General features: G+C 43.5%; 1 protein-coding gene across 1 annotated transcript; it reads right to left on the bottom strand.

Annotated features, from left to right (window-relative positions):
* Positions 1-41367: 41367 nt before the first annotated feature.
* Positions 41368-66079, bottom strand: CDC42EP3 (CDC42 effector protein 3). Its single transcript, XM_003795679.3, has 2 exons — positions 65899-66079; positions 41368-43386 (listed from the first exon to the last, which is right to left on the bottom strand). Exon 2 carries the CDS (start codon positions 43149-43151, stop codon positions 42387-42389), a length of 765 nt encoding a protein of 254 aa, XP_003795727.1. The 5' UTR covers positions 43152-43386; positions 65899-66079; the 3' UTR covers positions 41368-42386.
* Positions 66080-72089: the final 6010 nt, after the last annotated feature.

Here is a 72089-nt window from a genome sequence, read left to right as displayed (position 1 = left end):
ATCTTGTAAGCTCTGATTGAATGTCACACATTAAATGTGAAAAAGTTATAGTGATAATTTGAGGCTCTAGATAAAGTTTTTTTCCTCAAGAGATGATTTAGAAAAGAGAAAAATCACCTTAACCTAGACTTGGACCATTCTGATTTGAAGCAGGGTTTTGATCTTAACAAGGGATAGTCTATGCTTAGTTCACCTTTATTCCTAAAATGAAATCCTTCAGAAGTCTTATCTGACAGTCTGTGTTTACTGGCTTATCAAATGAGCTCTGAAGTTTTATTTTTTGTCTTCCTCTTTAAAATGCTAAAAGTGCTATTTATGTTCTCAGCTTCTCTACTAATGCTGACAAACTGACAGCCTTCTAGGTGAAAAGCATCATGGATTGTCTGGTTCACCTCAAAATTCTTCTCTTCTCTCCATAACCTTGGTCCTTCAAGTTCCGGATGCCTTGGTAGCTCTTTAATGCCTTCAAACACACACACACGAGTTGTTTCTTGTATTCTTTTAATTTGTGACTTCATTATTTCATTCATTATCAACCCAGTTATCCAAACTAGGAATCTGAGTTTGATCTTTAATTTCTCCTTCATTGCATATATACAAGGAATCACCAAACTCTATTTTACCCTCTAAATATTTCAATAATCTCTCCTCTCCCCTACATCTCTACTACTATGTTACTATTTCAATTTGGAACTCAAAATTTACTTTCTTTGAGAAACAATGTTATAAATAATGGGCAAATTTTCAGGCAGGCCTCAAATATCATAATCTATTTGAAATGCCATCACAACATGAGCCATAAGCTTCCTCCCTCAAAAGTTCTGAGGCTTTTGATCACTGGGTTCCATATCTTCTCTAAGTACAGAACCTTAAGAACTAGCCAAAATTTAAAATCATGAGTCCTATTGGGTGGATAAGTAAGGGGAAAGAGAGGAATAGGAATTTAGTGTAGGTCCCAGAAGCATGAGGGAAATGCTTGATGAGGGAAGGATGAACACTCAAGCCCTCAGGGCTAGCGTTGCCAGTTAAAAAATACATGTACTATTAGGAAATACTTATGTTAATAGTTATTCATTGTTTATCTGAAATTCTAATTTAACTAGACATCTTTTATTTTATTTGCTAGCTCTGTCAGTCCTATGATAAACAATTAATAAAAAAGCAGGGGTAAGGAACTAAAGTGTGGGATGTGTGGGGAGAGTATATATAAAAATATAGATGAATAGTCGGCGAGTAAAGAGTTTTTGTTTTAATTCAAGAGCTGTATTTGTAGACCACTTTGGTACACAGACGCAACCAAAACTGGGTCTTTAGTAGCTATATTGTAATTTTGAATTTATGTGGGCACCTTGACATTCCTATGTCTAGGAAGTAATGTGATAGTTGACATCGGCAAGATGATAGAAGTTTTCATCCCTAATCCCTATTACAGAAACACCAATTTTGACAACTATCCAAACAAGAGACCACCTTTGTGAGAGCTCAAGAGTCTAGTGGAGAAATCCTGGCACCTTGTTGGAGGAAAAAAAAAATCTCCAGGAAAAGATGCATTAAAGAGGATAAGAATAATTTTACTGTACCCATTACACCCCTTTCCCAATGTGGCACAGCTCAGTGACAAGAGGGACCACCTCAACTTGTGATTTCTCTCACAGGTGAAAATTAATGGAATGAGCTCCCTAAGAGACCCATTTATGCCTTTTCCAGCCCAGAGCATTGAGGGTATTAGCATGGCTGAGTAGTCTGGAGGTAGCTAGGAGCAGGGAAAGTGGGCAGAATTCACAGCGACCTGGATGTGGTATTCAACAAAAAGCCACAGTCTCCACAAAGAGTCCCCCTTACAAACTTGTAGAATGAATAATCTGCAAATTCCTTAACTACCCCATATGTATTCCTACTCTTCTGCATGACCATTACAAGAAATGCTAAAGGGAGTTCATCAATCTGAAAGAAAAGATTGCTAATTAGAAATATGAAAATATATAAAAGTAAAAACCTCACTGGTTGGCTCAGTGCCCATATCTCAGTGGTTAGGGATCTGGCAACATACACCAGGGCTGGCAGGTTTGAATCTGGCTCAGGCCTGCTAAACAACAATGACAACAACAACAATAAAATAGCTGGGCATTGTGACAGATGCCTATAGTTCCAGCTACTTGGGAGGCTGAGGCAAGAGAATTGCTTAAGCTCATGAGTTTGAGGTTGCTATGAGCTCAGAGTGACAACATGGCACTCTACCAAGAGCAACATAGTGAGACTCTTTGTCTCAAAAACAAAATAAAACAAACAAACAGAAAAAACCCTCACTGGTTAAGGTAAATATATAGTTAAATTCAGAACACTTAATGTTGTAATAAATTTAGAACACTAAAATTTATGTAATGTACATAAATCACTTTTAACTCTAGTATAAAAGTTAAAAGACAAAAGCATTAAAAGTACAGATGACCCTTGAATAACATAGGGAATAGGGGTGCTGATTGCCCATGGAATCACAAATCTTCACATTCCTTTTGACTTCTTCAAAACTTAATTACTAATAGCCTTTTGATATCTCCAAAATTTAGTTGTTGATTAGAAACCTTATTGATAACATTAACAATTGATTAACACATATTTTGTATGTTATATGTATGTTATACTGCATTCTTACATTAAAATAAGTTAGAGAAAAGAAAACATTATTAAGAAAATTACAAGGAAGAGAAAATATATTTACTATTCATTAAGTGGATGTGAATCATCATAATGTCTTCATCCTCATGGTCTTCATGTTGAGTAGACTGAGGAATAGTAAGAGTGGACAGATTAGTCTTGTTGTCTTAGGGGTGCAGAGGAAAAAGAGATGGAGAAGGAGGTAGAAGGGGAAGAGGAGAGGCAGGCACAGCCAGTGTAACTTTTATTTAAAAAATATGCATGTAAGTGAACTCATGCAGTTCAAACTGTTTGTTCAAGGGTCAACCGTAACTATAGCTACAATAATTTGTTAATAGATACATAATATAAAAAGATGTAAATTTTGACATCACTGACATAAAATATGGCAGATGAAGAAGTAAAAGTGTAAAATTTTTATATGTGATAGAAATTAAATTGTTATCACCTTAAAAAAAGACTACTAAGACTATAAGATGTTTTATGTAAGCCTCATGGTAATCACAGAGAAATACCTCTACTAGATATACAAAAGACATGAAGAAAGAATAAAATGAAAGCATTCCACTGCCAAAAAACCAAAACCAAAAACAAAAAAACCCAAAAGCAAAGGAAGACAGCAAGAGAAGAAGAAAGGAATGAAGGACAGTAAGATAGGAGAAAATAAGATGTCAATAATAATTCCTTGTCTAACAACAATTACTTTAAACGTAAGTGAATTAAATTCTCAGCTCAAAAGACACAGAATGGGTAAAGGAGCTAAAAATTACAAGGTCCGGGGTGGCGCTTATGGCTCAAGGAGTAGGGTGCTGGCCCCATATTCCAGAGGTGACAGGTTCAAACACAGCCCTGGCCAAAAAAAAAAAAAAAAAAAGTTACAAGGTCTGACAATATGCTACCTACAAGAGACTCACTATAGATTTAGAAACACATATAGGCTGAAAATGAAGGGATAGAAAAAGTTATTCCATGCAAATGATAATCAAAAGAGAGGAGGAATGACTGTACTTGTATCAGTCAAAGTAGACTTAATTCAGAAAAGTGTCATAAGAAACAAAGAAAATTATTATATAATAATAAAGGGGTCATCTTGTCAAAGAGGCTATAACAACTATAAATATATATGTACCCAACACCAGAGCACCTAAGTATATAAAGCAAATATTAACATATAAACATGGATACACAATATAGCAATATTGTGCATAGCACAATATAGCAATATCTATAGCATTAGATACAGAAAAAGCACTTCTAAGAGGAATGTTTATGGTGATAAACACCTATGTTAAGAAAAAAAGAAAGATCTCAAATAAACAACTTAACATTATACCTCAATGAACTAGAAAAAAAATGTATAAGCCCAAAGTTACCAGGAGGAAGAAAATAGTAAAGAAAATACCAAAGACTAGAGCATAAATAAATGAAACAGAGATTAGAAAGACAATAGAAAAGATAAATAAAAATGACTTGGTTTTTTAAAAGATAAAAAAGAAAACCCTTACGATAAACCACTCAAGAAAAAAGAAAGGAGGCCAATCAAATTACAAATGAAAGAGATACTATAACAGATACCACAGATAGGCAAAGGAGCATAAGAGATTACTGTGAATAATTACATACCCACAAACTGGATAACTTAAAAAAAATAATAAATTTCAGAAACATATCACCTACCAAGACAGAATCATGAGGAAATAGAAAATCTGAACAGAGCAATAATGAGTAGGGATGTTGAATCAATAATGAAAAGTCTCTCAGGCTTGGCGCCTGTGGCTCAAGTGGCTAAGGCACCAGCCACATACACCTAAGGTGGCGGGTTCAAATCCAGTCCATGCCCACCAAACAACAATAACGGCTGCAACCAAAAAATAGCCAGGCGTTGTGGCGGGCGCCTGTGGTCCCAGCTACTTGGGAGGCTGAGGCAGGAGACTCGCTTGAGCCCAGGAGTTGGAGGTTGCTGTGAGCAGTGAAGCCATGGCACTCTACCCAGGGGGACAGCTTGAGGCTCTGTCTCAAAAAAAAAAAAAAGAAAAGAAAAGTCTCTCGATAAAGAAAATCCAGGACCAGATGGCTTCACAGGTAAATTCTATCAAACATTTTTGAATAAACACCTGTCCTTCTCAAACTCTTCCAAAAAATTGAAGAGAAGGGAATACTTCCAAATTTACTTTATGATGCTTCAAGAAATTATGAACATAGATGCAAAAATCCTTGATAAAATACTAACAAATCAAATTCAGCAGCATATTAAAGATATCATACACCATGATGAAGTGAGATTTATTCTTGGAATGGAAGGACATTTCAATATATAAAAGTCAATCACGATAATATATCACATTAACAGAATGAAATATAAAATCATATGATCATTTCAACAGATGTATTTGACAAAATCCAACATCCTTTCATGATAAAAACTTAACAAATGATGTATAAAAGGGATATACCACAACACAATAAAGGTCATATATGATAAGCCCACAATTAACACATTCAGTTGTGGAAAGTTGAGAGCTTTTCCAAAACCAGTATGCCTGCTTTTACCAGTTCTAATCAACAGAGTACTGTAAGTGCTAGCTAAAGCAGCCAGGAAAGAAAAATGAATAAAAGGCAAAATACAAATCAGAGAGGAAAAAGTAAAATTGTCTGTTTATAGATGACATGATCTTACATATGGAAAATTCTAAAGACACCACCAAACAACTATGATAACTAATAAATTCAGTAAAGTTGCCCAAACAAAAATTAGTTGCCTTTCTATACTCTAGGAGAGGGATCAACAAGAAGAAATTTTTCAAAAATTAATTTATAATTGCATTAAAAGAATAAAATTATTGGGAATAAATTTAACCAAGGTAAAATATCTATACACTGGAAACTATAAAACAATGATGAAATCAATTGAAAAAGACACAAACAGAAATACATCCTGTGTTCATGGACTGGAAAAATTAACATTGTAAAAAGGACCATACAACATAAAGCAATCTGTTGATTCAAATAGCCAAAATGATCTATAGATTCAATGCAATTTCTATCAAAAATTTAATAGCATTTTCCATAGAAATAGAAATCCTGAAATTTAAATGAAGTCATGGACAACCACACATAGCCAAAACAATCTTGAGCAAGAACAAAGCTAGAAGAATATGTCCTGATTGCAAAATATATTACAAAGCTACAGTAATCAAAACAACATGGTACTGACATAAAAACAGACATATAGACCAGTGCAATGGAATAGAGTCCAGAAATAAATCCAAGCATTTATGGTCAACTGGCCTTTGACAAGGGTGCCAATAATACAAAATGGAAAAAATGTGGGTTGAAAATGAAGGGATAGAAAAGTCTCTTCAATAAATGGTGTTGGGAAAACTGGCTATCCACATGTAAAAATGAAATTGGACTCTTAATTCACACCATGTACAAAAATCAACTCAAAATGGCTTAAAGATATATATGTATGGACTGAAACTGTAAATCTACTAGAAGAAAACATAGAGTAAATCTTCTTGACATTGACCTCTGGGCAATGATGTTTTTGGATACAACCCCAAAAATACAGGCAAGAAAAGTAAAAAAGTGACAAATGGGATTGCGTCAAGTGAAGAATCTTCTGCACAGCAAAGAAAACAATCAACAGGATGATGAGACAACCTATGTAATGGGAGAAAACACTTGCAAACCACACATCTGATAAGGACTTAATATTCAAAATGTGTAAGGAACTCAACTTAAACAAAAACAAAATAACTCCCAGATAACTTGATTGAAAAATGAGCAAAGGACCTCAAAAGACATTTCTAAAAAAAAAAAAAAAAAAAAAAAAAAAGACAAGCAAAGATACAGAAACAATCCTAGTGTCTGTCAATGAATGAATGAATAAAAAATGTGGCATATATGCAATGAAATCTTCAACCTTAAAAGAAGAAGGAAACACTACCATTTGTTACCACATGAGTGAACCTGAAGGATATAATGCTGAGTGACATAAGCCAGGCACAGAAAGACAAATACTGCATAATCTCATTTACATGTGGAATCTAAAAAAGTGGAACTCAGAAAAGCAGAGAGTAGGATGATAGTTCCCAGGGCCTGAGGGGTTGTCATGGGGAGTTGTTACTAAAAGAGTACAAAGTTGTAGTTATGAAGAAACATTCTGGAGATCTAATGTGCAGCATAGTAACTATAGTTAATACTACACTGTATACTTGAAACTCAGGAAGAGAGTATTCTAAGGTGTGACCATTAGAGGTGTGTGTGAACATTCTGAGGTGTTCTCATTACAAAAAAAAAAAGTAGCTATATGATGAATAAGTTAATTAGCTTGGCTGTGATAATTATTTCACAAGGTATATCAAAACATCATTTTGTATACCTGAAAACTATATAATTTTTTGACAATTATACCTCAATAAAACTGGATGAAAAAATGATGATGCCATCTATTAAACTTTCTCCCAAGTAATCCGTTGCAGGTTTTTTTTTTCTAGAAAAACATATCACTCTGCGTTCAAAAACATGTAAGTGAATTTATCTTTGCTAGCATAATCTGATGAATAAAACTTATTTTATTGTATCAAGAACCTTTCAAGAAGGCTAATGAATGAATAACGTGGACTAAGTTTTCCCTAGCAAAAGAAAGCACCACCTGCATTGTTCTCTTCATTTTGTCCATGTCTGTGTTGGTAACAGGGGGCTGCCCAAACAGCTCAGTGACGTCTGAAAGTGGAATCTCTCACCACAGCTTCACAGACAGCAGAGTTAACAAAGGGACTCAGAGGGGAAATGTTCAGACCTTAGAGGGCAGAACAAACCCATGTCTTGAAAGATGCTTCTGCCAACGTCAGGGGATATATAAGCTATCAGGTTTAAAGCCCAGACCCTAATTTATGCGTGAGTACAAATCAGATATTATTTTTAAGTACACTTTCAAGAAAACTTGTCTGGAATTCCTTCATAAAACAGAGAATCTTTTTGTAATGCAAACCACTCCAAATTTGGGAGAACACAACGAGAGAGAATGTCAATGGTCTGCCAAGATCAAGTTATTATCTGAGTCAGGAATGGTTCACTTGGCCCTTTAGTGAGGGGACTGACTTGGAAAAAAAATCTGTGACCCGAAGTAAAAACATTTGCTAGAAGGCAGCTGGTCTTCTAGCAGCAGCTAATCTCCAGCAGGGCTAACTTGAATACCATGTGTTAGTGAGGACCACGGAAGAGCCCGAGGACCCAGGCAAACTGACCATCAGCAAGCTGATGGATTCTAAAAGTGAAAGAAGAATTGAGAGCAGTGTCTTCAAACTGTTGCTGCACATGAGAATCACCGGTAAAATCTTTAAGAACCTTATGCCCAGGGACTTTAAGGGCCATGCCAATTAAATCAGAATGTCTGAGGCTGAGCATCAGGCAGCAGCAGTTTTGAAAATTCCCCAGGTGATTCTAAGATGTGACCAAGACTGAGAAGCAATGACTTCAAGCAGAGAAGGGATTCTCATCTTAGCTGCTTATTAGCATCACCTGGAAAGATGTGAAAAAACGACTGATGGTCAGGATTGCCTAAGAACAATTTAACCAGAATGTGCAAGTGGGTGACCAGAAGATTTTCAACTGATGCCTTAGGGAGCATAGGCTCCAGAACCAGCAGCGTGGGCATCACGTGGGGACCTTGCTGGCAATGCAAATTCTCAACCCCCCAATACCCTATCTGCTGATCCGGAATCTCCAGGGATAGGACTCAGCTTTCTGCATTTTAACAAGCCTTCCAGGTGATTCTAACACATGCTGTACTTTCATAACCACTTGTATAGTAAGAACATATCCCTGCAATTAGACTTCCTGCTTTCAAATCTTGCCTCTGTAACTTATGGATTAATATGGGCAGTTTGACTTTTCTGTGCTTCGGTCTCTTCTGCCAAATGGAGACAATATTAGCAGCCCCCTCCGAGAGTTGTTAAAGGAGGCAAATGAGTGGCATTTGAGCAGGGCCTGGCCTGGGTGAGCCTGACATAGTGCTTGTTGGCCAAGCATGTAGATAGGTTGTTCACAGAGACGCCAGTCTCCAGTGACGTCCAGTAGCATTATTTGTTACCACAGGAGAAGAAGAGCAGATGCTCTTCTGTGATTTCTTGGCTGGTATCTTGAAGTCCCATTAAGCTGATGGACTGGCAGCCCTCCAAGGAATTTCTACTAGAAAGACCAACCAGTCTCGGAAAAAGAGCAAGATGGCAACTGAGAAGCGGCCTGAGTGCGCCTCAGTGGACGGGACAGAAAGTTGCCGAGGGACCTTCATGGAGAGAGCACTGTGAGTCATCAGAGAGACAGTGGGAGACGCTGAGTGAAGGGGACAGTGATGGGCTGATCCATCTGGCCAGATTGGAAGTCATTATACCCGGAGGAGGGGTCCACACATGGGGAATGATTACTCAGGGTAGAAATGGGACGGCAGCTAAGTCAAATCACAAAAAGCAGGTCAGCCGGTCTCCGTGGCTTCCAGAGAAGGTAAAGGGGACTGGTTTCTTCTCAGCAGCAGCTGAATCCCATAGAGTTAGGATATGTGGACACTTTTCATGAAATACATTCTCAGGGATTCCCTTAAAGAATATGACCAGCTGAAATAAAAGCAGAGTTTATTAGGGTCCTGAGGGAAATGTAAAATCCAGCAGCTGTTTTGGGATTGATTTTTCAGAAAGAAAAATGTATTTGGCTATGATGATATACTTGTACTCTCAAGAAAGACTCCTTGAGGGCGCCGGCCTCATACACCGGAGCTGGTGGGTTTGAACCCAGCTCAGGCCAGCTAAAACAACAATGACAACTGCAACAACAACAAAAAAATGACCAGGTGTTGTGGTGGGTGCCTGTAGTCCCAGCTACTTGGAAGGCTGAGGCAAGAGAATTGCTTAAGCCCAAGAGTTTGAGGTTGCTGTGAGCTGTGATGCCATGGGACTCTACCCAGGGCAACAGCTTCAGACTCTGTCTCAAAAAAAAAAAAAAAAAAAAAAGACTCCTGGAGAAGAAAAAAATTGACCGTGAGCATTCACTTGTCTTTGTAGACTCACTGAGGTTTGGGACTTTTCCTAAAGGCACCTCATTCCTCATTAGTATTTTGATAGGAAGCCTCAGCTTAGGAACTGAATCTTCTCCAGAGCTTGTTGGTAACATTTTTCCTGACTCTTAGATGTGTTTCCCAATAAGCAAGGTTTTCTCTTTCTGTGACACACAGTGCTAATTGTCAGTGACACAGCCTGGCCTCCACCTACAGCAGGAAACATCCATCTTGTTCCCCATCCTCGTCTTCAGCTTCTGAATTTTCAATAAAAATTATTCTTTACTCCTTAAGGGGAAGGACTATGCTTTATACATCTTCTGTATCCTTCAAAGTTCTTAGAAAACGCACAGTTCTTAATAATTGGTTACTTTTCCTGATGTTTCTCTTGGCTGCCTGGGAAGTTCAGACTTAAATATGAGAGCTCAATTACAATACCAATATTGTTGCTGATACAATTAATTTTCCTCTTCTTTTACATGGTTTCAACTGTCTTTATTATCTTTATTTAAACTTTTAAAAGAGCATAGAATATCAATTTATTAAAAGAAAAATGTTTTTAGTTTAATCAAAATCCTTATTTTGTACCTCACTATATGTAATGTTTTATGTGTATTCTACAACTCTGTAGGATTTAAAGCAGGGGTTGTTATTTTGGGATACATACGTGTGTGTATGGGTTTCAAGGGGTGTATATTTCACATGTATATACACACTGACACACACGTGTGCATATGTGTGCTTTATATGCATTATACATGCTTTACATATAAAATATGTATGTTAACATGTGTGTATATATATATACACATATAAAAGTATACCGACATTTATACACATGTGCATACACAGCATGTGAGTGTGTGCATTTTGGAGAGAAAGTGCCTCTGACTTTTATTAGTTTATACAAGGGATTCATGATTCTCCTCTTGCCCCCACTACCCAGAAGTTGGACATTACTGGATTAAAGAAGTAAATATCCAATAATGCGGATCTGCACAGCTCTGCCCTCAGTTCTCCTCCCCCAGTCAGCAAACATTGTCATTCATTTCTGACCTTTCCCAGGAATTGTTCTTCTGACCAAGCCTACTTGCTTGGTAGGTAAACACCTATTAGAGAAGCGAGGCCCACAGTTAGATTAGGATCCAAGGGAGGTCAGAGCTCAGCAGGTGACCCTTGCTCCTGAACAAGGCCAAGGCAGAGGGAGCAGGCTGGCCTCACTCCTTCTCTTCCTTGTTCCCCAGGGAGGGCTAGATGATAGGCACAGTGGTGCCTAAGGACTATGCTGGGCTGGGCTATACATAGGAATAGATGGGGCAGTGGTGGGTATCCCCAAAATTCAAGGAGCTGGGTGTCAAGCCATAGAAATAAAATCTACGAAAGTATCCACGAGTCACCTCAGCAGCATGACCTGAGTCCACAGGAGGATCTCTTGCCAGGAGCCCCGGATGGTGTATTCCAAAGATGCTTAATTGGGGTGAGTCTCCTGTGTGGCCTCAGGATACACCACAGGTGAGAGGTGTGGGGTGCATGGGCTATCACTTTCCCCATCCTCCTCAACCAAAAGGCATAGCTCTGACATGTTTAATAGTAAGACCTACATGGCAGCAAGAAGTGCACACTGAGTTATGACTCCTCTCGTTTCCCCATAGCTGGAACTTGGCAGTTTTAACACTTCTGCCCCCTCACTCCCTCACCCTACGCGATGGAGTGATTTATCTGATGAGGGGCTCAGGTTCTTCCCCTCCCTTCTAGCTTTGAGATCATCCCGCCTCAGAGGCTGTATATTCTGGTCTTCTTCTTTCCTTTGTGCTACCCAGGGCTGTTGTAGATACACTTAACTTGGGGGTGCAATGCTCTCATACTTACACGGCCCTCACACTTAAGCCATAGTCTCCAGCAGCTTCACCAGCAAGATAAATGATGTTTCGATTGCCACCCATTTCCCCCCACTGGTTCTGAATATGAGCTCATAAGACAGGGATGCTTTGTATTGGTTCTCTAAAATTCCAAAAACTTCTTTTGAAGTTGTTTAAAAAAACTTGAAATAATCTGGTCTCAGGCCCTGTGTGGTATTAGCTCTGCAGGGGCCAGCCAGGCTGGCCACAGTCAATAGGAAGGAGCTCTTGGAGAAGCTGGGGGTGAAGATTAGGTGAAGCAGGCAAAGGAAGAGTCCTCACACTGCAGCAACCACAAAGAGGCATCAGCAGCCTGATCTTCCAGCTTGAGCTGCGTCCTCATCGCTCTCTCCAGCCAGATCTGATTTCACAGATGCTCACCAGAGTCTGCGTGGACTAATGGACATGTCACCAACACACTGCACAGCTGCAGTTTAATCTGCATGCTCATGAAGTTACCCTGTTTTCATGCGGTCTTTCTCCTGACTTCTGTCTTTGGACGAAATCTCACATAGATATAATCCTCTTTTTGGTCATTCTCAGATAATAATGAAAGTCTCTGATTACGTGTAGCCAGAAAAATACATCATATTATAATAAAATTGTTCAAATAATAGTCACAACTGGAGCAGAAGCTCTGCTGTCCTCTGAGCAGGTTGGCATTTGCCTGGAAACACGTGGGGAGTGGGGAGGGGAGGCATGCCTGGCTGTATTTCCTAAGGAGCCCCCTTTCTATCCCCCTTTAACTCACCAGGATGCCTTGGACGGCCCGGGGCTTGGATAGAGGAAGAGGAAGAGACATTTCTACCATGAGTTCTGCATCTTGCAGTCACATACTGGTAACCTGGTATTTTAGTCAGAGGAGACTTCAGCTAATATCTTCTTAGCACTAGTGACAGAGGGTTAGCAGCCCAGGTGTGAGTGCTAAGGTATGGAGCTTGTAGGGACTTTGTCCAGTGAGATGCTGCCAGGGGCTTACGGGGAGGTGGGTGGAAACGTGAGCAGCTTTGCCCTGAGCCGTGTTAGCCGGTCTTTCCTGCTCCTGGTGCTTGCTGTTGGCTTCCCATGCTTCTCTTAGGCCTTCCCTCTTCTTTGCGTTCACATCAACTTTTCCTTTTCCCCAGGAGTTTTGGCTTCTTGGTGGTGCCAGGAACTGTAACTTAGTTCTGACCCAGGCACATCTCCCCTTTTCACTTACTAGACTGAAAGTTTTGGGGTGACTTTATGAATTGAGCAGAGGTTCGCTTGGCCATCTACACACCAGGGAAATGGACTGGGCCTTCAGGAAGTTGGTGTGAGCTGACATGCAGACATGAGAAGGGGGCTGCTGGGAGGAAGGAGCAGGGCAGCACAGAAGCCTTGACGGGCATGAGAGGAGGAAGGCGCTGCCTTGGAGAAACATAGGCTCTGCCTGCCAGGAGTCCACAGGGTCCTGCAAACTGCCCAATTGTCTTCAGATGAGAGAGACACAGAGGAAAGAACTGGCCACGATGAAATTCTCAAGCATTTAAACATGCCAAACAAAACAATCAGAGCTCTGGGTATCAGTTCAACAATCCTGCTAGTCCTAGGATTCTGGGAAAATCCATTTTACCAATTTCCTACAAAAGGTTTCCAAATCACTCAGAGAATAGTGCATTCATCTGAAAACTATCCAGTCATTCCTTGGCAGGCTCACGCTGCCAGCAAAGGTAAAACTTGCTTTCCTCTGAAGAAGTGCAGGATTATGAGTTGTGGAAGGGATCTTTGAGGTTTACGATTACCCCTGCTGAAGCCTGGCTGCCTTTAAAATCGTATCTTTCAGGCGCCTTCTGATAAGCACTGCCTGCGTTTGTTAGAGACCTCTCAATAGAGTCTCTCAACTCCCCTTACTTTTGACTGTGTGGTTCCAGGAATAATGCTTGGATTGTGGTGAAATCCTGGCTTTTGGTTGGGACTGACACTGTCTACAGCTCAAATGTACATGGTGAATTAAATCTCCCCAAACTTGGACTTGATGAGTTTGCTCTGATGAACTCTCCTTACCACTGAGGGAAAGGCAATGAATGTTCTTTCTCTCCTGAGTTGGATTCCTGGAGCTAATCCAGGCTTGCTGGGGTTAGTGTTACTTCTTCACTTCACCATGGAAAAGAAAAACAAGGACGGGCGGTTGCATAAAGGCCCAGTGGATAAATCTGAAGCACCTGTGAAAACTCAAAGTCAACATTTTCTTTAAAGTAAAGGAAAAGTGTGTACACAATCAGAGTCATTAAACTCAGTTGCCATAGCAGACATGACCTGGGTATCAGCGACTGGCTTCATTACCTGCTCAGTGTGCCCTTAGGGTCACAGAGTTGGCAGTGTCCTCTGCCAACTCGTTAGTAACAAGCTATCCCAGTATTTTGAACAACACTGCTAAGCTTGTATGTCCACCCTAATGAAAACAAGGATAATGTTGCTTATACTTTTTAAATGCTAGCCATGTACCCCACACTGAACTCAATGTCTTGTGTGTGGATTATCTTGCTTAATCCTCACAATAACCCTGTGAAGTGGCTACTACTGTTTTCATGCACAGATGGTAAGACTGAAGCTTAGAGAGGAGCATTAACTCACCCACAGTCATGTAGTTTGTAAATGATTCAAGCCATTGATTCAAGCTGTTGTGACTCCCAAGTTGTTGGTCATGATCGCCAGGATGTCTTCATCAGTTGAGTAAAACTTACCTATTAAATTGTGGGGTGGTTTTTCCTTCCTAGGTGTTTGAGTTATCGACCAACAATGATGTGTTAGTTCTTGTGCTGACAGCATTCAGAGGGACCTCAGATACAGTCTCTCTCTGCATATGGTAGCTCACCCTCCTGGTCATTACCACGAGGCCTCTCTCCAGCAGCAACTGGGATGCAAGAGGGAGCTTTCTAAGAAAACAAACCTCATTTTGCAAGTTCTTGGCAGGCCTCTGGGTGTAGCTCACTTGGCTAAAGTCTCTTGATGGGCCAAATCAAGTCATGTGATCAAACCCAGCTTCACCATAGGAGGGGGCTTTACCAGAGCAAATTCTGGGATGTGCTTTCAAGGGGGAAGCCACCATGTAAGAGTCCACCACACCAGGAATGACAGTCATGATCACTTTCATTTTCTGGCACTGACCATGTGCTAGTCAATGTGTTCTGGGCTTTACATAGCGTTTTAGTCATCAGAGTAACCCAGGCTATCAGCTTGGTGTTATCCTCATATCATAGCAGAGGAAACTGTGGCTTAGAAACTCTAACTCATCTGAGTAAGTGAGTGAATTAAAACATGGGTCATTCTGTTTCCATTCCCCATCTAAGAGAGAAAAGTGTGGTATATAGAAAAATGAAGAAAAAAAAAAGAAAGAATGTATTTTTGATGTAATGATAGCCCTTGGAATTTGGAAGGGAAGAAGAAAGGTACTAACCAGCGGCTTCCATGTTGAGTGGATTGTGTTTGGGAGGCTTCCTGCCTCAAGACTGACTTTCTTACACTTGCAGCCAAACTTTCCAATTCTGCCTTTTTGAATGGAGGACACAGTCAGTAAACAAAATTGAGGATAATTAATCCAACTATGAAAGAATGTAATGTGACTTTTCTTTTAATCAGCCTCATTTTAATCTTTGTCAGAAAGAGCTGGTCTTTCTTCTGGCTGTGTTTTCAAAAAGTTCTTCTCTGAACCATTTGGGAAGCAGAGAGCTGGAGAGGAATAGAGAGGAAGGAGATATACCCTGTAATAATGCAGATTTCAAAACATAGCTGAGATTTTTGGAAAATCCCTTCATGAGCATGAAAAGTGCAATGACTGTGTTCAGATGTTTTTGCCAGCTGAAAACCACCATGACACTTGAGCTTGGTTGCAAATGTTCTCTCCTTTCTCCCTCCCCTGCACCCAGGGCTGTGGTCTAGGCAGTGAACACAGTGTTTGGCCTGTCCCGGGGGCAGAGGGTGGGTATGAAGCGTGGGCATTGTTGGGTGAGCCTGGCTGGGAGGGCAGTGCTTAAAAAGCAAGGGAATCATGTGGAAAGATTCATGGAAACTTATATTAAAATATGATACCTCCAAAAATAATTTCTTGCAAGCAGCAAGAATTAATGCATTGTGAAACAAACAGGCCTTTTACTATTAACTTCAGGGAAGGAAAAAAAAAGAGGGGTGGCTGGCTCAGTGGAAAAAATCTGCTGTGAGAGCTGTGATTTTTTTTCTTCTTTTCCATGCTAGATGGCACTAATTGATTGAGAAGCTCGGTAATTTGTGGGAGGGAGTTGCTGGCGTATATAAAAATTAAACCATGTGATTTGGGATACGTTATAGGGGTCCCTAATTTATCTGCACTATTTTGTTTGTCTCATTACTCTACCATTGTTTGGGTCTTTGAGGGAAGTTTTCATTTTAAGTTGATTGCATGGTTCTTCTGAATGTCAATGCTTAAAGGGAAAGCTGACTAATGGGCCTGCAAAAGTGTTGGGGTGGGTGTGGACAGATCCACTGACATTTGTGTGGCATTTCCCTGTGTCCTCTTCCCCCACCCTGCACCCTAGTGGCAGTAGTTTAATGATACAAACATCCTGCAAAAGAGTGTTTCTTAACCCATTTCTTTCAAAGGGAAGTCTGGAGAATGGAGCCATTTTATCTGAGCAAATAACAAATTCTTACAGAAGCTTGTAATCGCCATCAGTTCTCCCTCTCCACTTCCCCCCCCTGCCCAAAATAGACCTTGTGGTGTGAAATGAGGACAGCAAGTGATTCATATGTAAGTTTATAATTCATTTTAGAAATAAAGCTGAGCCCATAAAGTACAGTCCAGGAAAAATAAGGAAGAATGAGTGGCTTTACTGGCACATCAGGCTATTGGGGCCAACATAAAAATATTTAGTGTAACTTAAAATAAGTCTATGTTTACTTTTTGAAAGGTAACGTGCAATTAAAATTTCTTCTATCTGTTGAATAATCACTGAAAAAGAGTGTTGTCACGTTCATATTGCGATTTACAATTTACAGTGCGACTCTGTGCTTTGATCTCGTCAATATTCTGTGAAGAAGGCTTGCCGAGCAGTGTTCTTGGGACTGAGACAAAACGAAGGCTCAGAAGTTTCATCACAGGGGTTGTAAATGAGTTGAACTTGGATATTATGGCTCTCAAGGTCGTTCCATTTCAATTAAGTCATACTGTATCTCACTCTAGAGGTCTTTGTAATGATGATAGCTATGGTTCCTGGTGTTCACCTGTGATTGGGTGATGAAAAGAGGCCACGCTCACCTGACTTTGAGCTGGGTGACGTGAAGTATACATTGCTAAAATTCTGAGTCTAAATTTTATCATTAAAATTCTGGAGGGGTAAATCTGGAGGGGATATTATTTGTCTCTTGAGTTGCTGTAAGACCAAAGAGTATTAACGCAAATTTTACATGGTAAAAGTTCTTTGAAGATAGTGAAGTGCTCTATCTCAGTACACTATTATCCTTTATTAGACACAGACTATAAATCCAGCAAAAGGCGAGGCGATACGAGGAATTCAGAAGCCTTTCTTATAGCCTGCCTGACAACATCTTTACGTCTTTTCCATCTGCTCCAGAAGCTCTAAGCCCTAGACACCCTGAAATCTAATTTTTCCCTACATGACCTGCCCTTTCATATCCCACTACTGTGTGGCATTAACATTTCATCTCCTCGGGTCCTATACGCTTTTTTCGTATCTCTATTATAGCACTTTCCATGGTATATTATAATTTATCTGATTGTATATCCACTTTGACCCCATCCTAAGCAAGCTGCCTATGTTAAGTGTGTCTGGCACATTACAGACATCCAAAGTCTTGCTTGCTGAATGAATGATTAGAAGTGTAAGAATGCCTGTCCTTACTCTCAAATATATGAAAACTGAATTGAGGAGCCAGATAAACAGACACGAGACACTTAGTAAAGCACATAGGACAACAATCACATGATACAGTCAGACCATTAGCATAAATTCCGAGGCCCAGGAAATAATTGAAAGTAGTGAAGGTAAGTTTCAGTGAGTATATGGGATTGCTTAATGGTAAGTAATGAATGGGGAAAACATTAAATACGTCAGAATTCCTTCAGGGACAGAATCCTAATTTGGAGACTCAGTTATTGTAGATGCTCAGGGGCAGAATGGTTCTGCAAGAGGAAGAGGATTTATCTGTTAGAGAGATAAAGGATGGGGAAAGGGAAAACGGCAGTGAATGGGGGAAGCTGGCTGGAGACCACGTGCCCAACAACTCTCAGAGCAGTTGCCTAAATCAACTTTTTTTTTTTTTTTAACAAATGGAAACAGTGAATGGACTTGAACAGGTGACATTCCAAACGAATACAGAAGAGAGAATCAAGGTACAGATATTCAGAAAACAGGGAAGGTGCTTCTGAGGATCCAAAGACATAGATTTGGAGATTTGGGCCAGATTTAGCCAAATCTCTGAAGAGTGGAGCTGGGGAGCAAAGGAAGGGGGAAGCTGTCATCTGGATGACAATATCAAAATGGATTATTTCTCTAAAACAAGGACCCGGCTATAGGTCTTAAGGAATCACCCAAGTTAAAGCAAAATACCTCAGTCCTTTTTATAGACATCCTTGTAGCCACTGATGCCTCCAACTCTAGTTCACAGATGTCAGGTTGCCGACCATGCTGATGGAGGAAAAGCTTTTACCTGTCTCTGGCTAAGTGAGGAAAAAAACAGGACAGTGTGAGTTGTTCAAAATACCAAATTCATTTAATTTAATGAATTGTCTTTATTTTAAAATAATGTTCTTGTTAACGTTTGTCATAAACATCCTTTCTAAGCCAACTGATGGCTGTTGATCTGTTTCCATGGCAAAATGTAAACGTGTCAACTTCACATCTATCTCCTAGATTTCTTGGAAACTTCACTGCTCTGTAAAATCCAGAAGTCTAGGAATCACCTCTCCTAATATGACCCACAGGATAATTTCAATTAGCTAGTTTGTCTCAAATTAAATGAAGATTTGTTTTCGGCTCCTAACTCTATTTTTGCTGGTCATGGTTGGTGCTGTTTAAGGAAATACCTTTTTATGTCACATCATCCATAACCTCTTCAAATTAAAATTGTGAGCTGATACATTGCCACCGGGTCCCTCTAAAGACTGCATAAAAACAGAGTTTCATTCTATAATCAATATGCCATTCAACAAAGTAAACCTTACAGCTGGTTAAAAAAAAAGAAATACCTTACACTGTATTATTACAAAGTAGTGTTTATATAATGAATACGTATGTGTTTATATAAATATGAAATGTACAATTGTTACTGTGCTGCACACTAATTGGTCCCAAGTGGCCCACGTTTCATGTAAATGGCTGCAATCCTGTGGCTTTTCATATCAGGAAGGCTTCATGAGCATGTGACTTGTGTAGCCCCAGAGGATCCGGCTCAGGATAGCCCCATGTTTGGCTTAATGCTCTGTGGTCACCGTCTTGAAATTGTTCATTTTTGAACAAGGGACTCCACCCACATTTCCTCTTTACAGTGAGCCCTACAAATTATGTGGCCAATCTTTTCCATATCTAACTGCTCCTGTGAAGACTCAGATTGGGCTCCCGCCCTCTCGCCTCGTGATATTCTCTGCTTAAGTCATAAGCCAGGAAAAAGGCCCTCACCAGATGCAGCCACTCAGCCTTGGATTTCCCAGCCCCCAGCACTTTAGAAATAAATTCCTTTTCTTTATCAATTACTCAGTTTGTGGTATTTTGTTATAGCAACAGAAAAGAAAGACTTAAAATTGGCACCAAGAAGCAGGGCTTGTTGCTAATAAGAACTACCTGAAAAATGTGGAAGTGGCTTTGGAACCAGGCGATGGGTGGGGGCTGGGTTCTGCTGAGAGAGAGACTAGTTCAGGGTGGTCACCTGGTCAAGAAAGGGCTGTGAGAGAGAGCTGCAGTACTTGATGGTGTGAGATGTTGCTACGAGGTCTGCAAAGTAACCTGCATCGCCCTCCCTAGCTCTTCCATAGCATTGTCAGGTGATATTGTTTTTCAAGGTTTTGTGTTAGTGGATTTCTTTGTGGAGCTCAAAGGAGTGTGCCAAATTCCAGACCAGGTTGATATGACATGGAAATAGAGACTGTTCATGTAGGCTTAGGAGCCAGAAAGTAGGGATTGAGGGTGATCTCATTGCCACTGGTCGGGGTCTGAGACTGACCAGGTCTCAGGGCCCCTGCGTATCTACGTTCCGGATGTAGACCACTAGGCTACCTTGCTCAGGAACAATTGCTCTTAGATGCCTGAGGGCTATTTGCATTAGCAGAAGGGAGAGAGAGAGAAAGACAGTCTTTGAGGGAGAAGCGGTTTTGGTAAGAAGAATGAATCTTAGCAGTCTTTAGCAGAGAGACACTGCATTGGCGTTTTGCAAGCAGGAGAAGCAGCAGAGTCAGAGCAAGCAGGTCGATGACAGAATGAGCTCACTCCCGACGGCCTTCTCCTCCAGCCTCTTATGGAGCTGATCTGGTGGCTCTTACACCACAGGTATAGCAATTGCTGTTGCTCTCATCTCCTGAGCTCTCTCATGCTTGTTAGGAGAGCTAAATCCCTCCCCACGCCCTTTTCACCAAGGTGTTCCACTATGGAGCTATACAGGTGTTACCTATAACTGTCACTCCTTGCCAATATACTACATCGATTGCTACAGGATGATGGAAGGATGGGTGGGCAGCTGGCCCCTGGGTGGTGCAACCTCAGTGGGAATGCTAGTTCTGCTATGTTTTCTCTGCAAAGTCCCGAGAATGCGTGTACCAGGCTGCCATGTGGCTGTGGACTATGGTGTGGAAGGTGGTGGGTGTTCCCCATACTTGAGCAGAGTGAAACCTATGTAAGCTGTGAAGTTGTCAGCTTTGGAAATGAGTCATCCTTGCCTCAGTTCTTCATAAAGTTGTTTTTTTGTTTTTTTGAGACAGAGCCTCACTATGTCACCCTCAGTAGAGTGCTGTGGTGTCACAGCTCACAGGGACCTCAAACTCTTGGGCTTAAGCAATTCTCTTGCCTCAGTCTCCCAAGTAGCTGGGACTACAGGCGCCTGCCACAGTGCCCGGCTATTTTTTGTCGCAGTTGTCATTGTTGTTTAGCTGTCCCGGGCCGGGTTTGAACACACCCGCCTCGGTGCAGGTGGCTGGCTGCCCACTATCCTACGGGCACCGAGCCCAAAATCGTATTTTGTCATTAGCTATGTTGCCCTTTTTATTAAGTTTCTTATTTTCTTTTGTCTCTTTCTCTTTCTCCCCCCCTTCCTTTCTCTCTCCTCTTCCCGCCCTCTCTCTTTCATCACGTAAGTTCACTTACAGCTGTACCATTGCTACTGGAGTAACTCAAGACAGAGGGTATGTTGCCAGCCACAGGCCAAAACTCTGGTTAGGCGTGTGGGAAAGAAATATTGTGGCAGAAATATAGCTTAAGAAGCCAACATTTTCAAACATAAATTACAGTAAATATTTACAAATCAAATCTCCTGTGGGTGTTCAGATTTTGAGTGTAAAGCATCTCATGCATTGATATTTACTTTGAATATGTTCTCCTTTTTTCGGTAACCATGACTAATCCCCCTTTTCACAGAGTAGCAAACAAGTTGGCGCTCCATTGAGGACAGAATTTTACTATACACATTCTGGCAGTATGCATCCAGTCACAATGCAGGAGTAAGACAATAAATACAATGCCTAAAATTACAGAATTAATTAATAAGTGAACTAAACATCTAAGTATCATTGCTAAAGGGGGCTGAAGCACAGACCCACTGCTGCTTCTTCTGGCTTCTTCTAGGAAGGCAAAGAACTTGTCAATCAGATGAAGAAATTTACTGAGTGTTGATGTCGATGCTGCGAGAGATGTGAAGGTAATACGATCTTTATATTTGTAAAGAAAGCATATCAATAATGCAAAGTGAAGTCATCCTAAAAACATAAATGACGCTTTAGGATAACTGGGTAGCACTAGAAGGGAAGAAGAGAACAGAACATGCTTACTTGACAAATGGAATGCACGGAGTCGTTTGAGGGAGGCAAGAGATTATTTGGAGCTGGCAGGAAAATGAAGTCTCTCTGGAGGAGGTAGGTTAGAGGTGAGCACTGAAAGGCGGCATTCTAGGCAGGCAGAAGGCAGCAGTAGAATGATAGAGGTGGTGAAAGACCCGTGTGCACAAGAGTGAGATGAGTCGGCCATTCTGGCTGAAATGAAGTTTCGTGATGGTGAGTAATTGGAGGTAGTGCTAGAAATAACTAGTGAGTTGGACTCTAGGAGACCTTGGCTGGGGGGATAGGAGCTTCTTCATGCACCAGGAGAGACCTGCTCAGACATAGTGTCCACGTCTGAATCTCCTTTCCCTCTGAGCCATCCTGGCCTTCATTTCCTTTCTGCTTTTCTTTTGCAGCCAGTCTATTCCCATTGGGCAGGCCCATTCTTGCTGGGTGCCCTGGACCAAGTCCAACAGAAGATGGGCCACGGCAGGTGGGTGTGCAAGGCTGCGGCAGGGACTCCTTATATCTTATTCCTACTCTAATGTGGTCAGGGCCAGTTTGAAAAATGGAGTGAAGATGTCCTCCTGCCTTAAGATGTGTGGAAACTCCTTCTGTATGCGTAGTACAAAGAAAGGGGGCTTCTCTTACCCTTGACTGCCCTCAGAACCCACTTATGGGGTTCCTAACCCAAGACCCTGAGAAGTAGGTATAACACTGGGGACTGGTTCAAAGGATCAGTACTCAGGCAGGCACAGTGGCTCTGTAATCCCAGGACTCTGTGAGGCCGAGGTGAGAGGATCAGGCAGAAGACACCCGTGGAATGATCCCATGTGCGCAAGCGATGAGTAAGGCAATTTGGCTGAAATGAAGTTTCATGATGCTGAGTAATTGGAGATAGTGCTATAAATTCTAGACCCACCTGAGCACCGTAATGACACCCCATCTCTAAAAAATAGAAAATTAAGCCAGGCATAGTGGTGTGCACCTGTAGTCCCAGCTATTCAAGAAGCTGAGGCAGGAGGGTTGCTTGAGCTCAGGAGTCTTCACTCTAGCCTGGGCGACAGAGCGAGACCCTATCTCAAAAAAAAAAAAGAACCAGGGGGAGGCATTATACACGCAGACTGGCTAATGCACCATTGTAAGAAAATGAAAAGCACAGACTTTGTGGTAGTGCCTTCAGAGCTGAGTAATTTGGAGAGCAATTATGAAGCAGGGGATGATTACACAAAGTGCAGACTAAACATTTGGGCCCTGTGTGTGAGGCCAGCTGACAAAGCGGAGGTAATTAATAGGCGGTTACAATGTGGAAGATTCTGGAAAATAGAGTTTTGCCATCTGAAATTCACAGTCTCTGACAAAAGGGTATTAGTAAGATAAATGTAGTTGGATCAAGGACTCTTGAGGAAGGGAAGGGCATTCTCAAATCATTTTTTGTAAAGAGTCCTGGTGGTATTGGGCTCCCTCAGTCCCTTTGTGAAATAGTTCTCCTGGAGGGTTACGATCGGCAGGCATGTGGGTAATGGAGATGTCACACACACACAGCTGTACAAGCAAGCTGCTGTGGGGATTAGACACTTGTTAGTTTTTATGAAGTTAGGTGTCTGCTCTCTGTTTCTTTGCCTTTCAAAAGCACTTCCTGGCCGAGAGCTACATGGTGCTTTGCGGAAAACCCCAGGTTGGCAGCATCTGCTCTGTAGCTTGGCAGACGTCAGCTGGCCCCGAGCACAGCTTGCTGAGTTCCTGGGTCAGGTGTGAGGCTGCGGTGTGATGGGCCTGGGCCAGGTGAAGCCCTCTACTCTCTGCTCACTTTCTCCTGCTGTTGAGCTCTGACCTCTAGAAGCTATGCTGGGGATTCTTGCCTTCCTTTGGGTCACCGGGAAAAAAATGGCTAGTTGGAGAGCCAGGAGCCCAGTCTCTAGTGTGGACTCTTAGAAAACCATGAGGTTGCTCTTTTTTTTTTTTTTTGGCCAATGCTGGGTTTGAACCCGCCACCTTTGGTATATGGGGCCAGCGCCCTACTCCTTTAAGCCACAGGAGCCACTCCATGAGGCTGCTCTTTGATGACCTCCAACTTTTCCTCTCTTATATTCTTTTGGGGCGCTTTCCTCCACAGCCTCTCATCATCACCAATAGATTCCTTCCTTCTATTCTTTGGATGTTCAACTTTATCTTCCTTTGGAATGTGGTCCAAGTCCTCCTTCCTTTTGCAGTGCCCCTCTATTAATCCCCGCCCCCACCTCTTTGGAACATCCATTTTGTCAGGACTAATCCCAGAAGAAGCACATAAAGTGATTAATTCACACTAATATGTGAATGACTGATTGGTGCCCTAAGAGGGTTAGAAAAGTGGTTACTTGCTATAGAAAATCTTTGAAAGGCAAGGGGGTAAGAATATGTTGTATCTTTTTGCATATATTGACCTATTCATCCCTGTGAAGCAAATAATTACACCATCTCAATTTATCAGAGAGGAAAAGGAGGCTCTGAAAATTTAAATAGCCCACTTAAAATAAATAGTCTAAGCAGAGCTTGAGCCCAGATTTCTACTTTCAAGAGGACTTGCTCTTTCCTTCACACCTGTTACCTGAACAGCAGATGGTAACATATTTGCACAGTTGACTCTTCTCTTGACCCGTAAGGAGAACTGTGGTCCCCAGCCCCGGGCCCGCGGTGTGGCACTGGTCTAGGGCCTGGTGGGAACCTGCCCCTCAGCAGGAGGTGAGCAGCAGGCAGACCAGTGAAGCTCCATCTGTATTTACAGCTGCTCCCCATCACTCACATCCCTGCCTGGGCTCTGCCTCCTGTCAGATCCCTCCGACCCCAGTCTGTGGAAAACTTGTCTTCCGTGAAACCAGTCCCTGGTGCCAAAAAGGTTTGGGACCACTGCTTAAGAACACCAAATAGGCTAATCTGTAAAAATCAGGAATCTGCGTGGGGATACAGGGAGAACTGGACCTCAGTGCCAAATGTGTGGCCATACTTGTTGCCTACTCACCAAATTAGCCTTTGGTGAATCCCCCAAATGAGAGACGAATTATAAACATTAAAAAAAAATCAGAACATTATACTGCTTTTCTTTTTAAACTAGATTTTCCTAAAATCATCTTTCACTACAAAATCCTGAGGACAGACCATTTGCTACAAGAGGATCCCTGGTATTTCTTAGTCGGGTGACACCTGCTTTTTAATCTGTTTTCCCTAATCGGGTACAACATTCCCAGTTGTATTAGTTATAAAAGATAAATGTAAAAACCATTTAAAGTCGTTCTTTCCTTGGCCCTGCTGTTCTTTCTGGTCCTCTGGATGAAAAACGTATAAAGCACTGAGCTGAGTTTTGCCCCCAAGAGAGCTTTATTCTCTAGGAGTAACTTCCTGTGGTGCCAAAGGCACATGTCAGTGAGTGGCAGAGGAGGTTTCCCTTGGGAAAAGCCAAGTAGGGGTGATTCACATGGGCTGAGGGTGACGTCAGAGCTCACGATCCACTGAAACTTGCTTAGGCACAGGGAATTCCTTGTCTCTCATACCCAAACTATGGGAGGGAAGGGGTGTGGCTGGACCTCAGGGGTAATCGGAATGAGGATTCAAACATCACGAGGCTTTGGCTGTCCATCCCTTGACTCTGCCTTTCTGTACTTGTTGGGCCCATTCGGTTTGACAAACATCCTCCCAAACAGCCGAAAATGTGGCTGGCAGAAGCAGCCGAACATCAGAGCTCACAGCTTGGGTGCAGTGCTCACCCCTAGGACCAGGGCACACTGATGGCAGCTGGTTTAAACCAGAGGAATAATATGGAGGCAGGGACAAGAAACGCTGTTCCCAGAGACAACAAATGCTGCTCACAGTAGAGACGTGCTATGTCGATTCCAGGTAAACGTTCCTGGAAATGGCCGTGGGAATTACAAACTGTGATGAGAAAGCTGATGACTTATGCGGTACACAAATGTGATGTAGGTTTGAAAGACCGATTCTTGGCATGTAAAATTTGCTATATTGTACGTTACTAAAATAGAAAGAAGAAGGAATGGAAACATTTTACTTCAACTATATAACAAAGTTACACTAACAGACAGTTCCTTTGACTCACACGTTTTAAAGATGGTGGCAGTTTTCAGTGGACACTAACTTGAAAAAGGGATTTTGAAAAATAATCGTGATGAAGAATTCAAGTCAGGAAACATCTACCCATTGTTTTCTTTCAAGAATGTAGACTGAAACCATGAAATAAAGAGACTAGAAAATGACAGGGCGCACCAGAACTTTAAACCAACAAACTTGAAGCGTAGTCACTTTGTTGGCGTAATAAGAATAGCTAATGTTTATTGAATGTTTGCCAAGTGCAAATAACACGTAAAAACCTTTATTGGAGGTATCTGAATTAATTCTCAAAGCAAGTAGTTGGCAGGTTAAGGCCTGTGGGTCGGACTCAGCCTTCTGTCTGTTTTTATGCAGAGTTTTATTGGAATACTCATTCGATTGTGCCTTGTCTGTGGCTATTTTCATGCTACAGAATTTAGCAGTTGTGGAAAGGACTGTGAAGGCTACAGAGCCTAAAGAATTTATCCTATGGCCCTTTTTAAGAAAATGTTACCAGAATCCTGCAAAATCTTTCCTGTGAAGTAGGCACAAACTAGTGATTGCCAGCGCAGTGACTAAACTCAGGCCCGTTTAGACATAAAGTCTGTTCTCTTAGGTAGTTTCACAGCAGGGAGCACAGGTCCTACAGTCACAGGGGTTCAAATCAGACCTCACCACTCAGTAGTTACGTGTTGGACATTTGCTTACCTCCCCTGTGTCTCAGCTTCCTCCTTAACTCTTCTAGTTGGTAAGAGATGTGGCCAGTCACCCTTAATGTCAGCACAGCCCTTGGGCCTGGCTTGTCTGTCCTAGGCTCTGAACCTCAGGGCTTCCTATGCTGGAGTGCCTTCTTCCAATTCTCAAAGATCCCCTGAGGACAGCTGGCGGTGGGCGGGTGGCAGTGCCATCTCGGCACGGTTCACTGAGTTGGGGACAGGATGCTGTGAATCCTGGTCCCTGTTTCTCACCTTTGGGGTGTTCTTTGATCTCTACTCTCTGTCATTCATGTAAGGTTGACCAGAGGCCCCCAGGAGTTCCAGAACTCATATGACAGGTCCGTTCTGAGGGCCCTGGCCTGCCTCTGATCCCAGGAGGGTGCCCTGATCAGTGATTGCTCCCCAGTGTCACCCGGGATTTCTTGGTTGAGATTGTGTGATATCAGGCCACCATACAAGTGCAGACACATTTTTGATGACTCTCATATAGAACCCCTGAGTTTAGGGCTCTGGGGTACCCACAGGCCACTGCCAGCTCCTGAGCTTGAGCCACATGTGGGGACCATACCTCAGCTGTCACCTCCCTCCCCATGTTCCAATGGCGAGCAGCTTCTGGTCAGCAGTCCCCCAGGGCAGTGTAGGTGGCATCACACAGCCTTTCATGAGGATGGCCAAATCCCTTCGCCCAGCATTCTCCCAGAGTTGGCTGTGCCATGTCCTGTCCTTGGAGAATTTTTGGCACTGCTGCTGCAATGCCAGCAGGCACTCTCGCCTGGTGCTCTCTGGTCTCCAGTCGGCATGTGGAAACTGAACTCTCCAAGCTTGCACTGTGTGGGTGAGAGGCAGGCATTTCTCATACAAACATCACTCTCCTTTTCCTACACGTAGCCCTTCTCCCTTCTCCCACTGGCAGTCGTGTGTGGAAGGCAGAGGTGCTGCCAACATCGAAAGGAATCACATTCAGGGAACGCAGGGATTACCCTAGGGTGTTCAAGAGCCACTATGGTTGGAAAACATGCTGTTCTGTGTTTATGCTATACAGTTTCAAACAGTAAATTTTACACGGTCAGAAAATGAACTAAACATTCACATTTTCCTGCATACTCTGGCCAAGACGTGACTTTGTGGGCATCATCTACAAAGCACAATGACAACCCTTGGGACAGTCACTGGAAGCTGGAATTCATGGGTGGCAGGACGGATGATGCAGCATCATGTGTGATGATATAACCAGAATTTGAATAAATGACATTACAGAAATGCAAGAAAATGTATCTTGTTTCAACAGAAACATTCTGAAGAGCCATGATGATGTGTGTACTAACAGTATTGCTACCTTTTTCTCCCAGTGAGAAATGTGAAGTTAGCACATCTAACAATAAAGAACACAAATGTGAATAATCTTTGCTTACGTTGATACAAGAAATGCAAAATACCTCTTCTTTACCCATTATTCTAAATCTTCATCAGTAAATCATTATGCTTCACATAGAACCATTAATTTTGTAAGACATTTTTAAAATCAAATTGTATAGACAGAGACCCTGCCAAAAACATGTTTGCCAGAGATGCATGTTCGAGGGTCGGCCCTTCTCGGTGCCACCGTATTTTCTTTGCTCTGAAGTCACTCTTGATTTCACTTGTCGTTTCTCCTGTCTGTCTTCAGGCTGGTGCTTTCCCATGCTTCCTTCTCATTTAGGTCGCTCTTTCTCTGTTGTCTCCTTTTCAAAAATCAGCTTAGGCTTTGTAACATTTGTAGCCTTCACATTGTTTCCAAGCAGTTCACTTTGATGCTCTTTCTCTCTTGCTCTTTGGTCCGGCAGTCACTCTCTCTCTGTCTCTGTCATTTTCTCTCTCTCTCTCACATACACACATCCACCATTTTGTTTTAACATATAGACAGCACATTTATAGAAATGTGTCCCCTGCTTTAGGAACTATAAAAACCCCTCTAGGGCTACATATTTGATACAGGAAAGAGTCCAGGATCACTTGGCCTTGTTCTCAGATCTCACGTCTGGACAATCAGGCTGTAGCATGCTAAGAACAGCAAGATGCCAGGCTAGCACAAGTGAAGACTCTCAGATACTCCGTTACGTGCTCTTGAGCGACTGCGGTTGCAACTTGACTCTTCATTTGCCTGTGGATCAAGTATCCTGCGGCTTTGACAGCTGCAGTGCTGGATGAGATAATTGGGTGCTATGTGTAAATCCATGCTTCTGTGTCTACGTTTTGACTATAAAAAGCTATTGAACTAAAATCACATTTGATATCATTTCACAATATTTGGATAGCCTAAGATCCAATTTTTGCTTTGTACCAGGAGGCTCTAATGATTAACTCTTACATGTTGTTCCTCTTTGTTATTAACAGATTCATTTATATTTCTTTATTCTTAACACTGTTTAGCTGTCCTAGAAATAGCCAATGACACCAAGTAGGATATGAAATTAGTTGCTGCTGACTTCCTATCCAATTACATGTTCGTGCACAGCAGGGCAGGGTATGTGAAATGCACATTTAGAAAATGTATGGTAAAGGTGACAGGTTTGGTTTTTTTTTTTTTCCTTTTTGCCAGCTTGTACATTAGTGTCTCTTAAGTGGCAGATTAAAAATTTCTTAAGGCACTAATGCTGATTAAAAGTGTTTGCTTAGGCCTGTTCAGGACTCTAAGTGCTTACAGGATCCAAATCACATTCTTGTCCTTTAAGCCAACAACATTTTAAAAGCCTGCTGTAATGGCTGTATCTTACTGAAGCAAAGGGGAATCATTTTCTATAGGGCTATTTTATTTTATAAGGTAAATAACTAGAACTTGTAATTATGGGAAAACAATCTAAATCCATGGAAACATTTGCAAGTATACATATATATTAAATATATTGTATACTATATTTATTTTAATTATATTTTCAGTCTTATTAATCTTCGTTGCATTTGAAAATGTTGGAGAAACGCAGGGTACTTGGCTTGCTTTGTCTCAAAAATTCTTTTTCAGAATTGATGACATTTCTTGTATCCAGGAAAAACCCCCAGAGAATCCATTTTTGGTAAATTTAACAAAAAAAGGCTTTCTTTGGTAAACATTACTTTTGGTCTCATTTTTATCTTTTTATTCATTCTTTCATCCTTTCCTTCACTCAACACCAGCCCCTGTGCTGGGCTGGGAGTCAGGTTGGAGGAATGTGCCATTTCATCAGGAACTTGGGCTTGGTTGTAATACTGTGAGCAGCCCATTGAATACAGAGGCCAATGCAGAGTGTGATGTGGCCAGAAAGGAGAGAATGGCTGGCGGCCAGGGATTCTAACACAGGCTTCACAGGGCAGGTGACGTTTCTGATGGAGGTGTCAGTGGGTGGGGGAGAAGGAGATGGTTATGCAAAGACATAGAGGCTAAAGAATCTGGTATTTGGGGAGTTTGGCTACGGTCAGCATGGTGGAAGCTTAGCGTGTTGGGCTGTTGACATGAATGGGCATTATGTGTAGATGGAAGCGGAAAGGCCTCAAGAGGAATTCTGAGGAAGAGTTTAGACTTTGTCTTCTAGTTATGGGGACCCGGTGAGTATTGTAGTCAGGGTGGTGACTTAGAGTAGATGGTATTGGAATCAGACAATAGTGTGAGAAAGAATGAGGACTTAAGACCTTCTGTGTGATTATAGACTAACTTATTATGAAATATAATACATATAAAAGGTAACGCATAAGTTATAACCCCTCTTCCTCTTCTCTTCTACACCCTCCAGGAAAATTCTGAAAGAGCTATGGATTATGAATTAGATTTCCTTTGGCGTTCTTTTAGAGAAGAATATAAATACTAAAAATAAATACCGTTTGTTGCTACATCATGATTCGCTTGGGTTTTTTCCACTCTGAGCTACAATAAGATCATCCCACATGGAAGTCTAGGCTATTAGGGTTACATAACATTTTTTAGGTGAGCTAGTATAATATTGAGTGGCCCAAAGGTTAATGCCTACTGGGTAGCAGTTTGAAGACCTACTGGTTAGTCATGCCTACAAAAAAAGACAGGCAAGACCCAAATCCTGTCCTGTTGTTGCTCCCACTGTAAGTCCCTGAGGAATACTCCAGGGAGGGGACATGCTATTACCATATAGGGCTTATGTTAGTGCCTATTCTGGGTGATGCATGTGGACAAGGTTTGGGTAAACTGTGAGGACCCCTTGTCTCCTCTGAGCCCAACCAGAAGCAGCTGAGATCACATCGTTGGCTCCTGTCTTCCTGACTACCTGGTTACTAGAAGAGAATGATGCTTTCCAATTATTAGGGGACCTCAGGCCCATATTACCCCACCAGTTCCTAGGAAAAGAGGAGAGCAAAATGATCTAAGCTTTTTAAAAAACTGATCCCTAGAGGAAGAGGTCCTGAATGACATACCATACCCAGGAGCAAGGATGTTCATCTTCTTTGTTCCTCCCGGGTAACCCTCGGCACCATAGATCCAATCCCCCCTGCTTGGTAGGGATTAGGGTGTTGGGGGAGGGGTAAGCATCCAACTTTCATTCATGAACTTGGATTTTATGTCCAGGTTCTGCCACTAAAACAAAGAATTGATGGAGGGCCTGGTATGCCTGCTTTGGAGTTTGAGCTATATATGGTAAAGGAGAGTCTGCAAGTCTTATTTCTTTGGGACTTTCGATGCTCATTTAGAGATTTAAAAATTTAAAATATTTTTAAAAGTAAAATATTTAAAAATATTTTTAGAACTGACCACCCATAAAATAAAACAAAAACATTGCCAGGGGTCACACTGAAGAGAGGGAAAAGGTTAGGAAAGTGCTGCTATAACAGAAGTAAAGACTTACGGGGACCTGAAATACGTGTGGCAGTGGGAACGGAGAAAAGAAGTTGAGTCTGAGAACTAAGAAGGAGATAGCGGGAGAGAGCTGGTATGGGAGGAGTCACGCCCAGGCTGTTCCTGAACAGCTGGCTGGACGCAGTGTCACTCACAAGCACCGGAGAAGGAGGGTGGAAGCATGTGGATAGCGGTGGGAACTCAGTTGGGAAGCTGGTGAATATGGGGTTGCTATAGATCAAACAAGTGGAGATGTCCAGGGCTCAGCTGGCTCCTCACGTCTGAAGCTAGGGAGTTGAATCTGAGTCATTTGGGAGTCATTAGATAAAAAGCTGGGAGCTGAAGCCCAGAAACCAAGCATCATCAAAGGATGGGTGGGGATGACCTGTGGTGCGGCAGGGCAGGTATCAGAAGAACCAGGAAGTGCTCATGGAGGTGTAGTTAGAGAGGGAGAAGGAAGGACAGCAGGAAGGGAGAGAGAGGACAAGCGCTGCCTGGTGAGTCAGAAGCTGCGGAGAAGGAAGGGGTGCAGGTGGAGAACGTCTGTGACTTCAGGAACACAGCTCACTGGCTGCTGTGGGCGGCTTCAGTGGAGGCTGCCAGCAGATCCAGGGAATCTCAATACATGTGAGGTGAGGCAATGGAGACACAGGAGGTTGTGAAGTGGCGCAGGGGTTGGGGGCAGGGCAGGTTCTCTTCTCCGCAGAAGCCCCTAGGCAGCAAGGCTGAGAGAGACTGTTTTCCCTGTGGGTGGTCAGCAGCAGTCTCCCTTCTGCTCCTCCTGTGGTCAGACTGAACACAGTGCTGTCTGAACTCTCTCCAAGCTCACCAGCTGGCTGCCAGGACTCCCAGGCCGCTAGGCCCTCTCCTCTTATCCCAGGTGAAGGATTGCTGGGTCCCTACGAAGCCACCTCCACTGCCACCAAGATCAAGTTGTGCCTTATCTGGCATGACATTCAGCAGCCCCCCTAGGGCCACATTTTTCCTTCACACACTTGCGCCTTGGGAGAGGACTCTGACTCTTCTGAAGAGCTGCAGGGTAATCCCATGAAAAGCCAGGGGCCAATACATCAGGTTACAGGGTCTGGGGCCTCGGTTGTTCCTGTTGTCTTAATATTCTTTTTTCTTTCCCCAGCCCGGACCCGCCAAACAACAATGATGGCTGCAACCAAAAAATAGCTGGGCGTTGTGGCGGTCGCCTGTGGTCCCAGCTACTTGGGAGGCGGAGGCAGGAGACTCGCTTGAGCCCAGGAGTTGGAGGTTGCTGTGAGCTGTAATGCCATGGCATTCTAACCAGGGGGAAAGCTTGAGGCTCTGTCTCAAAAAAAAAAAAAAAGCCAGGGGCCAATCAACTGACACGAAGCCACAGTGTAAATGTTGGGTGTCAAATGTGTTCCGATGGCCGAGGCATTGAACCCTCAGCACCTGTGGCAGGAGGGTGGGGCCTGGGTCAGCCATGACACCCTTTCCTTTCCCCATGGTGTTGCTGTTTCAGGGCCATCCGTCTCTCTGCCCTGATGTAGCAGGGGCTCCGCCTCCAGCACACTGCTTGTGTCTTTGCCAGGTGGCTTTCTGTGTGGTATTTAAATGCCTCTCATGTCACTCTTGGGCCCTAGTGAACCCTGTGGCCCCCTCTTTGATGCGACCTCTGCATCCTGGGAAGGCCTATTTAACTGTGCCTCACATTATGTGGGAAGGAACACGTCTCAGGCAAAGAGCCACTGGAAGAAAATCTCCCTAGCAACAACTGAGCAGCCCTCTGTGGTCTTTTCTGCTTCGCTTTAGTTGTTATCTGGATGGCAGGGATAGCATCTGGTCTCTACCCATCATATCAAATGCTGTCTGGGGCTGGAAACAAGCCTCAGACATTTTTCAAATCTTTTATTCTCTCCCCCAAATCGCCCCAAAGTCTGGCCACCATGAAAACACTTGACTAATGTTATACCAGCTGCAATCAATCATGGGTGACAATGACCCCCCCTGAAGGCAGCTGACTTAGCCTGTAGGTACAGCATGATACCTATGTCAGATCAGACGCTGTGTTACCCACCTGAACACGTGGCACAGGAAACCTGCTTTCTCTTGTGTGCTCATGGGGGACAACTCTCTGGAAATGTTAGTGCAGGCTCAGCTTTGCTCCTGAGCAGGTGTTTTCAAACTATGGCCCAGGGGCCACATGCAGCCCACCTAGGACATTTATCCTGCCCACAGGGTGTTTTTGCTGCCACTGCCTGTCCTGCTTAGCAGCAGACTCATCCCAGGGCCCGCAGTCTGGCCCTCCAATGGTCTGAGGGACAATGAACTGGCCCCTGTTTAAAAAGTTTGAGGACCGCTGCTCCCAAGGATCTCCAACTTGGACTGTTGTCCCCTTCCTTGCCACCAGCCAGAGCACCACTCAGTCAGTATGAATTCCTCTTCTTACATGGAGACCAAGGTACAGTGAGGTATACCTTGTTCTTATTTCCTTAAAGAACCTCCTTTTTTTTTTTTTGAGGCAGAGTCTCACTATGTCACCCTCAGTAGAGTGCTATAGTGCTCACAGCAACCTCAAACTCTTGGGCTTAAGTGAGTTTCTTGCCTCAGCCTCCCAAGTAGCTGAGACTACGGGAACCTGCCACAAAGCCCATCTATTTTTGGGTTGCAGTTGTCATTGTTGTTTAGCTGGCCCAGGCTGGGCTCAAACCCGCCAGCCTCAGTGTATGTGGCTGGCACCCTACTCACTGAGCTGTAGGCACAGAGCCGTAGAACCTAACTCTTCAAGGGCTCTTCTTTGTTAACTCTGTGTGTTAGCTGGCTAGGGCTGCCATCACAAAATACTGTGGACTGGGTGGCTGAAACAACCGAAATTTGTTTCCTTACTGTTCCGGAGGCTGGAAGTCCAAGATGAAGGTGCCAGCAGGCTTAGTTTCTCCTGGGACCTGTTTTCTTAGCTGGCAGTTGACGGCCTTCACACCGAGTCTTCACATGGCCTTTCCTCTGTGCACACGTGCACCCCTGGAGTCTCATCCTCTCTCTATTAGGACATGAGTCCTATCCAAGTAGGGTCCCACCCGTGTGAGCTCATTCAACCTTAGTTACCTCTTTAAAGGCCCTAGATCCAAATACAGTTACTTTGAGGGTAAGGCTTTCACATATGAATTTTAGGGGAACACATTCAGTCTGTAACATTCTCTATCCTGAACATTCTCCATTTTTCTGTACATGTTTCCCTGAAAATAAGACACTGTCTTATATTTATTTTTTCTCAAGAAGATACAATAGGGCTTATTTTTAGGGGATATCTTATTTTCATTAAGTATAATACAACAATCTACATTTATTCAAATACAGTTAAGTCACCTTCTTCTGGAACCTGACAGGGGGAGCTGACCTTGTTGGTGGGGCCGGCGCTAATGATATGTGAACTCCTTTCCCCTAGCCCTTTGCACATGTGCAATAGGATGCCTGTGGCCATGGTTACCACTCGCGCACCTGTGCAACTGCAAACGGCTGAGAGAAAGGAGCTGTGGCAGATAAAAGGTATTCAGTCTTCCTTACCGCTCCACGCCAGAATGCATGGTCACGCCCATCCCTAGGGCTTATATTTAACAAATGCATAGAAATCCTGCTAGGGCTTATTTTTTTGGTAGGTCTTATTTTCAGGGAAACACAGTATTAGCTCATTTGCTTCTTTATTTGGGTATTGCACTAGTTTCCCATGGCTGATTTGACAAACTACTACAAACTTAGTGGCTTAAAACATCATAAATTAATTTTCTTTCTTTTCTGTATTATAGAAATCAGAAGTCTGAAGTTGGTATCAGTGGGCTGAAACCAAACTGTGACGCCTGGGAGAAGGTTCTAGGGGAAAAGCTGTCCTAGCCTCTTCCGTCTACAGGGGGCTACTGGCCTTCCTTGTTGATGTATCACTCCCATCTCTGCAGCTATGGTCATGTTGTTGCCTCTTCTGGGTCAAATTTCCCCTTGGCTGTCTTGTAATAACAATTGTGATTACATTTGGGGCCCATCCAGATGACCCAGGGTAACTCCCTATCTCTAGATCCTCATATTAATCTTATCTGTCAAATCTCTTTTTCCATATCAGACTACACTTACAGGTTCCAGAAATTAGGACCTCATATCTTTGAGGCCGTTATTCAGCCTACCACAGTTATGTCACTCATAAAATATCATTTGATGTGTTAGTAGTGTAGGCATCAACCTACAAGGAGAGCCCTTGTCAGATAGGCAGGAAACTCAAAGATATCTATGCTGGGTGTGCCCAGGCAGGATCACCCCCTCCACACCCTAGACCCCTGGCTCTGACCTTGCCCACGCCCTTCTTCTAGGGCCTGAGCAGAGGGGCTGGGGAGCTGCGGAGTTTCCCTGTAGAGGTGGGAGGAAAGGAAAGTTTCTCCCATGCATTTCTATTTCCTGGCTGGCTAGAGGGCTGGGTACCCCACTCCTGGAAGACTTCTACTTTCAAGACTTTGTTACGTCTGGCTATTGCTGCCATAACACTTTAGTGGGTGGACTCTGGTATGAGGAAGGTCCTGCTTCCCCTGGTCTTACAAAACTGAATCTGCCTTTTTTCTGCATTCTGCTATCACACATAATTTTTCCTCTTCATTACCTAAGGTACCTGATGAATATTCAATGTGTTTATGAAGTCCAGAGAGCAAGCTGTGTTGAAAATGAGCAATTTTAATCAACAGTAAACCCATTTTTTTTTTTTTTTCATTTTAAAGAGAGAGGTTAGTGCAGAGTGAAGCTTCACAAACAGTGCTTTATTTGGTCACCAGAGCCTTGGTGTGATACTGGGACGGGAGAACTTTATTGGCCACTAATCTTAATATCTAAGATTGCGTTCCTCTGCTCTTCCCTCTTGCCATTTATGGTGAAAAATCTGCTGCCAGAGCACCGTAAATATTTTGTTTCTTGTTTCTAGTTTCATCTCAATTTCATTTTCACGCGATGGGAGTATAGGCTGGAGGATAATTACCATTTTTTTCCTCCTACTTTTAACATTGCCCCTACTTATTTTACAAAGTTATTATGGCTGAACATTACTGCTTACTCTGAAAAAGTCAATATGTAATTTTTAAGGTTGTTTCAGGCTTTTCAAAGTTTTAAGTGTTCCTGGGCCGTGGCTAATGGCTTCCCTTAATATGCAGAAAAGACTATTATAAAGGAGATGTCAGGGTAACATCATAATCTCCTCAAGGAAATCACATCACTAAGATGCTGTTGTTAAGACGGGAAACGGGGCAGGGGGAAGATCAGACGGTGATTTAGAAGCATCAACATTTGGCGTCAAAGGCATTAATTAATGCCTTGAAGGCCTGTGGCCTGTAGGGTGAATGGAAACACGTCAGTCACTGAGAGCTTTATATTAATCTTCTGTCCTAGCTAAGTTGGTGTATTCAAAATTAGATTTAATTGCAATGGTTGTGTGGACTCCTCTGGTACCAACAATAACCTTCATTATCTCCTCCAGTGAAGGCCATATTTGGTGACAGGTAAATAAATCTCTTTGAATCTCCTCACTGGTCTTTTTTTCCCCTTCACTCCTAGGTTGAATTATACATCATGAGAACTCACTCTTCACTCTCTTCTGATCCCTCTTGCTCCCTTGCCCTGGCCAAGTTGCTGGAGGTGTGTGCTCCTACAGTAGGCAGCTGGTAAGTGACTTCACATCCCCTTGTTGGTGGCTCACAGATGCCATTCCACTGGGATTATTCCAAGGAAATGCCCCGCCTAATGCAATGCTTGACCCAAAGGCCCCTGCACGTAGCAGTGGATTTTCTAGCCCTGGGACCAGAAATTGTTTTGAGCAGGATTGTTTTTCCAAGGTTACTCCGGTTTTGCCTATTTCACTTATAGACAGGGCTGGTTGTGGCTATGAGGACAATGTCCTTTGGAGTTTTTTTTTTTTTTTTAATTGAATGGTAACTATGTACATTAATGCACTTCTGGGGTACAGTGTGGTGTTTTCACACACAATCCGAAACACTTCCATCAAACTGGTTAACATAGCCTTCATGTCATTTTCTTGTTGTTTTAAAATGTTCATATTCTACTCATAGAAAGATTCACTTGTACCCTTGTAAGATAAACTACAGAAGTGAACCCTCCAATCTTCCTCCCTCCACCCATTCCCCTCTCCCCTCTCCCTCCTCCCTCCCCATATTCTTAGGTTGTTATTAGGTTATAGCTTTCATATAAAAGGTTTAATTTCATAATAGAGGTGTGTACATTGGATACTTTTTCTTCCATTCCTGTGATACTTTGCTAAGAAGAACATTTTCCAGCTCTATCCATGTGAACATGAAGGACGTAAAGTCTCCATCTTTCTTTATGGCTGCATAGTATTCCATGGTGTACATATACCACAGTTTGTTGATCCATTTGTGGATCGATGGGCACTTGGGCTTCCTTTGGAGTTTCAATGAACATTTCTTGAAACTGATATTAAGGATGGGAATTTTCTAAGGAAGCAGTGCCTCAAAGGGATTTTTGGGTGGGATTTTTCACAACTCAAATACAATGAAAGATCCTTCGCTCTATAAAAGCCCCTCCATTTACTGATGGGTCTCCATCCTGATAAGCCCATAATAAGCTGAAGATATTCCAAGTTGAAAGTATGTTTTCAACCTAGAACAATCATAAGTCAGGAGCATCATAAGTGTTTTGTGTATTTGTGGTATAAATGTTGGGGACTTGTTCTAAACTGACACGATCATCTTGGTGTGCCATGTAGGGTCACCTTAGAGTAAATGTGGTCTTCAGGGGTGAACAGTCTAGAAACCACCTTTTTCTGAAAAGAGGCAGGTTCTCAGAAGTCTAGGACTTCAGACTCTCTGTAGGCCTTAGTTTTGTGAGACTGGACTTCAAGAAATTTGAGAGAACTTCAGGAGCTCTTTGCTTCTGCATGGAGTTAGTTTTCCTACTTTGTACATTAGAACCCCTGGCCCTCTTGGGTTCCAGGGACCCCAGGCAAAAGGAATTCTTAGCTGAGAGTCTTTAGTGACATTTGGATTGTTTCCTGAGGAGCTTTCTCCTTTAACCCTAGGGATAATCAAAATGTATGAACAGCACAAAGATAGTTGAGGGGAGGCGTGAGGAGGCCATGAGGGTCCTGGTGGCAGGACAGCTGCCCAGCTGTGTTCAGTCCAGGGACCGCAGCATGGACTTGCTTCATCTGGAGCTGTTTCTGGGACATTTAGCTTCTCTCACATCCTTTCATCATTATAAATGGCTTTCCCCGAACACTTCACACCAGCCTCACTCCTTGTATCCCTACTGTGGCCTTCAGGTGATGAAACAGGCCATTTGGACTGGGCATGAGCTTTCACAAGAAGGTAGATAATTTCATGTAAATACTTAACCCTGAGAACCACCTGTTTAGCCATCTGATTCCAAAATTGTTTATTTTTCCACTCTGGGAGAATCTTCCCAGGAATGGGTTCAATCTTTTAGGCCTAGGATTATTTTTTGTTTGTTTTTAACCTCAATCCCTGTTCCTGGTCTGTTATGAATAGAAACCCACTACTAGGATGGGAGTCTATGTTTTTGTTTGCACATAATATTCTTCCTTCAAAGAATGATCCCTCTCCTTAAAATAATCTCATCAGTCCCTTGAAGTCCCTTTCAGGTCCTTCTCTTCCAGGAAATGACCAGGGTCTTACACTCTCCAGAACTAAAGCCTTCCCCTGCCCCCCAATGATCCTTTTGGTAATTAATCATATGCATACTTTATGACACACTCCAATGATCACTTCCTGGTGAGTGTAATGCCCACTTCACTTACTCAGCCTTGCTAATTGTGATGTATGGCAGACGTATCTATCTCTGCCTGATGACTTTTGGGGATATTAACTTTATTCTGCACAATGGCTTTGATTTGGGCAGATGTTTTTATCTATCGCCCATGTCAATCTGTTTTCCGCGAAGGAAATTTGGCTGACCTTCAAAGGACGAAGATTATCGACCTTTCTTGGAAGCCAATGAAAGTGACATCACTATTGATTTTTTTCGAAGATAATTAAATGCAGCACAGTAGTTGTAAAACAGATTTTGTTGTGTTGTACATTTTATAAAATAAGCATAGTTCCCATTCTTCCAAATGACGTCCTTTGTAGCATTTTACCACAGAATAAGGACTCTCTGAAAACTCAACTAACAAATAGTTAGACCTACTTGCTCTAAGAATAAGGTCAAAGTTAAACTTTTCCGGATGGAAAGCTCAGCAGATGAAATAGTGTACCCCAGAATAAAGCATTCAGTGCTCTAGGTATGTTCAATAAGCCTGTTTGCATGGCTTATTGACTTGTCTAAGAAAAAACAAGAGTCGTTCAGATTAATCTGGTGGACTAATTTTAAAATCCGAGAATTTTATTTACTAGAACTACTAAATTTAAGGCTAGGTTGCTAACAGTTTCCAAAGAATACACTCTCATTGAAGAGAGACCAATGAGAGTTTATAAACATGTGTTTATATATTTTTCACAGTAAGATGATTCTATCTCACCAGCTTCAGTATTAGGAAAATTAGAACCATCACTCTAATGTGTAATTTTCTTTTGTCTGTTCTAAAATATTTATCAAGTTAATTCATGGACTTTCTCAATTCCAGAACTTCAAGAATTTGTGGCGAGGCTTGAGAGAAAATGGTAGCTTGTAGTAATATAGAAAGGAGTCAACTGTGATTGTGGAAACGCAGGTTCTCTTGCTCAACCGGTTTAGTCTTGTGTGTGTGCTGCTGACAGTGACTTCAGGCTCACTGGAAGGTGATAATTGATGCCTTCATATTTGTGAAGAGCTAAATACCCTGAATATTTTGGTATTTTTAAGTAGATAATTTTAGACAGACATAATAAAGCTTCTTGTTCTTAGGTCTCAGTGCTGGTTGGGGTGAGGGAGAAAGAAGGTGGGGATCACCAAAAGAACACTGCCTACCTCAACAAGAAGGTCATACAAATGGCAAGGTCTCTTTTCAGGTTATTGGGTCACAGGTGGTTTACTGTTCTTTGAGTTTTCAAATAAAGTGCATCTTGGTTTCCTTACTTTTAAGCAAGTAAAGACAAATTAGGTAAAAAGTGGGAGAATGATCCCAGGCCCAGAACATCAATTCAGTTCTCAGCAGGTGTGAGTCTAAAGTGCCTCTTTGCAGGAAAGCAAGCCACCACCAGCTGTGCACCTGCTCCTAGCATCCAAGGGCTGCCAGGAGAGAACTGACTCAACAAAATCATTTATCAGCCAGATGTAGTTTTGTTTCCTCTTTTTAACAGGGGTATATTTGTTGCCATCTCAATTATACCTAATCTAAGGGGAGAGAATGTACGTGAAAGGGCTTGGAGAAAGTAAAATGGCTAAGTATAATACATGCAAGATTCGTGACCAGACTACATCAGACAAATCCAGCTCTGTCAGGGCTGTTCTCCATACTTACCAGAGAGCGAGCAGAGAAAATGCACAGACCCACTCCTCTTTTGCAACAGCTCCAAACCCAGTGAAAGAATCACTGAAGTGGTCGGGAAAGGCAGTCATTTCAGGGATATATTTCAAGGATAAATAAAAGTTTGAGAGAGAGAACTGGCAGTTACTGTGTGCAAGTGTTTTTCTGTGAGGTGGAGAGGGTGGTTGATGAAGGGGCAGGAATCAGTGTGTACATTTCCTGTTTCTGTTACCAACCCCCTCAGGGTTTCCTTGACTCCTCGGGGGCACCTTCTACCGTCCTCCTTTTAGCTGCTTTAATCTTATCTACAGGGCACTTGCTACATGGATGAACATTTGTCCTACAGCAGCAGTTCTCAACCTGTGGGTCGCGACCACAGGAACTGTATTAAAGGGCTGAGGCATTCGGGAGGTTGAGAATGACTGTCCTACAGGGTTAAGAATGAGCTTGCAAGATTTTGCAGTAGAGGATGCTAAAGTCAGGGAAGAGTGGCCAGAGATGAGCATCAAGAGGGAGGCATTAGCACTGACATTAAAAACATTCTGCTCTTGTCTGTTCACGTCTAAAGTTGAGGGGCCCGATGTCTAGAACCTCAAACCTTAAGGAAGTAATCAAAATTACAATGGGTGAAAATCTTCTCTTACCTTAAAGACTTGTGTACACTTCAGAGCAGCGGTTTTTTTTAGCTAGACTTAAAGAAAATATTTTTTTTCTTAGATTCTTGTTTATGACTTTAAACAAGCAATTCACTTTAACATTTACTCTTTATTGTGCTGTATGAAGTACCTATGTAATGCAAGTATGTACTGTGCTAAAATACCCATTTCCAAAGAACATTTCGTGGTGTAGCCCACAGTCTCTGCAGAAGCATCAGAAGTAAACTGTGCCTTTATGCTTTACAATCCATTATTGGCTGCTGTTAGAAGTATGATAACAGATGAAGAAAAAAAAAAAATAAGGCTAAGTATGAATACACTTTTCCAAACACACACATACACAGCTTACAATGGAACCCCAAAGGAAAACAAGTCAAATGACCACATCTGATTATCTATAAAATGTAGACTCTGCAATAAAAAGCCAAAGGCACGTAAAAATATATTTTAACTTTAAAAATAACTTAGTTACAGTAATACTTTGCTTGTGTCTTACCAACATGTAGCTGACAGTCAAAATTTTGCGATATAGATAAAACATATAGGGATACATAAGAACTATAAGAAAATCCCCCCAAACCTACAAAGTTGTTCAAATGTGAAAACAGAGAAAAGCTTTAACACTGGAGAATTTGCTATGGTGAGCCCAAACAATATAAGATAGAAAAAGAGTCTAGAAAAAAGGCTTAGGTGTTAAATAAATTTTGACTTCCTCCTGCTCAGAAAACATTGGAGTGTCGTGAAGTTCTGTAAAGTTCCTCAACGTGACTGGTCCAGCCCTTCACAGCTGGTGCCAGTGCCAGCCAAGCCAGGTTTCTTACGTGTCTGAAAACAACAAAAGTGAGCTGATCTGCCGAAAACGGGTTCTGACTCACTTCCTCTTTTTGCCAGGGCGCTTTTATTTATTTATTATTTTTTTTCCGAACTGTTTGTGCAAACAGGTAAAAAAAATATTTTGTAGGAACATTACTTTAGAAAACCCATCACACAACTGCAAACACAGCCCGGGAAGCCCTTCTTTCAACTGTGTGACGACTGTGGTTAGTCTAGCTTAGCTTTTGTTGTTGTCCGATGCTTTTTACCCCAGAGGAGAAGAGCTGGCATCCTGTTACTTGTTTTTATCCATGACGTTCAGCACCTCATCCAAAAGTGAGGGCCCAAAGTCGAGCTGCAGGGAGAAGAGGGACCCTGTGAGATCAGAGAGGGATTCCTCTGACTTAGTCTTTTCCTTGACGAGCTCACATGGGGCAGGATGGTCAAACATGTCCTCGGCAGGCCAGTCGGAGTACTGTTCCGACAGGCTGGAGGAGTGGCTGTCCCTGCCCTGGCTGGACTGAGATGCAGAACCACTAGAGCCCCACGAGGTGTCTCCCTGGTGGACTCGCCCTCTCTCCAGCAGACTGGTTTTCTCCTGACCTTTCTCCTCCATGACGGGCTCACAGCTAAGCCTGGGCAGCTTTGCAGGCCCAAAGGATTCCTGTTTAGAACTAAACGTCACTGGTGACAGTAGAGGCAGCATAAGAGCTTGGGACCCTCCGATGGTCGGGAGGGAGATGGCATTTTTGAGCACTGGAGAGGGTGTTTCTGAGAACATAGAGTCTGAAGTGCTGTTGGCCCGGAAGAACTCGTTATGCCCAGGGAACTGGCCCATGCATGCTTTCTCCTGGTTCCCCGGTAAAAGCTCATAGTTCCCCTGAAGGAAAGAAATATCTCCAAAAACGTCGTGCTGGCCCTCTTTGCCGATGTGAATGGTGTGGCGGAAGTCTCCAAGGGGAGGACTGATCATATCAGGAGACAAAATGTCCCTCAGTTTAAATTTCTTTCCTTTCTTGTTATTGGCTGCTTTCAGATAAATTGGGGTCTTGGCTGGCATCTTGGAATTTGAGAATTATCTGTTTCACAAGAGGGAAAGGGGGCCACTTTCTTCACAGATGTTGTATGTTTCTGAAAAATCCTGTTGGATAGGAACCATCACATCATTTTTCTCAAGTGACTTCAGAACTGGCTCTGAAATGAGATGTGGTCTAAGAGACCTTCCTGTGGGTACAGCCAAGTGGTGCTTCCTGGAGAGTTGGTTACATCATCTAGCTCCTTCCACAAGGAAAAACCTAGAGAAGGAACCAAAGCAGGTTATAATCGACCTTCAGGGTTTCACAAAAGCCTGTAAATAATAGTAGGGCCAACTCCCACCTAAAGCTGAACTTTACCTTGTCTTATTATTTCCCTCCATTGAGTAGGATGAAAACTTTAATCTTAACAAGAGATCACTAATCTTAGTCTTAACTTCAGGGGGAGAAAGAAAAATGGAGAGAGACAAGAACCTCAGACCTCTGGCTTCAGCATTTTGTAGACATGGCCATGGACATAATTTTCTGGATGTTTCTAAGATAGTAGTTTTTTTCCTCCATTCTAAGAACTTCTTGTCAGCACATGACCAGTGATTTCAGCTTCTTAGGTACTAAATGATTTAAAATATATTTTCTCTTTTGCTTTGGTGTACACACTAGCAAGACTAATATTTTGTTGTTTAGTTCTGTATATAAATAAAATTAATGCAATAAAATGAGTGCTTTATAAGGAAAGAGCAAGAAATATTTACTAAGTGACAATAACTATTATATGCTAATGTCCAAAAAAACTTAGGGAATGCATTCTATATGTGAAAAATCTGAGATTCCAGAGCTCTCTCCTTCTTTTAAAAAAAAAAAGAACTTCACCCTTTTATAATAACATATAGCAAGTAAACAGAAGAGCTAGAGTTGGAATCAAGTTGTGGCAGAGAGTACTGGGCTTTCAAGGACTTCTGCATTTGGAGGCATTCTGAGATAGAAAGAAAAGAATAAAACTGCTTCAATTCAAAGAAAAACATTGTGATCACATGGAATAGGTTGAGCCTTCACTTGGGAACACTTTTGAAATAGGGCTGATAAGACTTCTCTCTTCCCCTTTCTCCTCACCCCCTAAAAGTAGGCAGAATTCTATGGGAGCTCTTAGGATCTTCCTCCTGGTATTAATGCCTCTGTGGGTGGAACCTGTAATTTGGTTTAACCACCAGAATATATCAGGTCACCCCCTGATTACGTTAGAAGTTTCCACCTGAGCTGGCAAGGGAGAGCCCCCCACCCCCGCTTGTTTTGAAAAAATAAGCAGGCTTTTGTGAGAGGGATTGTGGAGATGAATTATGCCAATAGTGTTAAGGAGCTCAGATCAGTGGATCTTTCCCCGGTTGAGCCTCTGATGAAACTGCTACCCTGGCCCACACCTGGATTATAGAGCAGTGAGACCCTGGACATTAGCCCCATCTAGAAACTGTGAATTTGTAGGCCCTGAAGTTTGTGGTAGTTTGTTATCAGCATAGAAAATGAACACGTTCTCCCTGCAGAACTATGTGGTAAGATTAGAAGTGACTAGCTGTGTTGGAGGTGTCAGCCCCTCCTTTACTGATGAGACACTCTTATCTCTTGAAAACAATCCTCCACTCCTTCGGCTGCATCAGCTGACATGGAGAAGCCACCACTTTCCCCACTGCAGGAACTCTCCAAATGGCTCTGCTGTGACCTCCCCTGTCAGGCGCTCATTACCCCCAGATGCAGACTGTGCAAATAAATACTCCACAGGCTGGATTAGGGTTGGGTTAGTGTGGCTTGAAAGGAGCCACATTTGCTCTGAAGCAGCAAGAGGATGACTGCATTTGCCCCATATTTCTTCCTTTTCAGCAAGAGTTTTAAGTTTACTCACCAGTGGCAGATGACAAGAACTACTCTCTGCCACCCTCTGGCACAGCAGCAACTCACTCTGTTTGGAAAATGGCTTGCCCAGTGTGTCAGCATCAGCAACGTAGGCCTCAGAAGGCCAAGAACAATGAGCCAGACCTCAGCTTCAAGTGTGGGAGGAGGCCAAGGCAGCAAGAGGAGGTTTGCACCCATGTAGAGTGGGCTGACCACGGGCTGCCAACAAGTCTGGAACAGTTGTGGGTCCTGACAGCCTCTCTGTTTTAGCGCTAACTGGGGTCTGGTCATAGTAACAACAGGTGAAACTTGGGGTCTTCCTGCTAAAACATCAGAACTTCCTTCCCATGTAAGTGCACAATACCCGGGACTGGCCTAGAGCCCCTGCCACCGTGAGGTGGCCTTCCTGCCTCTCTGGGCACAGTGTGGCTGACTGCCTGCCTGCAGCAACAGCTGCGCAGCCCCAAGCAGCAGCTGCCCACTGGAGGGGTGTCTTCAGGCCACATGGCCAGGACAGCAGCTGCCATGGAAAGATACAGTGTGTTCACCACAACTCAGGGCATGGAGGGCTGCCTGTGGCCAGCTGGTGGAGCCAGGGTTGTGTGAGGCCAGGGCCTGGGGCAGGGTGTTCTAAATTACAAAAAAGAAATATCCCACAAAGACTAGCCAGAGAGCAGCTCCCTACCCCTCTCCACCCTTTACTAAAAGAAGGATTTGGGGCAGTGAGAAGGAAGAGGAAAGGGGTGGAGGAAAAGCTTGCTGCTCTCTGGGAAGACAAGGAACAAGGCCCAGTCCTCAGGCCTCCAGGCCAGGACCTGACAGGGAGCAAGGTGCTGGCCAGGCTCTGGCTGTTGGTCACTCCACTCCCTGCCCAGCCATAGTCATGAGTCTGGGGCTTGCTCCGCCTGTTTGAAGTTAGGTTTTATGTCTATGTATGGTGAGACATGGCCAAAAATAAGGAAAAAGGTAAGAAAACAGTTGGTGAGGGGGTGACCTAAGCTGCAGGGAGCGGATTCTGCAAAGAGGGAGGGTACAGCAGCTGCCCCTCCAAAGGCATTCTCGTTCTTTCTACACACATTCACATCACATGCACTGCATGCCAGGGGTGTAGCTTTCTAGGGTTTAGCAATCGTAACTTGCATTGAGTTTCCATTACATGCTAGCCCTAAGAACTCCCAATATTTTGAAGTTATAAAAAAAAAGACAATTTGGACAAAACTTCCAGTTTTTCAGCTTTAGATGAGTTGATGTTTGTGACACTAGTGGCTCTGGCCTAGTCTTTCAACCTCATCTGTTATCTTCCTTCCTCCCGCTCAGGGGCAACCACACTGAATCCCAGGAGAGGCAACCCATGGCCATTGCTTTCTTACACTGACCACTTCCTCTTCTCCTTTCTGGATATTCTGGGCTAAATCCATGCAGCTCTGTCCCCTTCCCTTTCCAGGCTGACTGCTCCTTCAACTTCTTCTCTGCCAACTGCTTATATGGAAACCTAATGGGGTGGTTTCTCCTCTGGCAGGAAGTGGCTGGTGGTGCACAGGGTGTGAGCATCGCCTGGGAAGCAGCAGCCATCAATGCAATGGTCAATATTTATTGAGGGCCTCTCTATGTGCTGGGCACTGTTCAACATTTGACACAGACTAGCTCACCTGGGAGATCCTATGAAGCCACTACTGTCAATCTTCCCATTTTATAAAGGAGACCCTACTGAGGCACAGGTGTTGAGCCACCCCGCCAAGGCCTCAAGGATACCAAGCAATAAGCCAGCTGGCCGGGCTCCCAACTTTGAAGTCTTGATGTGACACTTAATGAGCACACTCCCGGGGAATTCAGTTAGCTCCCAAATTATGAACAGGGGGCATTTCAAAGTCTATTTCAGACACGAATGTGTGACAATGCACTGGGTCGATTAAGGTGGGAGAAGGCCATGCACACCCTGATGGTGGAGGCAGAAATAGGTAGGTCCAACCTCAATGGAAGGCAGTTTGCCTATATGTAAATCATGTGCCCTTTGACCCCAGATTCCACTTACAGGGATTTATTCAACTCACACACGTGAGAAATAACATATAAAGTTATTCAAGCAGCAGAGTTATAACAGTCAAGAGTTGGAATCAACCTGTCTACCTCTAGAGGACTGGTTAAATAAACTAAAGGCATTCATGCAAATGGTATTTGGGTCTAAAATAGAACAAAGCAGCTTTTAACACGCTCATATGGGAAAAAAAAAAGCAAACATATACACTTTCAAAGGAAAGAAGTGCAGAAGTGTGTAAATATATGTGTATTGGCTTGTATGTCTATGAAATATTCCCAGACACAAACACAAGAAAGTAATAATAGTGACTGTCCACAAAGAGGGCAGGTAGGCAGAAGGGGAACAAGGATAGGAAAGAACTTCACTACTTATCCTTTTATGATTTGGGGTTTTCAAATCATGAGAATGAGTAAGCTGTTCAAAGAAATAAAAACTGGTTGGGTGCAGTGGCTCATACCTATTATCCCAGCACTCTGGGAGGCTGAGGCGGTAGATCCCCTGAGCTCAGGAGTTCAAGACCAGACTGAACAAGAGTGAGACCCCATCTCTACAAAAAATAGAAAAACTAGCTGGATGTGGCAGTCTGCACCTATAGTACCAGTGACTAAGGAGGCTATGGCAGGATCCCTCAAGTCTAGGAGTCTGAGTTTGCTGTGAGCTATGATGACACCACATCACTCTACCCAGGGAAACAGAGTGAGACTCTGTGTCAAAAATAAATGAACGAATGAATAGGATTCCGATTACACTTTCTAAAAGAGCCAATTTTATACAAAGTCCTTAGGTCCGGAAAAGCCTATTGGATCCATCCATGAGCTACTGGTCATAATGCCACCATTTCTACAGGGCAATGTGTTCAAAAGCAATGCTGGGATGGCAGCATGTGGACATGTGAGGTCCTCACAAGAGGGTGAAGCTACATCCCATCTAAGCTTGGCCAAGTGACAGACCGATCACTCCTTCCTTCTGTGATCAGGTCTTTGTGAAGAAGCAACATCCAGAGGGATGCAGAATGGAAAAGATCTCTGAAGAGAAGCATTTTTAGTCAGGAGGAAAATGGGAAAGGGCAAGAGGTGGAAAGCACACGGTCAGGAGGGTGGTGGCGAGCGCCACAGATAACCTTCTACTGCAGAACAGCCCTATGTGCTGTGTCATGAAACCCTACCCTCCTCATCGTTCCAGGAGGCTGCTGGTGGCCGACCAATGTGGCAGGACACAGGCAAGGCGTGAGTCAGAGCAGGAAAGCCTGAGTCAGGAGAGCCCCACCAGGGACTCTGCTCTCTGCTCAGAAGGGAGATGGACCTGCTTGTAGGAGGAAGAGGGGACAAGGGAAAAGGAAGAGCTAATGAGAAGGGCTTGTAGGCCGGAAGTGAATTATTAGCCCAGGAGCGAGCCCCCAGGGCGTCCCCGGAGCCAGAGGAAGAGAATTTTAGCTTTGTGTATTCAAGACTCTACCACCAGCAAGAACTTGTGTGCACTGAGCCATCCCAGGGTGCACGGCACCCACACTTGGGCCTCTCCTTCTCCCACCCTTTATTCCTTTCCAGCAACCAAGTCTCCACTCGGCTCTGTCTCTGGCTGTCCTGCACTGCTGTCACGCCTCCGTTCCCACTGTCTTCCCCAAACCTAAGATAGATAGACAGAGGGTTTCTATGCATGGCCCCTTCTCAGAAACTCTTCTTTCCCCTTCACCCTGAAATCTGACCTTCCCATGACTGGTCATCCCCTTCTAGTTCCAGGATCAGGGTCTGCTCCTCTTAGATGACGCTGCGAAAATGTTCACCTGGGAAATTAGATTCTTGGAAAACAGACACTCCGGTTCTTGGAGACTAGAGGAAAAAAGATTTCCCAAGAGCAGGATCCAGCTCACCAGTCAGCCTCTTGTCACTCTCTGTCAAGGTCCGAGACAACGTCCGGTAGATAAAGGTATGGGCAGAGTCCAGCTGCAGACCACCTCCCACTTACAGGCTCTTGTGAGAAATCTGAGAGTTTCAAGACACAAAAGGACCTGAGAGGAAGTTGCAGCCACCATTTTGATAAGAAAGGCAGAGAGCCAAGTTTTCATTTCTGCACTGGGCCTGACAATTCTAGTTTCTTGTGACTGCCTTAAGCATAAATGACAGTGATACTGACGGAGATAATCACAGCAATAATAATTCAATTATGAAAATAATGAAAATGGCCCTTTGCTTCATTTCCTTACCATCCTATTGGTAAACAGAATGATGCTGAAAATACCCAAACAGGGTAGCAGTCAGGAGAAGGGGAAGACGGGGGTTAAAGTGTGAAGGACTGACAACCTGGAGTTGACTGCATTGGCAACTGGCAGGTCCCTGAAAAGAACAAAGAGGCTGGGATGTTAAAAAAAAAAAAAAATTCCATTTATTTTAAGAAAGGAATGTTTGGTTTGCCTACTAATGTTTTGAGAGTAATTCTTAGTGGAGAGAAAGGGTGAAAAAATTTCTGCATCTTGCAAAATGTTGCAATGTTAATATAAAACACACATGTCTGAAAAGCACCGGCAGGTGGGGTGAGGGGCGCTGCGGCCCCGAGGGGTCTGTGGCCTTTTTCCTTTCTCCTGCTTGCAGAAAGTGAGCCTGAGCACCATGTCCCCTTTCTGGTTTGGCTGTCACATCCTCCAAGGACATGCCATCATTTATCACTCGGCCTCAGCACAGTTTGTATCTAGAGGTCCTTCCTGCCAGCACCCAGCACAGCACCACTGCACGACTAAGCCCCATGCCAAGATAGTCAGTGATTTCTCCTCCACATCTGAAACAACGGGAAGGGCCGAGCACTCTCCCCCACCAGACACTTTTGGGGTATTTCTCTGCTACCAACCAGGAGAAGACAGTCATTCCATTATGCTCGGCCCCTGAAAACCATACTGGACCCTGGGCTCCACATTTAGAAGGGATAAGGGCTACCTGGAACATGTTCTGACATGTTCTGAGAAGGGGGGCTGGGAGGTGGAGGAACTTGGTAGGGCGTATGAAAAGCAGCTGAGGGAGCAGAGCAGCTTAAAGCAAACCAATAAACAAACAAACAAACAAGACAAACCCCTTATCCTTAGGGATGTGAAGGATTTGTTTAATTATAATGAAAAAGGGATTAACCTGTTCTGTGAAGCCCCAGAGCCACCAAGCAGAAACTACAAGGAGACAGACTTGGGCTTTTTAGAGGAAGCACACAGGTTTCTGGGTGGAAGGATGGAACAGGCTGGTGTAGAGAGGGCAGGAGGGGACAGTAAGTACTGGCCACAGGACAGGACCTCACGGGGGGAGCAAAGTATGGGAAGGGTGGTTGTCAGGCCCCTATTCTTTCTGAGTCTCCTAGATGGGGATACCATCCCTGCCAAGTTGCCTTACGGTCCCAAGTCATAGTCCCCCTGAAAAGCCACGGTCTTGCCGAACTTTGCCTTGAAGAGGCTTTCTGTTTGAACACGGCTGTGTTTTTCCTCATATAGAGACAACCAGCCAAGCTTTGGAATCAGAATCACTAAACATTACTACACCACGAGCTCGCATGCCAGTCATTTTGCAAACCTCTGGAGGAGGGCGTCTCCAAATCAGACAAAGACTTAAAATTCAAAGGAAAAGAATCTGGTAGAATGTAGTTTTGAACTTAAATGAAAACCTGTAACCAGAGAAAGAATACCCAGTATCCTGAAGGGGATACTTTGCATATTTTTTAGTCTGTTTTACTCCACCCATTTGAGAAGATAAGAAGATGCCTGTTCTATTATTAGATTCTTTATCCTCTCCCCATATCATCTAAACTGAGGACATAGCTCTAACTGCGAAACTATTAGCTGGGCTCCCAGCTGCTCAGTGTGGTCATGTAAATGAACTTAGCCAGACTGAGCAGGCCGCATTTTACAGGCCCGCTCAGAAAGTCTGATACATTTGACCTTCCATTATTTATAAATGGATTTCTCATTTATGACTCAGCCACAGCTTGAATTTATTATTCTTTACAACCGTGATTATATAGAGACCCACACATACCATAGGGGAGACTCATTGCTAATTTGCGTACATGCCTTACAATTACAGCATTTAATTCAAAAGATCAAAATTGGAAGCCAGAACATTCACCTCACAAAGTACTGAGGCTGCACTTTTGAAGACAGGCCATTAGGACCTGTTTCCTTATAAAAGTGAGTTATGGGGAGGACTCAGTAATGACACTGATCCCTGACAGTTATCGCAAAGCAGGAAGAGGACAGGTTCTTGAACACCTGGTTCACATATCATGACTAGTTTTCCTGGAGACTCACCCCCAGGGCTGGACAGAAGCACTCAGCAGGCACTCTCACTTGGTGGATCCGAATCTACCAAGGCCATTGCTGTGAACTGCCTGCATGCTTCCCTAACTACTGGATCCTAGCTGGTCTGCGATGCAGTAAGGCCAGCAACAATACAGGACAAGAACTTGCTGCTGAAGTTTTCAGCAACATTCAGCTAAGATATTCATTCTAAACTCTGCTCAAAAACATGAAACGTATAAAGCTGCTTGGTTGTTCACAACGAACTATGATCATTTAGTAATTATTCCATGCAAAACTCCAGTTCTGGCAATAGGAAAATCAAATGATCCAAAATAACAAGTTGACAAGCATCCAGAAAGGCAGACAATGGCCACTCGACCCAGACCAACTGAGAAAGCCAAGTTGTTAGTGTTTGGCCTTTATGCCACATCCTCAAATTTAGGTCCCCTGAATACTCTATTTTTCCGACAGGGTGAAGGGACAGGTATGGGATTTCCATGCCATCCTGCTAGGGCCCTCTACAATCATCTGTGCTTTTTGGATGGGCTGAACCATAACTTCTCTTTATCACACCAGCCAGCACGGGGCATGTTTGGAATCTGATGGTAGCCGTTCCATTATCAACTCGCTTCCATGGCAGACTCCCTGATAGGAGTATTTGTGTACTTGTCTGTACACAAACATAAAGCTCTTCTGTGAGCATGAGTTGGTTCTTATCTTTTTGCCTCCCACAACACATGGAACACAATGAACTTCAGATTTACAAGTGTTCCATTCATAATCCCCATTAGACCGTCTAATGACAGATGGGTTGGTTTGTTCCCAGGGTGCAACCCCTGGTATGAGCTACAGAGGCTTTCTGGAAAATGGCAAATATGACATGCCTGGTCCTCTAAGGAACTTACAAGTGAAGAATAAGAGCTAACATCTGAGGACCTGCTATAAGCCAGGCAGGTAAATATCATACCATGTTATACTTAGAACACACCTCTTAACAGACAGTCTTATTTTTTATTTTATTTAATCTATCAATTAATTTTTTTTTTTTTCACAACACCACCAAACTCCAAAGGAAATAGTCTTAGGTGAAGCCCATGTCTCCGGCAATCAACCGAACTGTGGTGGAACTAGGGTGTCATCTGTACTCATCGTCAGTGCCCCTTTGGTGATGCGAGGACTGCCAACCTGGCTTGAAGTCTGTCTTGAGGGACTCTCTGTCTTGAAGTCCAGCTGCACCAAGAGGAAACGATGCACCAAGATTTCAAAATCGATATAAGGCAGAAACGTTAACCTGACCTTGTCAGAAACCAAGAATGGGTAAAAAGGGCCCCTCTGGCTCTAACTCACTAGGACTAGTCAATATTTTTGCTGTGATTAAAAAGAATCTCACAAGGATTCTGAACTATATAGTTAAAGTCAAAAGATTAAAAAATTTAAAGTAACAAAGCCCCCTGAACCTCAATGAGAAAAACAAACATCCTATTCTTAGAAAATAGTGTTAGTTAAGTGCTGTTAATTCTTTTCCCAGAGGAAGCCCATGCGTGGGACAGCACAGTCACACGGCTTTCACCAGGGACAATAACTGCCTTCCCTTGCTATTAACACTACACTTCCCTCTTTTCTGAAACTAAGAACCCTGTGTTCCTTATATGGACTGTTCTCCCACCTTCTTCCCATCACCCACTATTCATAACATCCTCTGAGACCTGCTTCAGTCACTTCCTTCCTGGAGGAAATCTCGAATTCACCTCACGTAATCCAGCTGCACTACTGTCTTGCTTGGGGATTTTCTTAGAGTTTCCATAGAATTTTCATTATGTGATTTGTTATATTCTCCTGTTTTCTGGTTCTTTGATTTTATTATCTGATACCTCTAGGTAGGTGGTAAGCTCAAAAAGAACAAGGTAATAAGCAAAAGTTCTCTTTACGTTGGATCACTTAGAGAACCTCCCCTTGAGCTGAGAACCCAGAAGTCCTCAAATTTTACTGAATAACTCTTTACTTTTCCCTCTTCCCATCCCTTAGGTCAAAGGTGTACCAATTACAGTAGCTGGACCAAATCTGGTCCCTTGCCTGTTTTTGTGAATAAAGTTTTATTGAAAACACACCTGTGCCTATTCATTGATGCAGTATCTACAGTTCAGTGGTTCTCAGCTGAGGCTGATTTTGACATTTGGCAGTGTTTGGAGATATTGTTGATCTTCATGAATGGGAATGGTGGTGCTATTGGCATCTACTGCATAGAGGCCAGGAATGATGCTAAATATCCTACAATGTACAGGAGATTCCCTGAAAATGAGGAATTACCTGGCCTCAAATCTAGTAGTGCTGAAATTGAGAAACCTAGGATAGCTGCTTTGGCCCTATAAGATCAGAATAGTGGTGACAGAGACTACATGTGGTCCTCAAAGCCTAACATATTAACAAAGCCCTTACAGAAAATGTCTGAACTCCTTCCTTAGCTGTTGGCACTTCCAGTTGGGTCACTGTTGGCCATCCCCCATCCCTCAACAGTCCCCCTGCACAACTTCCTCCTCTGATGATAGCTTTTAAATCAGTGTCCTCATCCCACATGGGCCTACTAAAGTCCAGACCAGTGCTTCTCAAAGTGCGTTCATGGACCAAGGCCAGTCCCTGATGAGGTCAGTAAAATTGAAAGTAAGCTCTTAGAAACTTTCTACATTGCCGTAACAAACAAGTACATGATCAGTGGGTTTTCCTCATTGAACAGGTTGTCAACAAGTCTGGCAGCTGTAAGCTACTGAGCTTGTGTGGGGATGTGGTTGGCCCAGGCTGCATCCTCAGGGTGCTTAGCAGTGTCATGAAACAAACTAATATAGTGGGCTCGGTGCCTATAGCTCAACCGGCTAAGGCGCCAGCCACGTACACCTAAGGTGGCGGGTTCGAATCCCCAGCCCGGACCCGCCAAACAACGACGGCTGCAACCAAAAAATAGCCGGGCGTTGTGGCGGGTGCCTGTGGTCCCAGCTACTTGGGAGGCGGAGGCAGGAGACTCGCTTGAGCCCAGGAGTTGGAGGTTGCTGTGAGCTGTAATGCCACGGCACTCTACCCAGGGGGACAGCTTGAGGCTCTGTCTCAAAAAAAAGAAAAAACAAAAAACAAAAAACACATATAGTGGCCCTTCCCAGATAGTCTGAGAAGCCCTGGACTTTTCTCTATATTCCAGACTTCTCTACTCTGTACCCTCAAGATGCTCCAGATTCACCTTATCCTAGATAAGACCATCTTTCTTCCCCCTGCCCGGCCCAGGCACTGGCCTCCTGCACTTTGCTTAGTAAGTACTGTGTTTCCCCCCAAATAAGACCTACCCCCAAAATAAGCCCTAGCAGGATTTCTATGCATTTGTTAAATATAAGCCCTACCCCAATAATAAGACCTAGTGATGGCATACGTGGCTATGCAGCATATAGCCAGTATCCTGCATAGCAGTATCATGAAACAAACACACACAGTGGCCCTTTCCAGATAGTTTGGAAGCCCTGCAGATATGCTGCATAGCCATACCCTACACTTCGGGGTAGAGTGGTAAGGAAGACTGGAATACCTTTTATCTGTCACAGCTCCTTTCTCTGAGCTACTCTCACTTGCGTGGGTGAGTGTGTAGTAACCGCCATCACAGGCATCCTATTGTGCACGTGCAAATGGACAGGGGAAAGGAGTTCATGCATCACTAGCACCAGCCCCACCAAGAAGGTCGGCTCCCCCTGTCAGGTTTCAGAAGAAGATAACTATATTTGAATATATGTAGATTATTGTATTATACTTAATAAAAATAAGACATCCCCTGAAAATAAGCCCTAGTGTGTCTTCTTGAGAAAAAATAAATATAAGACAGTGTCTTATGTTCGTGGAAATATGGTAGCAGCAAGTTATCTGAATCCAAAGCCCAGGTGTCTCCCTGCCTCCCCATCCACATCTAGTTGTAGAGTCCCATTAGTCTGTTTGAACTCTGCCTCCCCTCCGCCCTTCATGCCCCACTGTTTCCACTTTACTTCTGGCCCCCCATGATCTCTCTCTTGCATGAGGATATGCTCCTCCCCCACCCTTACACTTTACCTTCTGATCTACACCAGAGCGAGAACTCCAGAATCCCCATATAACCTTGTCAGTCTCTGCTGGAGACCCTTTGGGGGCAGGACTGCCCTTATAGCCTGGAGTTAATATAAACAGAATTTGGGAACCCCTAACCCCAGCAATCTGGGGGCCACCCATCCCTGCAGGGACATCTCCTGCCAACTCCTGAAGTTTCTTCAGCTCCCACAGCGCCTTGTGCACACCTCAGACCCACCGGCTGTCACACAGTCTTCTCTCCCCTACAGGGTGCTAGGGAGCGAGATCTGCATCTTGTTCATAGCAGCTGCTGAATAAATGTTTGTTGAATGAATAAACAAATGAGAAAGCTGTTTGAAAGAGACTGCTACAATTCTTCCACTTCAACCCTGCCTGCCCTGCTGAAATTTCAAGGTGCAGCCTTTCTACGAATCCTTCAGAAAGACAAAACACATTATTTGACAAGGAAGCTGTCGCCTCTTTTCTTGTGGCAAAGGCTTCATTTTTCCATCTGTAAGACATTTTAACCTTCCTCTACCCAAGCAGGGTAATAATTTAACAGTGTATCAACATGAGCCAGAGTAAATCTGCAGGATCATGCAGATCTGTGGGATTAAGGCAAGCATTTGTGGCTATGCCATTGGAGAGGGAAATGACTTCGACCCAGGACTGCAGTATGCACAGTGTCTCGGAGAAGGAAGACTCCAGGAAAATGTGACAATGTATTCAGACTCACTGGTTGTACATATTTAAGTCAAACTTTAAAGAATGAGGCTCAGGAGAAGCAATGAGCCTGTTCTCTTGACTCTTCTTGAAAAAGGAAATGGGTTAAGGGGGAACTTGGCTATTTGCCCTAAGATGTACAAGGGAACCTCAATAAACTACGATGAACATTCTATAGACAAGAGTTATTTTCAGTATCAATGCATGACTGGCATAGATCAGATACTTGGAAAAAAAAAAAAACTATCAAAACATCTACCAAACAAATGCAACACTGTCTCACTGCTGTTCTAGGCCTTCTAGGCGGAAAGAGCTGGGCCAGAACTTTGAGCCAGCCCTGGAAGGTCCTCTGCCACACCTGGGTGCCAATGACCTCCCATCTGAAATGGAGACAGTGAGCCCAAACCTTGTCCCAGTCACAGGTGACTGTAGAGCTGAGAGTGACAATCTGTAGAGTGCTATGCAAACACAAGGCATTGTCTTTTCCCCAAATGACAAACCAGACTATCTACTGAAATCCAATATGAGGAAAACCATTCTAACTCTGCCAAAATAAGCACTTGCATTTTCTCCTTAAATGCAGTATCAGTCACCAATAAAATGGTTGTAGATGAGGCTAAAATGTCCCACCCTGTGAACCATCTCCACAATTAGAAGAGATTCCTACCAGCAGCTTGATTAGAGGTTGATTCCTCTGGCCATGGGACACAGAACTAGGCAAGCTTCTCAATACCTGCACCTGCATCTGTTACCTCCAGTGGATATTCAGCCTTGGGAATAAATGGGACTTCCTTGAGTTGGGAAAAGTACTACCAACTATTACAGATCAGATGAAGGTGTTGTTTTAAAACCAAACTGGGATTTCTTATAATAGCCCCCCCCTTAATATATAAAATAAATACAAATAGTTGAACACTTTTCTCTCCTAAATTCTCTGGCGACCTACGCTACCTTATGGAGGATTTCCACTTAATTCCATTTAAAGTACATTTCATTTTACTTTCTATGGAAAAGGAAGTTGAGGAAGTTCTCTGATTTATTCGACTTCTACTTTTCTCCTTTCTGAAGGTTAAAAGAAAAAAGAAAGAAAAAGTGGAAAGACCCTCAAATTGGTGGTACTGGGAGTGGTGGGGTCTGGAGGGCGTGAGGCTGTGGTGTGGCCATAAAGAATCCTGGCAAAGGGAAACGGAAGCCCAATGTGGAACAGTAATTATAGAAAAGGACTTTACATGAGTCCATTTCCAGGCTTGATGAATAAGGAACTGCCTAAGTCCTACAGACACGTGTCTCCTTCTGATCATGGAATGACTTCCTAGAAACTGTGGAGGAAAAAAATACCTACACCAATGACTTGGTTTTCAGAAAAGAAGCGACAGTTAATGACTTGGTGATTATCACATCTATCCCCAGTTTTGAGCACTTAGGATAGATGTGCCCAGCAGGCACTGGTAAGTTCACTGGCACCCCACTTTGTTTACCTACTTTGCAATATAATTGCTAGATCTGTCCATTATTTGTTATAGACTGATTTTAGCCAAGCATCAAAGGAATCTTACTGACCGGCCAGCTGACATGAAAGACATCAAATCTCTGGGTACCACGAGACAAGGGACAGCTTCAATGTGCACCTGACAAAGTGGGTCCAGAATTACCTTGACAGATGAGAGCCGGGGTGGGATGACACCCACAGGAATAAACGAGTGATAAATGAGAAGTTCTGCGTTTGGGTTAATATTAATTATATAATCTCATTAGCACAGAATGCGGCAGGCTTGGGCTGGTAATTCTTACAAACGTCTGCCACATGCTTACTGTGAGGCGGAGGCTGAAAAAGCTACAGACGTCTAAGTGTCTCTGGACAGGTCCCACCAGGATGAGTGATGTGTGAGGGAAGAAATAATACAGATGGGCATATTGTTTTAAACAACAAGTAAGGCCAATCTCTTTTCTCTTTAATCAAACAAAGTATCTCATTATCTGCTTATATACCGAGGTTTAGATTTCCCTTCTTTTCCTTGGCTTAAAATAAAAAACCAGTTTGAAAGAGTTGGGCCAAGAATGAAGATTCATGCTCCCATGTTGAGTGGACGCCTAGGGCCTCAGAATGACAGCGTGGGGAATGTTAATGGCTCTGTGATTCTACATTTTTGCAGAAACATCTACCTTCTAGGAAATCTCAAGAAAAAAATGTAGAATGGGTGGAGGGAGGGGGATTGGAGGGATCACTTCTGAGGTTTATCTTACAAGGGTACAAGTGAATCTTTCTAAGAGTAGAATGTGAACAATTTCAAATAATAACTAAGAAAATGACATGAAGGCTATGTTAACCAGTTTGATGTGTTTCGGATTGTGTGTGAAAACCCCACACTGTACCCCAGAAATGCATTAATGTACATAGTTACCATTCAATTAAAAAAAACAAAGAAATAAAAAAAAGTAATGAAATGTACTTTTCAATGAAAGTATGACTATCCTTAGACTCAAAATACTTTTTCCCAGATTATACAATTTTTTTCAACCGTTTGTATTCTTCTTGATATGAAATTAAGCCCAAGCAATGCCAGTGACTCCCTCTATAAGCCTCAGTTTCCTCATCTGTGGAGTGGAGATAGCTATGGGATGAGTCCTCTTAGGAGGCCACGCACACAAAGTGCCCAGCAGAGATCCGGAGGCAGTGAGCCCCATCTCTGGGAGCGGCGATCATCCTTAATCACTCCTAGGAAACCTGAAGCTGCATCAGGACCACGCTGGGCTGGAAGCTCACTGTGGGATTTCTTCCAACTTTATTTCTTTTAGACCTTGGGGTCTGGCCATTTAAATCGATTGTTTCAAATACTGCGCGAAAAACTCCCAAATATTCTGGTTCCAATAGGCTAATTTCTATTCTGAGAAAAAAACTGAAATTTGAAAGAAGTCCTGTTTCCTGCCTACACCACTCTGGGATACCTCTGCAGCTGCTTCCGCCAGGCTGAAAAGCACTACCCTCCCCCAAGGGTTAGCCCTTGAGGAGTCAGAACAAAACCTGCCTACCAGCATACACTTGCACCACACTTCATATAAGGCCAAAAGTCAATGCTGTTTTGAAACATTCCATGCTGAAGTCATCTAAGAGCAAGAAAACAGCTGCCAGTTTGGTGCTATGACAGGCATGCGGCAAGAATTGGGCTTTAAAGAAAGCCTTCCACTGGCCTTCCTGGGACTCTGGCTGGTCCCTCAGGTATTCACTCAACAAACATCTACAGAGGATTACTGCACACCAGCCCCATATTCTAGAAACCGAGCAATGATGCACTCCACTGTGGATAGACTAATGCCAAGTAAATACACCAGTGGATAAATGGCTCACACAGTCACAGCTGGCGAGAGGTCCAGGCAACACTAGGAAATACATCTACCCTTATTCTGTGATCTAGGTGGACACATGGGTACCAGACGGCCACAATAGCCCCTGGGGCATGAGAAAAGACTATAGGCTGAAAAGACTGAGAAGGTTCCACCAGGGGCTTGGACTAGTTTCCACAGTGCCCTTGGATGACCATTATTGCCAGAACCAATGACTGGCCTGACTTCTCTTCTCACAGGAGAAGGTTCCAAAGCCTGGGAAGGAGTAACTGTACTGCAGCAGGCCTTAAAAATAAGCAAGGAGAGTGATAACAATCTCTGACTTGACAACAGCTAAGATGATGCTATTGGAGGAATCAGATGTTATGGCAAGGACCAGACCGCCCACTTTTTCATTAAATCTTATTGTAAAAAGATGACTGCCAAGATAAACTAGATTCAGTCTCTACCCTCAAAGAGCTGGGTGTCCAATTAGGCAGCCATAAGAGTCAATAAATGATCATTCGAATGCTCTAACTGTTACAATAGGAGAAAGTATGGAATACTATGGAAACATCTCTGAAACAAGGAAAAAGAGGGCTGAGCTTACAGTCCCCCCACCCTTCTTCACAGAGGAGCCTGCCCAGAGGAGGGGAGGGATTTGCCTGCTGACTAGCTGGGCAAAGGCTTGGAGCCTCATCTCCTGCTGTGTTAAAACCAATGTTTGAAGTCTGAACTGACCCTTGGCCAAAAAAAAAAAAAAAAAAAAAGGTTTTAAAAATAAATAAATAAAAGGGGAGAGAAATCAAACACATTCTGAAATGGCAAAGCCATATTTCACTCAAAATGCTTTTGTTTCTAACAAAATGTGCTAAAATTTGATGATGTATTTGAACAGAACAGGTCTTTTCCAACTAATCGTACGACAGTGATCTATCACCGGCATGATGTGTCCACAAACAGGACCTTCAAGCTGTCGCCAGGACATGACAGATTCCCAAATGCGGACGCCTTCTGAGTAGAGGCCAGACTTGGAAGTTGCCCTCCTTCCCTGCTTGCTCAGGCTGCTCTGCTGCAGAGCTGCACTGGTCTCTTGTCCAACCCAGGGTCTTACAGGATTATTAGTAAGATAGCTGTGTTAATAGGGGCCACTGATCCTGGTTTGGCTGATTCTAGAGCTAGAGATTATCTGAGACGATCTTGTACCAAATGTCACATTTTACAGATGGGGAAAAGACCCTGAGAGATCACAGTTATATAATTTGAGAAAGAGCTAAGATCAATACTTATATTTGTTGTTTGTATTTCTTGATTATACCCTATTTAATTCTGCTTTTGTTTTATCAAACAGCACAACAACCAAGTGTTTGCCAGAATCTTCTGGTGTGTTCTTAGGACTCTCTTCTTACATGGGCTGTGATTCTTTAAAATGTCGGTGAGTTCCTTCAGCTCCAGAGGGCACACTGCAGTACCTAGCTTCTCCTCTGCAATTCCAAAGAGTGTCCAGGCTAGTCCTGCTGCTGCTCTCTGGGTAAATTACCTGGGAAACTCTGGACACTCTGTCCCTGTGGAGATTCACGGTACACAACAACTTACTAAATGCTCTGAAAAGTCTGGCAGAAAGAGACCTTTGTCAAACTGGGGTCCCACAGAATCCTTTTCTGATGCTGTTCAAGTCTCTGTGGGCACTGTAAGTGGTGCCCTACCTGCTAATTACAGGTGTGTGATCTCCGCAACACTGTCTCACAAAGAACCAAAGGCTAATGAGTTTCTCAAACATGCAAACAAAATTCAATCCCTGAAAATCCTTCTCTTAAAATTTTAAATGTCGGATTCTAGAATTCTAGAAATCATGACATAGGTAAGCAGTAAGGACTAAGCGAACAGTAGTCTGAAGCCCGTCAGCTTTCACAGTTTGCTTGGCTATTTAGAAACAGTAGTATTTTTAATATTGATGTCAGGCTTTGTGTTATAAAACTATATGGGTAAATTCTGAAAACTGCTTTTCCACCAGAGGTACTGTCAAGCTCAGGTCATCATTAAGTGACTCTGGTGATACTTGGCACTGAAGTAGATCAAGGCCAAGGAAGAGGTTTTTTGGAAAGGAAAGAAATACAGCAGACTGTTGCTAAAGGAGGATTTGGCTACTTATTTATTCTGGTTTGTGGGCTGTTGTTTTGTTTTATAGCCTTTAAAGAGTGGGGATAGGAGAAGAGAAGATTCCAAATGGAGTTGGACAGCTCCAAGGCTATTTATTACCCTTGGTTTTGAGGCAACATGAGTTATTTTGAACTAGCCTGTTGAGAACCCCCACTTCAGTATGAGCAGTTCCCCCAGCACACCCTCAGAGCTAATCAGAAATCCATCAAAGGCGATGCAGGCCAAGCAGGCCACATGGGTTATCTAGAGCACCCTCTAGGTGGCAAAGGCCTCCTCCTCTATCTTTCACACCAGAAGCTTATCTAGTAGCGTCCATGGCAAATGCAGAACTATAACAGAGCCCAGAGCCTTCCTGCTCACCCCACCTGTGGCTCCTCTTTTGTTTAATTCTTGGAGCAACATCAGCACCAGATACAAAGGTCCGATGAATGGCAGGTACTGAAAGGCCAGGCCCTGTGGATGGGGTTCCTGGCCTCAAGGAGGAGACTGTCCAGATGTGGTTACCTGACCTTGCTCCCCTTATACTCAAGAACTCTGAAGGAAGAATACAGTCTACACCAGAGCTCTACATTACCCTGGCCCCCCAAATTCGTGGTCTCTGGCTGTGGCACAGCTTGCTTTCTTCATTCCAAAGTCCCACATTTTTACCTAGTAAATCTCTTCATTTATGGTATAAACCACCTATGTTAACTCTAGCAGTTTTCATATTAGATCCTCTGTAGGAGAACGATATTCCCATATAGGTAGGATTGAACCATCTTTAATCATAATAATTCATGGCGCATTCCTCAAGGCTACCAATTATTGTCATTTTGCACAGGAGATAAAGGGTAATACCAAATGACTTCCTTGCTGGAAGTCAAAAGATAAAACAAGAATCAGCCTGGTAGTGGGGGTATTCACTACAAGGTCAAGTAGATACAAGTTCTAATCCTCATTCTGCTACTTACTTTACTGTGTGACCTTGGCCATGTTACTAAAGATTTCTGAGCTTGTATTCTTATCTGGAAAAGAAGAGCAATACAATAGTCCCCTTTATCTCTCAGGGATACTTTCCAAGACCCCTCCACACACATACACAGTCCTGTGAGTGCCTGAAACCTTAGACCAGTGGTTCTCAACCTTCCTAATGGTTTTAATACATTCCTGTGGGTCGCAACCCACAGGTTGAGAACCGCTGCCTTAGACACTATCAAATGCTACATATGCTATGTTTTTTCCTATACATAGCTACCTATGATAAAGTTTAATTTATAAATTAGGCATAGTAAGGCATTCATAAGAATAATAGAAAAATTATAATATACTGTAATAAGTTATATGAATGTGATCTCTCTCTCTCTCAAAATTAATCTTATTGTCCTGTGCTCGCCTATTTTTGGATCTTTATTGACCATGGGTAATTGAAATCCCAGGAAGTAAAACCACAGTTAAGAGGGGGACTAGTGTCCTATCTGTCTCAAAGAATAGATATACATATTAAATGAAAGAATCAGTGTTAAGCCCTTAGGAAAACAACAAAAGCAACAATGAAAACATCAACATTTCATTGTGCCTGGCCAGCATGTTCTAAAAACATTATATTCTTTTAATCCCTTTAATCCTCAGGGTAATATATTATGCCCATTTTGCAACTGGTAAACTGAGGTACCCAGGCTAAGTGACTTGCCTAATGAGCTAGGACATGAGCCCAGGCAAACTGACCCTGGGAAGCTTCATCACCTTAAGATTTCTTTTTCCATCACCCTTAACCCAAAGCGCTTTCCTGTAGGATAAGCCACTTATGCATGTCACATTGCATATGCATGTGGAGGCATTTTTTCTTATTGTAACTTTGGGTTAGTTACATACCTGATCTGTCCTCAGTCTCCACACTTGTAGATTGGAGATACAGACAGTTCTCCTTTCACTGACTGAAATTTCTTATTCAATCCATGAAAAAAACATGTCCACAAATTCTGGTTAGAAGGAAAGTAGGCCAGGACTAGATGAAATCAGACTAAATGTAAGGGCCTTAATAATAATTTTTTTTTTTAAATCAGAGACATCTTCCTGGAGGTTGTCAGGTGCCGAATTACACTTCATCCACTGGATAAATGCTATAGCTAATAGGCAAAGAGCTTGGGAAATATTTACAGCCTGGTTAAAAAAAAAAAAAAAACCCTTGGGGTGATAATAGGTTAAAGCGACTTTATCCCTGACATTGTTGAATACCAGACATTTTATAAGTAAAAAGGGCAGTTTTTGTGAACATGTTGGACATAAAACACCACATTAAAGCAAAAGCTGGAGCACAGGGCAAACTAACTCATGTGAGCCCTTCTGCGATGATGGCTCTGGCTTTGTATTTCTTCATCTTGCACCACATTTAAATTTGCAAAAAAAAGCAAAAAATTGTTCATCACTTGCTACTCTAGCTGCCTTTACATGTTCCACTGAGATAGAAAACAGAATTCCACGGCTCAGATTGCGGGAAGGGGGAGCTCATCTTATTTCAAGTCCGTAGCTGCCACAGCCCCAGCACCATGCTCCAATCATGGAATTCATAATATAAATCTCTAGCAGATGATACCACCAGAAAACAGAAACTGCCATGGGTCCAGAAACACGTCCAAATTTCCCCTCTCAAGCTCTTATCACAAGGCCCAGAGGCTGGTGCTGACTGTTTTATTCAATGGGTGAGGCCTACTGGGAAACCTATGCATTCTTTGGGAGACTTAATGAACTTTCAATCATTCCTTGAATATACATTTGGTCATCATTTCACATGTGACAGTGCTAGACATTTCAAAACTGCCCTTAGTTCTGAGTGTTTGATTCTTTTCTGAAAAGGATTTGTGTGCACAAACCCATGTGGCTTGTTCCTAACTGCTAATAGGAGCCCATACAAAGGCAGGTGATATCAAAGGGAAGACGTCTGGAAATGCTGAGAAGAGAAGCTGCATTTCCTGGTTGCAAGATGAAAGCTCTTTTATAAGTGAGAACATTTTATGAGCCTTTTAAATCGCCTTAAGGATACCCCTGGGGCATCATCAGTGCTTCCTGGTGAGCTTTACATATTCCCTGCAATGAATGTTAAGGGGAAGTCCCTAAGACTGGCTTTGCTATTAAAACACAGGCATCTGCTACTCTCCTAATTTTTGTTATTTTAACAGGCACTACCCTCAAGTAACTGATGGTCTGAGGACGGGGAGGGAATCTTTGTCTCCCTAACACATTCGCCAGTTTCCTCCCCAGAAGCCCCTGCACCCTCAGCACAGATCAGCAGCCTACTCCTCCAAATACACCAGGGCTGGAAAGATTCATGTTGCAATAGCCTTCTGACATTCCTATTCCCACCCTCATTTTAATTCATTCACTTTTTTTCCCCCCTTAAACAAAATGTAATTACTTGACTGTCAGCCTGGGCTGCACTCTGGGGCTTTTACTCTTTTCAACACAGCTGCGCTCCCGGCTTTGATGCTTCTGTCCAGGCAGCTTGTCCCAGCCACAGCCTGGCTCTCGGTAATGTAACATTCAAGTGCATATTTATTTTTAAACTGACCTCCCCTAGACTGTACAGTATAAAGGAGGTCCTGCCAAAAAATATGCTACTTTCTATTTATAAGATGAAACACATGCCTCCCAAAGTCGAGAGGGGGATGGAACATAATAATTCATAACGAAAAAATGACTGGCCAGATCCATTCGTCCTCACATGTCTGATAGCTGTCTGCGTCAAGACACTTAGTTTCAAGAAGGAAGGGGGGGGACCTTGTAAATGTTTCAGCTGTTCAAAAACCACGGTCAAAAACAAGCCCCCCCCCGTATATATCCATTGCCAGATCTGCAGGTTGGAGGCTCAGATCTACTATGTCCCCCGCCAAAAGAGAAGAGGGCAGCCGGCGGGCACTGCCACAGCAGATCCGCAGGGTCCACCCATGTGCATGTGCAGCCCTGGTGCCCATCCACAACGCCAGGGGCGCGGTAACCAACTGCGGCTTGTTCTCTGGTGGAAAAACGCAATACGCGCCCAGAATGGCTCTTTCAATGGCTTGGAGGGTGCAGTGTAGCCGTGCAGACACACCCTGAAGAGTGGTGGGCACAAACAGTGGCGCTCGGCTTCCTGGTCATTTTACCCGAGCCCCTCGGGGCTTGCTTTATGTCATACCCCTGGGTCCTTTGGACACTGGCTAGGCAAATGATGCCCTCGGTATGCCCGCTCCCCGTTCGTCTCTAAGCCAGCTCAGGCCGGAAGCGGCCACCGCCGCGGGTCGGACAGACTCTTACACAGGTAGAGAAGAAGGAGCCAAGGGCAGCACCAACTTACCGAAGCCTCTCAGAATCCCAGCAGCTGCCCCGACGCCTCCCGCGAGCGCACGCAACTCCAGCCGCTGCGCGCAGATCCAGCCAGGTCGATCGGCGCGGCGCCTGTTCACAGCATTCTCCGCTCCGAGACGGCGTGAAGGCGCCCCAGGCCGGCGGCCGAGTCTCCGGGCTGGCCCCCCTGCTCGGGCCCCACCACCGCGCTCCCGCCCTCTCCGGCCCCCGCGGCCGCGAAAGAAGGTGCGAGCAAGACTGAGCGCGCGGCGGCCGGGCGCTAGGACTGAACCTGCGGGGGGCGGGGCGGGGCGGGGCCGCGGCGCGGGGGGCGGGGCGGAGGGCGCCGGCGGCCGAGCTGACCCTTCTGTTAGCGTTACCTGTGCCTTGGCCTGGGCTAGCCCGCGGCCAGACGCAAGCGCACGGCAATCACCGGCGGCGGGGCCCACGGTGCTGGCAGTTCCTGGGAGGACAATAGGCACTCATTGTTACCGTGAGAGCGCCACCCCCCAGGATGCGGCTTCCTTCCGAGGATAAGCCACGTTCGACTCCCTGGGCACAAAGGAAGGTCGCAGGACTCTTGACTCAGAGACCCCGGGGTGCTGCCGCCTGGGTGCCCGAGGACAATAGGACCCCACCCGCACCCTGACACTCGTACTAAACTTCGTGCGCCCACCTCTCTTCGCCTCCACTAGCCGATCTCTCCCTGTCCCAACGCGCAGGGAAGCAGGGCCACCTGACCGCGCCACCCCTCCCTGCCGGGCCACTGCTCTCCAGGCCACTCGCAGCCGGAGGGGAAAGGGGAGAGGTGCGTTCTGTCAGTTTCTAGCTCGCTCCCCTGGAGCTGCAGCCAAAACCCGGAGAGTGGATTTAGCGAACTGGAGACGCCAGGGGCTCCTGACTGAGCGAGTGGGCACGGGAAGAACAGCAGACGCTGCAGGTTTTTCTTGTCCAGAGGGAGGCGTTTCTTCTCCCTCGGGATTTCTCAAAGGGATTTGCCTAAAGCTGAGGCAAGCGGGTGGTGGCTGCCCAGACGCGCGCCGAGGCGCAAGTGGCGCAGCTGCCGGCCCAGGAACGTAAAATTCTGCCCTTGGCTGCACCTGCTCCCGCCGGTCACCCAGCCAGCACCGTAGCACGTTCCGCCCCTCAGCCCCCGCCCAGGGTGAACCTGGTTAATTTAAGTTAATTTTCTCAATCGGCCTCTCTCTCTTCCTCCAGTCGTCGGCCTGGGGAAGGAGTAGGCGGCAGGAAAGGGCGGTGTTTTCCGGCTGTGCGGACCCAGCCGGCAAGTCAGCCTCGGAGGGGGTTGGGACCCCGGGGATTTGGACTCTTACGGCCCGGCTTCTGCCCTAGGACTCTGAGGTTGGGTGTAAATCCTGGCACAAAGCAGAATCTCCAGGGGATCTTGGCTTTCCAGAGCCCTACTGGTCATCCCAGCGATGTCCTGGGGTTTGTCTGAAACCTTACTGGGGGCACTTTAAGACAACGACGTTGGGAACTAAGGCTGACGTTAAGGTGAAGTGTAAAGGAAACGGACACAACTGTTCTGGAAAACGAAATACTTGGGTGGAGCGTTACAAAGCCTCAAAGAAAATAATAGTTGGCAGGTCAAATGGCCATGAGGTTGGAAGTCAAATATAAAACACAGCTGAAGTAGTGTTAGAAGTTTGACAAGCAAAACAGTCCATGAAGATAAGAGACCCGGCATTGTTTCCTTTCTTCAAAGACAAAGTTTCCTTTGGCATGTACCTGAATTCTCCTCCAGATTCCTGAGTTTTACTTGGGGTTCATATTTCAAAATATATGTTCCATTTGGCACTAATGTATATATTTTATATATTAATTTATTGAAAAATAGTAAATGTTGCCGGCCTACTTAGAAAAGGTATTTTATAAATGTTTATGCATAACTTTCATTACATATGGTATTTTGCAAGCCCAAATAATTTGTGTATATACATTTATAAATTACATGAAAAAATCCTTTTGCACATATAAAGACATTCCTTACACATACGTCTTATATGTAACTTGCTTCATTTGCTCTGTTGTTCGCTGTTGTTAAAAGCACCTTATTTCCACAAAGTAAATAACTTATTTTTACAGTTTGTGCAAATATAGGGTGGCAGGTTTCTTTGAGACAGCGATTTTATCCTAAAACCCTATTTTCACTTTTCGCCTCTATTCTTCACTTTTTTCTCTCCCTCTCTTCCCTTTTTCAAGAAGCTTCACTTCTGGGCTTTAAATAGTTCATCCAGAATCTGCCAGAGAGGGCCTTGTGCTGTTGATTTATCCTGGTTCCTTTGATGCCACACATTATTTATTTGCACTAAACATCTTCAGTGAGAAAAGGAATGCCCTCATTTAGTGAATTATTCTTTCAAATGAGTGCATTTCCTGTACTAAATATGATGGCTTTTAGATTTGATGGATTTAAGTTTCAATATGTTAGGGGACTGGACTACTGGAGAAGAGGAAAAAAGGGTCATTTCAGGAAGATTTTAGCATTTTTGAGATTCTGCTCTGAAATTTGCAAAGAGCCTTAAGAAATTGGTGGTAACCATAGAAGTCTAATTGTTGAGGCCAGTATCTTAGAATACCTGTCAGGCCCAACAGTGGGCTTTTTCTTTTTTTTCTTTTTTTAAATTTTTTTTGGCTTTTTCTATTAGTCTGTACTTGGGAGAAGAGCAAAGTAGTGTTGGCAGTGCCCTTGCTGTCCAGCAACCCACAGTCCATGTGAGGGCAGAGAGCAACATGCCAAGCACTCTAGTCTCCTTCCACCAAGCTGCAGGCCAGCAGCACCACACCTCACTCCAAAGCTACTGAATTGAAATCTTCATTTTAATAGAGACAGTTTGAGTGGATATTTGATGTTTGAGAAGCATTGGCCAAGAATGCTTGTGGTTTTCCACCTTTCTAAGTCACAAACTTGTTTTAAACTCTCGTGGAATTTATAAACACCCTTGTTGGGAAAACATGCAGAGGATTACACACAGACTCTTTCAAGTACAATTTGAGGGTTCCTTTAAAGACCAATCTAAGGATGGTGGGGAAGTCTGAGGCTAAGACCTCCGGCTACAAAGCAAGATGAGTGACTTAGCATCAGTCAGAGGAGTTGGGATGATTCTTACAGGAGGCAGACTTTAAATAAATCTTTGAACTCTGGGAGAAATTAAGAAAAGGAAAGAAGGACTCTTCAGGTGGTTGGAATGCAAAGGTAAAGAGATCTGGGAGGGAAAACAGGAAATGTCTATTCTTATATGTGTCCATGTGAAACTTAATGAGATGGTAGTTTGACAGCAGGCTTTCCTTGCAATTCGTTGTCATCACTTGAAACTCAAAAAAAAAAATGAAGCCAGATTGTGGGTTCAGTGATCATTCCACTTTGTGGGCTAAGAACCTGTGCTGTGGGGCTGTATGTAAGATCACACAGGCTGCAGCATAACCTGGCCCTCTCTATCTGCTTGGGTTACTTCTTCCCTAAATCCCCCAGCCACTCCCACTCTCCAGTCATTAAAGTCTTCATTCAAATGACCCTTCAAGGGAAAAGCTTTCCCTGGAAAATATCAGCCCCACCCACATTCCCTTTTCCTGAATAAAACAGGAAGCATAAGGGCTTCATTACTTGACATTATATTTATTTACAAATTCACGTATGCCTGTTTCCTCTAAAGTATGAACTTTATTTGCTGTTGTATCTCTTATACCTGAAACAGAACATGGCCCATAGTAGACAATAAATACTGAATAAACGACCCCTTAATTACAACCAGTAAGGAGTATATAGCCATGTTTGTAAATGCCATCGCTACAGAAATAATAATGTATGAAATATTATTGGAATATACTGCCTGTTTTTGGAGACTAAATTTCCAACCATTTCTTTTTAGTCTAACTGAACAAGAAATACTAAACACATGGAACATTTTAAGTTCTAAAATTCAAACATTTTAAAGTAAGGCTTACAAAAAATGTCTTTATAGTCCATGTATAATGCATAACAATTTTTCTTCTGGCAAAGCTGAAACACACTCGTGTGTACTCAGCTGGGGTTTTCCTCCAAAATGCCACATTCAGGCTGCATTCGTGTGTGTATGTTCTCGATTATCTCCATAAGTTAGATTGAAAGAAAAATGTAAGAGCAGCTGGAAAGTTAGAACAACATTTTGATGGAGAACCTCCTTGTAGCTTAAGGATTCAAGTTCCATGACAGTTTCACCTGGCCTGGAAAAACATTGACCGGTGCTAATGAATTTGCTTGACTAATTGCCAAAGGCTAAGGAATTGTCTTGCAAATAAAGAAATTCGGGTTACATTTTGGCTAGAAGATGTCAGTTTTGCCTACTCAAATGCAGCAGAAAATGGTATACTATGAGATTACATTTGCATTTGTGTGCAGGCCTCATGTATAGTTCTGAGTAGATTAGAGAGTGATTCACCATAACCACCAAATTCCAGAACAATTTTGACACTTGTCTTAGCTCTTGGATTCAGGCCAGCACCAATTTAATTTATGCATATGATGTTCAAATATAGATGCATACTTGGTGGGTCTCAAATGTTAGTGGAAACTGGTGATTGATAAATAGCGTTGCTTCTATGCCTTTAAAAATCCTTTTACATTCACCTCATTTTATCCTTGTTTTAGGTTGTTTTGTCTAGGGGTGGGCAGGTAAGGCATTTACGGTTGATTTACACTTTCCTTCTTCCCAGAAGGGCTTTCAGACAACTTAGAAGGCTTTTGTGTATAATGAGTCAATCATTCCTTTATTCCCCGCCTCCCACATTTCCTGAAGTATAATAGATTGAGTCATTCCAATTATACTCTTTGTTACGTTCTTTCTACACTCTTTCTCCACATACCTGTATGTCTCCTTTTTTAGCTTTTTTCAGGTGTCTGCTTCAATGTTAGCTCCCCATAGACCTGTCTTCTAAGTAATGCTATCTAAAGTCCACCGATGGCCTCTTTATCCCTTACCTCCTTTGTTCTTCATAGCACTCAACACCTGCCAGAGTGAGCATCTACTTACTTATGTGTGTACCATCTCCTCCTACCCCACAAAACCAGAATATGAACTTCATAAAGACAGAAACATTGCCTATTTTATTCACTGCTTGATCAGCGCTTGGGACATAGTAGGGCCTTAATAAATATTTATTGAATGAATGAATAAATGTATCCTCAGTGCTTAGTGTAGGTGCCTGATATGTGGAAAATATCTGTTGAATAAAACAATACCTTAACGAATGAATTAAAGAAAGGTCCCTGATTTGTTCAAAGTCACATAGATAGTGAAAATTTGCTCTATCTAGATTTCAGTCCCCACTAATTTTTTTTTTTTTTGAAGACTTCTCCATGTGCATACCTGGTAAATCCAGACTGTTGTGCTGTCAAAATTCTTTGTTCATTCTATGTGATACCTGACAAAAACCAAAATTATAGAGCCATGACAGTGATTATAAGATGAGCAGGAAGAATAATTATTTTGGTGAATACTCTGGGTTGGTGAGAAACAAGATGAAATAAGACAGGGTAAGTGAGAGGGCTCTTCCATTCCTCCTGCTTCCCCACTGCATTCATATACGTGGACACACACTCAGTTACCTCCCCACACATACCATACACAAAACACACCCCTACATCTACCAGTGTACCCAGAAGACAAATCTTCTGAGGGTTAATTACTGGTCTCTTGATTTGAACTCTCTTAAAGAGAACCCCAGGACTGTCCTTGGGTTTATATCACAAAGAACATCTGATAAAGAATCATAAACCACGTCTGGGAATTGTGCCTCCCTCCTCTTAGAGCCCCCAGTGTGGCTCAGGGCCAGAGCCCTTGGCTGTAGCTCTCTGACTGGCATGCTGGCCCTGGAGCCCACCTCCTTAATCTGTTGCTAGAACACACCTCCCCCACCTGCTGTAGGGGGTGCTCTGAAGGCCTCTAGTTAGCTATGCCTCATTTTCAGTTGATTTTCACGTGGTCATCAGCTCTCTAGAAACAGTGGTTCTGGTGTTTGCCTCAACAAGGGCAACAGACAAGTAAACAGGTATATAGCTTTGACAGTAGCTGCCTGGCTACTGACTGAACAGGTTGGAGCTGGAGGGGAGGGGAGCTGTGTCGCATATTCAATGTGCATTTATTGGATGTCCTCTTTGCACCAAGGAATTGGGTCAACATTGCCGGCCCTTTCTTTAGGCTG

Source organism: Otolemur garnettii, unplaced genomic scaffold (genome assembly GCF_000181295.1).
Source record: "Otolemur garnettii isolate 467f Iridium unplaced genomic scaffold, OtoGar3 scaffold00095, whole genome shotgun sequence".
NCBI lineage: Eukaryota > Metazoa > Chordata > Mammalia > Primates > Galagidae > Otolemur > Otolemur garnettii.
This window is presented reverse-complemented; position numbering and strand designations above follow the sequence as displayed.

Excerpts from the sequence above, each read along its gene's own strand:
- CDC42EP3 (XM_003795679.3), bottom strand. The coding sequence starts at position 43,151 with ATGCCAGCCAAGACCCCAATTTATCTGAAAGCAGCCAATAACAAGAAA.